This window comes from Erythrolamprus reginae, chromosome 1 (genome assembly GCF_031021105.1).
Source record: "Erythrolamprus reginae isolate rEryReg1 chromosome 1, rEryReg1.hap1, whole genome shotgun sequence".
Classification (NCBI taxonomy): Eukaryota; Metazoa; Chordata; class Lepidosauria; order Squamata; family Dipsadidae; genus Erythrolamprus; species Erythrolamprus reginae.
In genome coordinates, this window is record NC_091950.1 from 94,017,351 (window position 1) to 94,082,986 (window position 65,636).

The 65,636-nt window shown below is 39.0% G+C and overlaps 1 protein-coding gene across 2 annotated transcripts; it reads left to right on the forward strand.

Moving 5' to 3' along the window:
- The first annotated feature begins 14,509 nt into the window (after positions 1-14,509).
- SPI1 (Spi-1 proto-oncogene) lies at positions 14,510-54,085 on the forward strand. Of its 2 annotated transcripts, none has more exons than XM_070734743.1 (5): positions 14,510-14,851; positions 39,840-39,933; positions 46,557-46,774; positions 50,003-50,153; positions 53,279-54,085. In XM_070734743.1, exons 1-5 carry the CDS (start codon positions 14,807-14,809, stop codon positions 53,593-53,595), a joined length of 825 nt encoding a protein of 274 aa, XP_070590844.1. In that variant the 5' UTR covers positions 14,510-14,806; the 3' UTR covers positions 53,596-54,085. The 2 variants fall into 2 exon arrangements, with proteins under 2 accessions (XP_070590844.1, XP_070590853.1); XM_070734752.1 differs by having other exon boundaries at positions 14,564-14,851; positions 46,581-46,774.
- The last annotated feature ends 11,551 nt before the right edge of the window (positions 54,086-65,636 follow it).

Sequence of the window (65,636 nt, forward strand, 5' to 3'; positions counted from 1 at the left end):
AATTCTATTCTATTCTATTCTATTCTACTTTCAAAGTAATTGTCCCCTGTATTCATTTTAATCTTTATTTTAGCTCCTTTTAAGTTTTTTGCCAGAAGTTCTTAAGTCTTAGAAGCTTTTTTTAAAAATTGCTTTGTAACACACACACACACACACACACATCCCAAAAAAGATGATTCACCAAAGGGAATCTTTTCCTGCCATTTAGAGAATCCGTCTTTAGTTATAAATTAATTAAATCCATAGTGATTAAGAAATGAGGAAGCTAAACTTTATGTCTGTATAGGCTATATACCATGGGTGATCTAACAATCTCCCCTTCATCCATAAAGAGTCTGCTGGTAGGCATTCACCCCTGGCTGCTGTTCTTAACCACAGTGTTGTGCCCACTCCTTCAGAGATACCAATTCACCATAATCCTTACTGGATAATCAATGCTAACAATTACTTTCAAGTCTTTTGTTAATTGTTTGGATAATTCTGTCTTTAATCTAGGGTTGAATACAATAGCCCTTTAAAGAGAACCCAGTGTGGATAGTCAAGAACACACACAAATGGATCATTAAACTAATCAACCTCACTCAAGACAAAAAATAATTATAATTGCACATAATTACACATAGTTCAATGACCTAGCTCTCTGGAAAAGGATCTAACACTGGAGAGGTAAACTAAGAGTAAGAAGAGAATGACCAGCAGTACAGTGGAGTGGTTCAATTATAGTGGTGATGGATACTGGGTAGAAGACCCAAAGCACCAATTTAGGAATAGATCATAATGGAAATTTGCAGCATGTATCCATGTGGCAGTTAAGGGCTGACATGGCTTGATGGCACAAAATCAAAGAGAAAACTTTTCTAACATATCGAAGACCCTTATTGCAGCATATAACAAATTGCTTTTTATTTTCTTCCGCTTTGTTTTTTAAATGTTTTCCATAACATTTGGTCAATTAAAAAATGCCAATCCCAAGCCCCTTGGATTCTTTGGGTGATATGCCTGAGGACAGAGTTTCTGCATGGTTATGATAAAATAAATATGTTGTACTTATTAATCATTGAATATTCAACCAAACAATAAAAACTTTGTCAGCTACTCAATTAACAGGAATCCCACTCTTATAAAAGAGAAGCCATAAGAATTATAAATACTGTCTTGGTTTTCTTTTTTGTGCTTGGTCCTCCTAGTTTCTTACCACCTCTTACAATGAAACAAACTATTTCCCTTTTTTCACTGACCACATACATTATTTAGGGAAATTCCTGTGTATAATCGCAAATTCTGATTCAGTTTTACCCTACAAGGATTTAACTCATTCTGGGAATTGCTACAAACTAGTTCAGTCCAACACGCAAAGTGTATTGCAACTTCCTTGTTTTATTGTTAGTTTATTTGAAACAAAAACACACTCTGTAATTCACTCTCCTTTCACAAAATTGACTATCCACATTCAGCAGTGGGGTCACTTATTTATCTAAGCTAGTTTGGTGATCATTACAATTTACAAGCAGTAGAATATTTTATTTATTTTTTATTTATTTATTTTATTTGTCATACAAATATACTATTGTATTGTAGTATGTTTAACATAATTTTTTTTTTATTTTGTCCAATACACAATGAGGGTTTTAGTGGGTATATATCTATATACAAATAATAAAATACATGATGAAGGTTATAGAGGAGATACTCATAGTAAAATATATCTAAGAAATAATAGAAAAGAAGATAAAGTAATAGAACATATAAATGAAAGAATAGAAGAAGAGATATAGCAATAGAAGAAAGGTATAGGAGATATAGGAGAGCAATAGGACAGGGGACGGAAGGCACTCTCGTGCACTTGTACTCGCCCCTTACTGACCTCTTAGGAATCTGGATAGATCAACCGTAGATAATCTAAGGGTAAAGTGTTGGGGGTTTGGGGATGACACTATGGAGTCCGGTAATGAGTTTCACACTTCGACAACTCGGTTACTGAAGTCATATTTTTTACAGTCAAGTTTGGAGCGGTTAATATTAAGTTTAAATCTGTTGTGCGCTCTTGTGTTGTTGTGGTTGAAGCAGAAATAGTTGCCGACAGGCAGGACGTTGCAGCATATGATCTTGTGGGCAATACTTAGATCTTGTTTAAGGCGTCTTAGTTCTAAACTTTCTAGGCCCAGGATTGAAAGTCTAGTCTCATAGGGTATTCTATTTCGAGTGGAGGAGTGAAGGGCTCTTCTGGTGAAGTATCTTTGGACATTTTCAAGGGTGTTAATGTCTGAGATGCGATATGGGTTCCAAACAGATGAGCTGTATTCGAGGATGGGTCTTGCAAATGTTTTGTAAGCTCTGGTAAGTAGTGTGAGATTGCCAGAGCAGAAGCTACGTAGGATTAGGTTTACAACTCTTGAAGCCTTCTTGGCTATATTGTTGCAGTGGGCTTTGGCACTTAAATCTTTTGTTATTAGTTTACCAAGGTCTTTAACCGAGTGGGGATTATCTGTGATAATCTAAGAATAAAGTATAAAGTATAAAGTAGAGATAGGAAAGATAAAAAGACCTTAGGACAGGAACGGTAGGCACAAAGGTGCACTTATGCATGCCCCTTAAAGACTTCTTAGAAAAGGGGTGTGGTCTATTGTACATAGTGTAAGGTTGAAGATTTTGGGATTGGGGGAAGAAACAACAGAGTCCGGTAGTGAATTCCAGGCATTGACCACTCTATTGCTGGAATTGTATTTTCTGCAGTCTAGTTTGGAGTGATTTACATTTAGTTTGTATCTATTGCGTGCTCTTGTGTTGTTGTTGTTAAAGGTGAAGTAGTCGCTAACAGGGAGTACATTGTGATGTATGGTTTTATGAACAACAGTTAAATCAGTTCGGAAGTGGTGTAGCTGTAAGGTTTCTAAACATAGTAATTGAAGTCTGGAGGAGTAATAACAACAACAACAACTACTACTACTACTACTACTACTACTATTATTATTATTATTATTATTATTATTATTATTATTATTATTTATTAGATTTGTATGCCGCCCCTTTCCAAGGACTCGGGGCGGCTCACCCAAATTACTAGTAAGGTAATTTGTTGTGTGAGGAGGAGTGGAGGACTCTTCTTGTGAAGTATTTCTGGACTTCTTCAATTGTATTAATGTCTGTTATGCAGTGTAGATTCCATACAGGTGAGCTGTATTCAAGAATTGGTTTGACAAATGTTTTGTATGCTCTGGTTAGTAGATTGGTGTTTCTAGAGAAGAAGCTGCATAGAATTAAGTTTGTGACTCTTAGTGCTTTTTTGGCAATGCTGTTGCAGTGGGCTCTGGCACTTAGGTAATTAGAAATGAGTACTCCAAGGTCTTTGACTGAGTGAGGGTCTTCTGTGAGTTTGTCCAAGTGTGTATTTAATATTCGGATTCTTTTTACCAATGTGTAGGACAGAGCATTTGTTGGATGAAATTTGGAGTTGCCAGTGGTTAGACCATTCAGCTACATGGTCAAGGTCCTTTTGAAAGGCAGAAGTATTATTGAAGGTATTAAATAGCTTAACATCATCAGCAAAGAAAACACAATTGCTTGTAATATCGTCACAGAGATCGTTTATGTAGAGTATAAAGAGAGTAGGTCCTAGGACACTGCCTTGAGGAACTGGAGCAGGATTAGATATGGCATTACCTATTTTGACCACCTGTTGTCTGTTTGACAGGAACACTGATATCCAATTGTGCAGTGGTCCTGAGATGACATAAGATTTTAGTTTCATAAGACGTTTGTCGTGAACTACTGAATCAAAGGCTTTGCAAAAGTCTATGTAGATTGCATCAATTGATTTACCCTGGTCAATTTGGGTAGTCCATATGTTTTTGCAGTGTAAAAGTTGCAGGTTTCAGGATCTTTTTTTCCTGAAATTGAATTGTTTGCTGTAAAGTAGGTTGTTTGTTTCAAGGTGGAGTGTAATGGATTGGTTAATGATGGATTCCATGACTTTGCAAGTGACGCAGGTCAAGGAGATTGGTCTACAATTTTCAATATTGCTAGGATCACCCTTTTTGAAAATAGGAATGACCGTGACTAGAGACCAGAGTTTAGGTAGGGAGCTAGTTGTAGAAGATATTTTGAAAATTATGCTTAGGGGTTCAGCCAGAGTTGAGGAGAGTTTTTTAAAGAAGTATGCACATAGTGTTTGGTTCAAGTTATGTATCCTTTGTCGTACTTTGAAAAATAACCAATATATTAAATATGCCCTAATCACCAGTTGACCTATTTCAAAACAGGTGGTAGGATAATATTCTTTACCACAGTAGTGGGCCATAAACTAACTTAGGAGACTCTGAGCCATAAGCTTGATACAGGAGAAATTACTCATGAATACTATAATTATTGGAGGTCCAATTCTTCCATCTTTCAGCTGCCTGAGACCATTGTTTTCCTTTGCTTAATGGTAAGACTGGCCCTGTTTTCTTTAAACAATTTAACCGTCATCCAGGAAAGTGGAGTAAGGAGTTACCTTGATGATCTGTTCGCATTTACTATATACTTGTACTGTTTCAGGTGTAACAAAATGTTTTTCAAATATGTTCAGTTGTTTTGTGCTTTTCTCTTCTTCATGTCTTGTTTTGTGTTACATGTGGATGTTGGTGTCTTCCTCTGCCATAACTATCTAGCAGTTGCATTCTCAAGTTGTCATACATTTACCTTTCATTCCATACTGATTCTTAGCATATTTAGCATTCTTTGAGCAACTTTCCAAATTTAGAGAGGAGTTCTAGTAATTACATTTATTGAAATATATTTTTAATCCAAGGTAACTTGGTTTTAAATAGCATACAGAAGATGAGTATTTTTTTTATAAAAAGCATGACATTAACTTCTTCTTCCAGCTACATACGGAATATTTTAAAGAAAAAATTACCATAGAAACAATATATACTACAAATGTGTTTATCGCATTATTCACCAATGCAGGAAGATATTAAAATGAATCATCTCACAGAAGCAACAGCCTACATCTCAAAAAAGTCTGCTAAAATTTGTGATCCTTGCATTTCTTCCTGAAAGTAAATTACAACATGGCACTTCTGTAGATCAAGGACTTCAGACCATTAAGTATCAGCAACACACACCCAGCGCTAGCAGCCTAGCAAGCTTCAACCATAAAAATAAAAAAAAATTAGAAGAATGTATATTTCACAGATGTTTCCTGTAGGGTCAGTAAGCCAATGTTGTCTACGTCCAGACACTAGCAAAACAGTCGGTAGAAGCTGAGATGGGGAAATGAGGCATATCTATATTACAGACTTAAGCTGGTTTAACAGTCATTTCCCTGTTCAAAGAGAACCCTGAGAGTGAGCCAATGAAAAAACAAACTCTCCAGATATTCATTAAATAGGGGTTAATAATAATAATAATTTATTAGGCTTGTATGCCTCTCCTCTCTGAAGACTTGGAGCAGCTCACAACAAAATACAAAGCACAAATCTAATATTAAAAACAATTATAAAAACCCATTATAAAAACAGTCATACCATCCAATTAAACCATACGTAAAATGAAACAGCTAAGGGTCAGTTATGTCCCCCAAGCCTGGTGGCAAAGGTGGGTTTTCAATAATTTGCGAAAGGCAAGGAGGGTGGGGGCAGTCCTAATCTCTGGGGGGAGTTGATTCCAGAGGGCCGGGGCCGCTACAGAGAAGGCTCTTCTCCTGGGGCCCGCCAAATGACATTGTTTTGTCAATGGGACCCAGAGAAGGCCAACTCTGTGGGACCTGATTGGGCGCTGGGATTCGTGCAGCAGAAGGCGGTCCCGAAGGTATTCTGGTCCGATGCCATATAAGACTTTATAGGTCATAACCAACACTTTGAATTGTGACCGGAAACTGATTGGCAGCCAGTGCAGGCCGCGGATTGTTGATGAGTCATGGGCATATCTAGGAAAGGCCATGATAGCTCTCGCAGCTCTTGTCATCTTTGGAGTAAGCCCTGAATCACAAAAGCATAGCACTTATTACAAAGCAGTATTTAAGCATCAAAACCAGGTAACAGCTCAGGGCAGAAATCCAGAGTAAAGCATTTCAAACAGATGGGCATGTAGCCTCTGCCTAGCACAGTGATGGTGAGCCTTTTTTCCCTCGCGTGCCGAAAGAGCATGCGCTCATGTTGTCCTGCATGCGCGAGTACCCACACTCATAATTCAATGCCTGGGGAGGGCGAAAAAAGCTTCCCCCAGCCCCCGGAGGCCCTCTGGAGGCTGGAAACAGCCTGTTTCCCAACTTCTGGTGGGGCCAGTAGGCTCGTGTTTCACCCTCTCCACGCTCCAAAGGCTTCCCTGGAGTCAGGGGAGGGTAAAAGACCCCCCCCCCCCCCCGGAGACTCTCTGGAAGCCAAAAATGCCCTCCCAGAGCCTCTGTGTGAGCCAAAAATCATCTGGCTGGCACACACATGCACATTGGAGCTGAGCTAGGGCAACTTGTGAGCTATGGCTGGCTTGTGTGCCAGCAGATATGGCTCCGCGTGCCACCTGTAGCACCCGTGCCATAGGTTCACCATCACTGGCCTAGCATCTCCAATAACTGGGAGTGTAATTGGTTTCAGTGAAAGTGCTTTTACTATTAAGATTCTAACCAAACATTATGAGATCTTTATCCTCCTCCTAACTTAAATCCATCATTCCATTTCAGCAGCAGTGTGGAATAAGAGCGAGTAGCTCTTACACATTTTTTTCTATGACATCCTTTTAGATATTCAAAGAATGCTATCATCACAAAATTTCATGCTATCTGAAAACCACAATGAGGTTTTAATACATTACCAAAGGTTGAATGACAAGGTTCCACTAGTAGTAATCTGCCTTGGATTACTGTAACTCACAAATGGTCCTGCCTTTTTTTTGTAAGTAGTTAAAAAAAAGGTGTTACCAAACTCCTAAATTTTTATAGATTCACCTCCTAAAATGTTTAGAAAGCAACAAACAAAATGCTCCAAATCTTCTTTGATGTTAGGTTTTTAATTACTTCAGAATTTTAGTCTTCAATTATCACCTTGTTATTCCTTTCTCAGGTTCTTCCCTCATGTACTCATTTCATTTCCATTGCTAATAATAAAAGGTTTATAATAGAATACATGCTAGTTGTCAAAAGGCTAAAATAAAATCTGAATTTCTGTTACCTGGGGATAGGTAGCCTGATGCTGAAGAAAGAATGTGTGAATATAATACAGTAGTCCCTCGCTATATCGCGCTTCACCCACCACGGCTTCACTTCATCGCGGGTTTTGAAGTCAGCGTTGGCACAGATACAGGACAAGCCAACCAGCCCGCGGCTGGGCAAATGATGAGCGGGGCGGGGACTGAGCTCCGGCGGAGGCCCGTCCCCTTGTTCAACCCGCCTCGCCAGTGCCGAGAAGGCAGTCTTTGGAGGCATGCTTAGTGGTTGGCGGCAGCGGCGGTGTGCTTGGGGTTGTAGAAAGAGCTGGGAAGGAGGAGAAATTCCCCATCGCGGATTTCACCTATCGTGGCCAGGTCTGGAACGTAACACCAGCGATAGGTGAGGGATTACTGTATTGCTTTTGTAGACCTGCCACTACTTTTTCAATTTGCTGTGTTTCCAAAGTATTGACCTATAACCACCATCATTTCAGCCAGAATGGGCATTGATTGGAATTGTAGTCCAATACAATTTGGAGCTTCAGGTAAGAGAAAGCTATAATCAACAAATGATAGCTACCACATCCTTACAAGGACTTGATTTGGGTGCTTAGATGACCATGGTCTGTTGAATAAATTACAAGGCCTGGGGTTTTTAGATCTCCCCCCCCCCCCGACCAATGAATGTTTTTAGTATGATTGTCGAATGAATGGTATTGATAGTTTTTTAATTAGGATTTTAAAGATTGTTTTAATGTATTATTAATTGGATTGTTACTACTGTTTTCTGTTTTTCTGTGAGCCGCCCCGAGTCCTTGGAGAGGGGTGGCATACAAATCCAATTAAATCTTAAAAATCTTAAAAAGTGATATGATAACCCATAAAGCATGAATCTCCCAATATGTGGTATTTTAGAGGTGACTGTGGGATTTAGGAATCAAAATCTTCAGATGTGCTGGATATGGTGCATTGATCAAAGTCCCGCTTCTTTCTTTCTTTCTTTCTTTCTTTCTTTCTTTCTTTCTTTCTTTCTTTCTTCCTTTCTTATTTATTCATTCATTCATTCATTCATTCATTCATTCATGCTGCCCTTCTCCTTAGACTCAGGGCGGCTTGCAACATGTTAGCAATAGCACTTTTTCTAACAGAGCCAGCATATTGCCCCCACAATCTGGGTCCTCATTTTGCCCACCTTGGGAGGATGGATGGCTGAGTCAACCTTGAGCCGGTGATGAGATTTGAACCGCTGACCTTCAGATCTACAAGTCAGCTTCAGTGGCCTGCAGTACAGCACTCTACCTGCTGCGCCACCCTGGCTCTATGCAAGTGTGATATTTACACATATATTTAAAGGGACAGTCTATGACTTTATACCTAGCACATTTCAGATTTGATAGTTTTACACTCATGGCTGCCACTGTTGCAAATGCATAAATCACAACCTGAATTAGCTTAGTGAAAGAATCCACCAGTTCATAGGGGTTTATTCCTAGGTACTCAAAGAGCAGTCTTGTGTTTTGTTTAATATACAGTACAAGGTTGCCCAGTTCAAGCAAAATGACTCTGGATGGTGTACAACAGGTGTCAAACCTGTGTCACATGATGTGTTGGGACTTTTCCCCTTCACTAAACAGGCATGGGATGTAGCTGTTGCCAGCATGTGACACATCTGGCCCACAGGCCACAAGTTTGACAATCATGGCATATAGCATAACATTTTAGGCTATACCTCTAGGAATTTTTACTAACGATAAATCAATGGAGCTTATTTTGAGTAAACATACATAATTCGTGTTGTGTCCAATTTTGTATACATTCTTCCAGCCTCTGAAAATCAATTTTTCCTGCAATTTGTTAAGTGTTTAAAAATCCTGCATTTGTTATTCCAAGGTAGGATTTCCATTAGCAGAAGATAACAAATGTTTGTTATCTTTGAAACCAGAACTTTTCTTACAGGAAATAATATACAGACACTTAGAAAAGAGTTGTGGAGATAATTTGTATGTACAGTGGTACCTCGTCTTACGAACGCCTCTTCTAACGAACTTTTCGAGATACGAACCCGGTGTTTAAGATTTTTTTGCCTCTTCTTCCAAACTATTTTCACCTTACAAACACAACCCGTCGCTGCTGGGATGAAGGGGTTTCTTTTTTTTTTCTTTTTTGAAGAAAGAAAAGGGAGGGGCGGCTTGGAGAGAGCGAAAGAGTTTGCATTAAGAAAGCAAGGAGAACTGGAGTGCTTGCAGAGGCACTGAAAGAGTGTGTTTTGAAGAAAGAAAAGGGAGGGGCATCCTGGAGAGAAAAGTTTGGGATATGAACTTTTCACCTTACGAACCTCCTCCTGGAACCAATTAAGTTCGTAAGACAAGGTATCACTCTATTACTATATGTGCAAATATTGAAGCACTGAGATACACACAACAGAGGAATGGATGGTGAAGATGGTAGAACTAGCAAAGGTGGAAAGGTTGATGCCCCTTTCTTATAATCACTTCCTTTTTTTCTATTTTTCTATTTCTTTTTTTTCCTTTCCACCTTTTCTTGCTATGTACTATCTTGCTTAAATTGTTAAAATTAGGTGTAATCTTAATTCTAAATAGGCGTGACAAAAAGCTTCACTAGGGTAAAGAATGTAAATATAAATCTTTGAAATAATGTTTGTGCAAATAGTTTCAGATAAAAAAGCCTAGAAGAGGGCTTGCATCTCATTGTATTGTACATGTGATTTTTCAGTTGTTAGAACTGTGGACCATCTACATCAGTGGTTTTCAACCTGGGGGTCGGGACCCCTTTGGGTGGTCGAATGACTATTTCATAGGGGTTGCCTAAGACCCTGGGAAAAGACAAATTTCCCATGGTTTTAGGAACTAAAGCTTCTATTCTGGCGCCTTGGAACATATTTTTACAATCCGGCCAATCAGGCATTTACAGTGGGAGTGTCCCTCTGATTTTCCTGCCAATCAGCTTAAAGCTCTGTTGGGAGAATTGGCACTAGACTTATGACTGGGGGTCACCACAACATGAGGAACTATATTAAGGGATCGGGGCATTAGAAAGGTTGAGAACCACTGATCTACATGAATGGAAATCTCAAAAACATCTTTGCAAGAACTTGGAAGATTACTGCTATTGTTTTTATCACTATATCGTCATTATATTTCTTTACCCAAAATGAACTTAATATTTCAGATTACAAGATCGATGTGTAAGGCAAAGTGTTGTGTTGTACAGGAATATTTCTACTGAATTACATGCAAGACACAAAAGAATAGTTAAAGGAGTGATGTTGCATGTGGTTTGCTTGGGAAGAAAAAGAAGACACCTGAAATAGGGTTTGAGGGGAAACAACCTCAGTTTGATGTGGCTGGAATGCAAGAGAAGAAAGCAAAATCTGTTACCTTCTGAAGTGGGGTTTCTTTCTGATTAATTCTTTCCCTTGAAGCAAAGGTAATGTTGCAACCTTTCTCTGGTCGCTGGTAGGGAATTCTGGGAGTTATATTTCAACTCATATAGAAAATACCATATATGCAGTACAGAAAAACAAAGCTGGAAGGGATAATTGAGGTCTTCAAAACTATTCCTTATACCCATGATAGCTAAGGTGACCAGATTGTAACATTGCTAAAGAGGGACACCATTAATGGGGGGGGGAGGCATCTTGATTAAAAATTTGGTGTATATGGAGCAATTTTTTTAAATTTTATTTTCTCTCTCTCTTCCTCAATCCCTCTCTCTCTCTTTCTCTCTCTCTCCCTGCCTCTTTCTTCCTCTCTTTTCCTTCTTTCCTCTCTCTTTTCTCTCTCTCTATTTCTCTCTCTTCCTTCCTCCCTTTATCTTTATTTCTCTGTCCTTCCCTCTCCCCCCTCACTCTCTTTCTGTCTCTTCCTCCCTTTCTCTCTCTCCCTCTCTCTTTCTCTCTCTTCCTTTCTTTCTATCCTTTCTCTCTCTCTCTTCCTTCCTTCCTTTCTATTTCTCTTTCTTTCTCTCCCTTCCTTCCTCTCTTTTCTCTCTCTCATTCTCTCTCCCTATTTCTCTCTCTCTCTCTCTCATTCTCTCTCTCTCTTTCATGACGCTCAGACCTGGTAAGCGCACTCCTCTATGCAGCCGCTGGACAGGAACATTAACAGAGTGCCTGGTGTGCCGCCAATCAACCCCTGAGCAGCAGGAGCACCAGATGAAGAAGAGGGCCAGGTCAGCGAATCCATTGCTTCGGCTTCTATGGGAAGCAGCCCTGGACTCGCCAGCCACCCTGCCCATCCTCTCTCTCTCTCTCTCTCTCTCCCTGCGAGGGAGCGCAGCATCGTCTACTCCGGCAGGCTGAGGAGCAGTGGCATCAGTGCCTCTTTAGCAGCGTCAACGTCCCCCACGCCCATCCCAGTCCCCCAGGGTGGAAGCTGAGCTGCTTGCTGGCTGATCCCTTCAAGCCACCCGATCACACAGCAAGCAGCTCCAACACAATCTCCAGCCGGCGTTCAAGCTACTGGCTGGTATGTCAAAAAAGCAGGACTTTTTAAAAACCCAGCAGGATGCGGGACAAACTGGCAAAAAACGTGACTGTCCTGTGGAAATCAGGACATCTGGTCATCTTAGTGATGGTGAACCTATGGCACGCCATATCTGCTGGCACGTGAACCATTGCTCTAGCTCAGCTCCAGTGTGGCCAGCTGATTTTCAGCCTCTGGGAGGGCATTTTTGGCCTCCAGAGGGCCTCCTGGGGTGGCAGGTGGGTGCTTCCGCCCTCTCCTGACTCCAAGAAAGCCTCTGGAGCCTAGGAAGGGTGGAAAACGGGCCTACCAGGCCCACTGGAAGTTGGGAAATGGGGAGCAGGCAGTTTGTGTGTGCATGCATGAGGGGTGGGGAAGTGCAGGGAGGTTATGTGTGCATGCACAGGGAGGTGGGTGCATTGAATTATGGATAAGGGCACGCGATAGTCTGTGTGTGCACATTTTCAGCACCCAAGGGGGAAAAGGTTCAACATCACTGCCCTATACCATTCTGGCCCAATGGCTATCCAATCTCTTGCAGATAACAACATAACTGAGGAAGAAAAATCTAAATTATTTTGCAAACATATGTTTGACCGCAGCAGTTAACAAATATATAAAAAAGCAATATGATTAAAATCCCCCCATGAATTGCCACAGGGTTCGTTTCAAATAGAAAGGTGGGTACAAGTGAACTTCAATGACTTTAATAAATAAAATACTGTTTAATTATGTTACTAAAATTACATTTTAATAATGTTAATTAACATTAACTTTACACTGAATAGAACCAGATAATTGAATATTTAAAGGCCCTACCTCCCTATAGATTTAAATTGTATTTTAACAATATCAACTATCAAAGAAGTTTAGAGTTGACATTCTGTAATGAGGAGTCATCATGTCTCATTGAAAGTTCTCTCCATCAAGCTATCTATCCCATTACTTTGGAGTCATGTCGGTCAAAATGCTATAATCCAAGCTATGCTGTTATGTTAACAAGGTCTGATACCTCTGAGTTCTCCAACTATAGGCTCTCTATAGTTTTCCTCCACAAGTCTTTCACATCCCAAAGCTGATAATGTCAAAGTGCTTCATGTTGCCTCACAATCTCAATTACACATGCAATCATGGAAAAAGACTTTGTCCATGCAGAGGGCATGCACCAGAAACCTCTTCCAGCTAATTCAAATTTAGACCAAGGCTGCATAGACTGGGATAAAGTGAAGAGGTGTGTCCATGAAGATAAAAGTCCTCTTTGAAGAGCTACATGGAAACTCCCCCAGAATCATTGCATTCCAGGGTGTTCTGAATTCCAGTGTTGGTTCTTCCCAAGCTTAGAAACATAGAAACATAGAAGACTGACGGCAGAAAAAGACCTCATGGTCCATCTAATCTGCCCCTATACTATTTCCTGTATTCTATCTTACAATGGATATATGTTTATCCCAGGCATGTTTAAATTCAGTTACTGTGGATTTACCAACCACGTCTTCTGGAAGTTTGTTCCAAGGATCTACTACTCTTTCAGTGAAATAATATTTTCTCACGTTGCTTTTGATCTTTCCCCCAACTAACTTCAGATTGTGTCCCCTTGTTCTTGTGTTCACTTTCCTATTAAAAACACTTCCCTCCTGAACCTTATTTAACCCTTTAACATATTTAAATGTTTCAATCATGTCCCCCCTTTTCCTTCTGTCCTCCAGACTATACAGATTGAGTTCATTAAGTCTTTCCTGATACGTTTTATGCTTAAGACCTTCCACCATTCTTGTAGCCCATCTTTGGACCCATTCAATTTTGTCAATATCTTTTTGTAGGTGAGGCCTCCAGAACTGAACACAGTATTCCAAATGTGGTCTCAGCTTGACAATGATTTTGATGGAGGCATAAGATGAAACATATTTTTTAAAAGATTACCCATCTGTTAAAATTATTTCTCATTTCTCACATCCTGGACACAAATTGTTTCAACTTCTACCCTCAAAATGTCACTACAGAGCACTGCACACCAAGACAACTAAACACAAGAACAGTTTTTTCCCGAATGCCATCACTCAACACTGTCAAACCTTTTACTAAGTCTGCACTTCTATTTCTACTACCATAGTTTTTTCTCATCATTCCTATCACCCTTTCCCTCCCACTTAGGACTGTATGACTGTAACTTGTTGCTTGTATCCTAAGATTTTTATTAATATTGATTGTTTCCCGATTGCTTATTTGACTTCTATGACAATCATTAAGTGTTGTACCACATGATCCTTGACAAATATATATTTTCTTTTATGTACACTGAGAGCATATTCACCAAAGACAAATTCCTTGTCTGTCCAATCACACTTGGCCAATAAAGAATTGAATTCTATTTTATTTCTTCTGAGGTGGGTAAAATGAGGACCCGGATTGTGGGGGCAATAATGCTGGCTCTGTTAAAAAAAGTGCTATTGCTAACATGTTGTAAGCCGCCCTGAGTCTAAGGAGAAGGGCGGCATAAAAATCAAATAAATAAATAAATAAATAAATGAATGAATGAATGAATGAATGAATGAATGAATGAATAAATAAATAAATAAGTAAATAAATTAGACTGCATGTTGGCTAAATGAAATAGCTAAGATGGAGCTAACCTTCATTAATGTTTCCTTGATAAATTGTTATTGATGTAATTGGGCATATTTTAGAATAGAAAAGGAATTAAATTTTAAAGATCCCAGTTCCTTTAGACCTTGGAATTTTATATATTGGTTTTATTCCTGCCATATTCGAAGTTACAAAATCTGCTGCTCATTTTGTAGCAGGCACCTGCCAATGGTTGATCAGCTTGGCGACACACTTCCTGTTATAAGGCCACAGCTCCTTCAAATGAGATTTATGCAAACTTGGCCCGTTCTGATGTCACACTGGGCTGCAACAGTTTGAAGACTATCTACGCTCTACAGAAGCTTGGGGAAATCAGGAACTTAACCATACATCTAAAGAAAGACATCACCTTAGAATTCTTGAGAGAAAGTATAAAAAGTGATTAAGCCCAGAATATTAATAATAATAATAAAACCTTAATCACTGCAAAAAGGTCTACAAGGAATCCCAGGAATTTTGCTTCTCATTTTATTTTAGTTTTCTTTTTGTTTGATGTCTTTTCAAAAAGCTGGATAACTCAGATTAGAACATTAGTTCACAAAGAAGTTGGCTGAATGTTACAGGCTTGCAAAATGGAAGGCTTTCCCCTCATTTCCCCTGTGAGTATGTGAATTAATTATGGTTTTGCCTTTGCCAACGGGATTGATTTGCTGTTGAAGATTGCTGAATTTCTGGTACTCATAATTCTTAAAGGCTTTGTGGTGATGGCTATTGAATGGGAAGTTAGTGTTTCCTCTCTCATACTCTTTATCTCTGTCTGTTTTCACTGATAAGGCACTATTATTATTTTAAGACTTGAGTAAGTTGGTTGAGTTTATTAGGAAATCTGGCTTTGTGGTTGATAGGCACATTTATGGGTTTATAATACCTGGCTGCAACATGAAGGGTAGGATATACATATGGCCAGTCTATCTTCCAATTCATTAGTCTCACTTATCTTCCAACTCAGTTGTCTCAGCAACTGTGGATAAAAAAGAAATAATTTCCCTGCTCTGGTTAACTGATTGGAATATTCAGGATAATTTGGGAAGGTGTGGGGAATTGTTAAATAAATGAAATGCTAGAATACTGTATGAATAAGGTCTTCCTTTTCTGAAGATATCCCATCCCATTTAATAAATCAATTAATACAACTTTATAGTTTTCAAAGACAGTTCTACATATAAATTTAGTTGAGAAACATGTATATTTGGTCAAAAGCAAGAGGTAGATTCCACAAATGCTTGATATAGCCAAGAAACAATCAGACCGAATTATGTCTGATTGTAATCTATTTGTCCTATTTTTAAAGACAATTTCTTAAGAGCTAGTTCAATCATGGATCATCTTTCCTTGTAAGTAATGGTGTATCTTTTTTCAGATTATTCTATGAACTTTTATTTATAGTTTGATATATAATAGAATGGTTGACCAAGAGCAGCAGAGTGAATGAGCATACACTATGCATTCAATTTGCATTTTAGTTATAATTGGAAGTGATATTACTTAGAATGTGAGTAAAACAATAGAAGCTATTGTTCTAAAAAGTCAGTGTAAATTATCTTTTCCTGTGTTTAAAGTCTTAAGACATTTACTTCAGAGTAAGTCCCCTTACTTGGGACTTATTTTTAGTAAGTTGGCAAGTTTACATGGTAACTGATTTTGCTATGCAAATTCATCCTGGCTATACCTAATATATAATTATCACATGTTGAGCTATGAGTATATTGCATGGATATTAAGACCCCAGAAAACATTGTGCATGATTCTTCCTGTTGTCTATATTTTTGTCTGAATGGTTTTGTCTTTTTGAACATTTTTTTATGTAATTATAGTACTGAAACTATATATACTGTATGTACGTTCGTGAGGCTTTTCTTTCAACTTAAGTAGTGTATGTGTGTGGGTATTGTAAATATGGCATGGTAACATGAAATTTAACAAAAAAAATCATTATCTATACAAATATGAAATATTTAAGGGCTTTTTAAATATCACCTTTCAAAGCAGATGACAGCACAAATCTTTGACACATTCTCTGATGTTTTAGCAAACAGGAAGATTATACACTAAACCAATTAGTCCAATATTGTAATTTATTTCTATCCAAACCCCTCATATTAAATTTAAGTCCTTCTTGTACCAAAATGTGTAATGATGTTACCATGCTCACATTTACCACCATTCCAATATATAAGGTTGTTGCATATACTGAGAGGGTAGCCCAAAAGAATAAAATGGCAATATGGGAATTTACCTGCCTGAAGAATTTGTCTAATGAACAATCTTATTTCATTCCCAATCTCTATCTACTTGCAGTTTAATACATGTTTACATAGCACTGGGATTGCATTCATTTCTATGTCTTTAGGTTTATGCAATTCAGATCTAATCCAATTTTGATCTAATCCAAATTTTTATTTTTATTTGGAAAATTGATCTGTTCAAATCAAATCAAATCCAAATGGAACAATGTGTATTAGATTTGCATGATTTAAACAATACATGCAGTCAATAAACGATATCTGGTCTAGTCAGATCTCTAAACCTATGGCATCTGGAGTTAAATGATTAATTCCAGATTTGGAGAGAAATGATTATTTCACAATTTTGAAGAAATGTAAACTTTTTAAATTAAATATTATGACTCGATAAATATTAATTGGAAGATAAATTGCATTGAATTAATTGCGACTTACTTTCTGGTTAATATGCTTAGCTTGGGCTTTGAAGAAGAAGCAGTGGCCAAGATGGAATTTAAGTACAAAATTATCTTTTAAAATGTATATATTTTTTAAAACTTTTAACTGGAAATCTTCAGATTTCTTATAATGTTTACAAGATCCTCATTACTTCATCTCCCATTATAGAAATGTAGCCAGGAAAGGTTTTTAAAAAACAGAAATTATATTATTATTAATATAATCAATCAAATATTTAGACTGGATTTGGCATTCTATCCACCTACTAAGCTTTTCCTAAGGATCTGGGATAATAACTATTATTTAATTATTTTAAAGGCAATACTTACAGAATGTAAGCTGTTCCAAATAAGACTGCCTTTTGCAATTGACGATTATTACTATTTCTCAGAAAAAGCACAACAAAAGAAACAGATATATTTACAGTATTCTGGTTGATTGCATAGTCAGCCAGATGTTTAGCTGGATTGAGTATTTTTATGCACCTATTGTTTGATTATGACCTGTGACAGGCATATTATTATTATCTGTCCACAACAATATGAAGTCACATTGCCAGTTCTTTAGTTGGTGTTGGCCTTCATACAAATTGAGTTCTTCCCAGTAGCCTCGGGTGTATTGGTATAGTATATGTGCACATCCAAGCAGTGTGGTCTTTTGCAATTGTCAGATGGAAATTTTGTCAAAGCACAGATTTTCTAAGTGTTTTTCAAGGTTTTTTTAGTATTGCACCTACCACGCTGATAGCCACTGGGACCACCATGCCATAATCTTTCAATTTTTATTTTCAGATCTTGATATCCTATGTTCTTCTGTACTTTATTTTCTGTTCTGCTAGACTGGCATGGCCACCTCATTTATCCCTACTTTCTTCTTTTCAACCACAGTTATTGAGCGGCGTGTATTAAGCCAAGGCTTCATCAGTCTGCATTCAGAAATTTCACATTATTTTAAAATGCTCATTGTTGTTTTTTTTTTACTATTTTTCAACTATACATTCCCAGCAATTTCTGCTCCTTTGTACAATCTGCACTTTTGTTGATTATTTTTCCAATTCTGGCCTTGGTTGCACTAATTTGAATAGCTTGTTCTTGCTTAGCCTTACACCTTCAGTTTCTTTTCATAATGTTCCAGTTGTAAGCTATTGCCAGGTTTTATTTTTATTCACTTTCCACTCAACCTGTTGTAGAAGTTGACCATGTAATGTTTTCCCTTGCATTCTGTTTGTGTTTTTATTATGTTATTTCAATATTCTCTTTTTGTTTCCTGTACATTTAGTAAGTTTCAGTGTTTAACTTTCAACAATGTTTGTTCCTGGATGCCTTTTACATAATCAGCCAATGCATGGTTTTCTTCTTCTACAAGTTTGTTTGTTTGTTTGTTTGTTTACTTGCTTGTTTACTTGCTTACTTGCTTACTTAATAATAATAATAATAATAATAATAATAATAGGTTAGAACTTTATATTTATGGGCTATTCTTTGTCAAGTGGATCAGGTAACATTGAAGCCTTATTTGAAAAGAAACCATTAGAAAAACAACATATATGATAGAAAAAAATGTGCTCTTTCAAATGAACTAGAAATGAAGATGATTGAAGGTGAGAAAACAGAGCAATAGAAAAAAACTTGCTCTTTCTAATGAAGATGATCGAAGGTGATGAAACAGAGATCTATGTTTTTTCACCTTTGATCATCTTCTTTTTTCTTTCATTAGAAGGAGCACATTTTTCCTTTTATATATATTGTCTTCTTGTGATGGTTTCTTTTCAAATAAGGCTGCAAAAACCAGTGAAGTGAACACCTGGTCCACTTGACAAAGAATGACCCTTGTATGACAATCTGGTACACAAGTAGAAATGACAATCCATGTAATTCTAACATGTAATGCTAAAAATTGTTCATAGCTTGATGCTGGAAATGTAATATTCTATGGATAACAAGTCTTTACTGCAATGAAAACTTAGAACATCGTTACTGAGAAGACGTACACTTATTACAAATATGCAAATATAATAGCGTTCAGGGATGGCTGCTTCTTACTAAGTAAGTTGACCAGAAAATCATGTTTCCATCCTTTACATTTTAAAAAAAGCATAAAGAAGAAAGGGAGGAAGCCCCTCTGTTTTGGCATATTCTTTCTGAAGTAGAAAGTTATTACTGAAAGGGAAGAATTGTGGCTTCTCAGTTTACCAAAAAAAATATATCCTTAAACTACTCTAGGGATTATAGAATTACGAATGGTGCAATGCTAATAGACAGCTGTATTTCACTCTCATAACACCACATCTTAGGTTGCCCATTGCATCTGAATAGCAATAACATGTTCTTATTGTTTTATTGACATTTGCGACCCAATTAGTTTTAAAATCAAGAGTTTGAAAGTTAGTTGCTTTGAAATATTATGAGACATATAACTCTGCTGGACTTTTAGTTTTAGAATCATGTTAAACAGACATGCCTGTTTAAGATTAATTGGAATGAGTTTACTAATTTTGCAAATTGAATATAAATGTATTTAGCCTAGGTTAGGAGATTCACATAGGCTAATTTTATCAGATTTCATTATTTTATGAAATATCCCAACTGTCTAAACTAAGGTACATTGAAAAATTGCTGTATCATACATTGTGTGATATTTTTGATAGATTATATGGCCTTCTTTATAAAAACAAGTTCTTCCTCACACCAATGTATGTATGTATGTATGTATGTATGTATGTATGCAGTTATTTATTTATAGAACACATGGTACCTATATGGTACCCGAGTCTGCGGAGAGGGGCGGCATACAAATCTAATAAATAATAATAATAATATAATAATACACCATATTCCTGAGCAGCTCATAGCAACTGATAAAAACAACACAAAAATACATTGTATCCTTCCCATCAAGATGCCAAAACTACCCATTCTGTTGACTCAACCCTTTCCTAGCCTTAATAGTTCAAGAAAGAACTAGATGTTCATAGTCTTCTGGAAGATTAAAAGCCAAAATCTTAGGTATGAAGCTATTTCAAAGGGCTTTGGTGGCTGTAGACAAGCCATGCCTCCAAGTTCCCATTAGATCCTGCTTATTGTCACTTTGAAAAATAGTCATGATTGAGATATATTAGGATAAAGAACAATGCCCTGTGATCATAGACCCTGTGCTACATTAGTGTTGCCATGTTTCATAATCTGGTATTTCATAACAGAAATTGTGTCTAATGATAAGCATAATTTTAAGAGCACAGCTTGATTATATGAAATAACCGATGCCGGTTACCTTTATATAGGTACCAAAAAAAAGTAGGTTTGTCAAATTATCATCATCATCATCATCATTTTCACAGACAACTTTATTATCCTAATACTTTATATAGAATGGCTGCCCTGAAGCCCTAAGACAACTTTTTGTCCTCAAGATCTTTCACCTGCGAATTCTGATCATAATTACCCAAAATTAGAACCATGTTTCATGTGACTTTAAGGTGGGAAATACTTGGGTGATCCCTAAAGCAGACTTAACATAAGTTTTTTTTTAAGCTATAAAAAACAGAATCCAAAATCTGAGAGAGGGGACCAGAAAATTGCTCATCCTATTAGAGCATTTCCTTAAAACATTAAGGGAGTAATTTCTACCCACTAAAGCATTATCTTCTCTTTAATAACTGTAAAACACAAAGAAATTTAACCAGTATAATTCCTCCTGAAATTGGGATACAGGAACAGGCTGTGGTTTGCTTACCCAGCTGTATTTAATAAGCCACAAATGGTTGGGTTTGCGCAATTACACCAAAGCCATTTTTATGCAACATAGAAGTAGGGAACGTTTGGTGAACCAGACAACGGTCTCCTGGAAGTAGCATGAGATCTAACATGTTCAGGCATATTTTACACATATATCTCTGACCACCTATGTCTTCATAAATCTCTTCATTCCTTCAGGCTATCTCTGGACTCACCATATCAAAGCTCAATTATTTAGCACAATATTTGGGTGTGATATTTAATATAAGTTATATTTTAACATATTTGGGTGTGATATTTAGGGCTTTATTTTTTTTTTCTTCAGTCATAAAAATATTTTAATATTGCTCTGGCTAAAACAGTCTACACATTAATAAATTGAATCTCTGGTGAAGTTTTCTAGATTTTACTCCTGCTGCCTTATTATCTTTAATTGAAACTATTTTTAATTAAGTACAGTTGATTTTCCCATAGATATGCTAATAGTCACATGAAATCTATATGATTTTCATCTTTTTCATGAGTGCCATGATTTTAACTTGATTGATTGAATGATGGTGGTTTTGGACAACTTCTATGATGTGTCTATAAAAGGAAATGAAATGTTTTTGGTGTGTCAGTGCTAAATCAGAAGGTTGGAAATCTGTCTTGTAAATGTGAACTGAATAAAAAAACACAAAACCTTTTTGATACGCTGATAAAATTAAAAGCACAGTGATATAAACTGAAAAAAAATATTTAAAATTAATGGTAGACTACAAATAATATAAACGAACCTCGTCACTTCAGAATTTGGTGAGATAGAGTCTGTAAGCTTATGAAAGGACATTTAACATGATCTTCCAACCCTTTCTTGAAATCATACAGTTATTTTGTAATTCTTTCCAAGGAAATGAGGTTAGGCCTGTCCGTTAAACCAGCCTCAGCTGCACATCACGGGAGCCTGGTTGGTATTTCTGAATCATCTACCAGAGAACATTTATATTATAATAAAAATGGGACTTATTTCTGAAATAATGTGAACTACATTTTATATATCTATATATACAGGTATGTACTGTATGTACTGTGTTTCCCTGAATATAAGACCCTATCGTATTTTTTTTTTGAACCCTGAAATAAGCACGGCCTTCTTGCCATGCACTCAAAATCCTGATTGGGCTTATTATCAGGGAATGTCTTATTTTGAGGGAAACATGGTATACGTATGTACATGCATACACACATACATACATACGAAGAAATGACAGACATCTCTGGAACTTTAAAAATTTTATTTTCTAAGCTTTCATTAGCCCCTGATAACATCGTCAGAGTGTAAAATCACCATTGAAGAAATGCTTGCTTTTGTGGGTATAGCATTCTAAATTGGAACTGATGAACAGCTGCATGTCATGGGCCTCTTCAACAGCGATTTCATTGGTAAGCCATTCCAAATGCAGCTATGAAGGAAGGCCAGATTTTCGTGGTTAGCTGCCGTCCATTTGGCATGCATCTCCCAATGACGTGCATGTTGTAGCAGATATTGTGATGTCTGTCATTACTTCTTCCATAACTATACCTAGAATTCACATTTTAGGACTGTATGTATGTGTTCTGCCGGCGTGTCCCAACTGCCTGTAATTACAGGGTAATTAGTCCAGAAAGACACACATCACACGATAGAAGGAAAACCAAAAGTCTTTATCATCAGAAAAACAGAAAAAGCTCCCTTTTTAAATGTCAAAGGGATATTCTGGTACACACAAGGCACAGGTTAAATGCAATCCAATTTCTCACCCAGTAACTGGGAAATTGAGCGCAAATTCCAAAATCCAGAAAGTCCACACACAATCTTGAACAGGGAAACAGCAAAACCACGATCTTGATGAAACTATGAATCAGATAAACTTTCACAAAGCTAAATCAGCATGCTGCTCTTTTTATCTGTAGCACTAATTACAGCAGCCTCACCCAAGCACAGGTGGCCTCACTTATCTCCTGTAATAATCCTTCAGTTGTTTTCTTCTATGCATCACTCTCTGCATGCGTGGGTCTGTCATAAGTTCTTGTTCAGAATCTAGGGATGATAAGGAATATTGATCTCCTCCTGGGCTGTCTGCCAAACTCCCCTCTTCCCTGTCACTCATGCTTTCTTGGTCAGAGGAGACTTCGTCAGCAGATTCTATCGGGAGCAAAACAGACCTGTGAATGTGGATGTTTCCCCCACCTCCACCTCCACATTCCTTGGGGCAGGAGCTAGGCCAGAGCTAACCACAACAGTATGTATGTATGTACGTACATACATATGTACGTACGTACGTACTTACGTATGTATGTATGTATGTATGTATGTATGTATGTATGTATCATCTCTTGGGGTTAATTTTCTTGACATCTTAGCAGTCACTTTGAAAATTGGTTGATCAGCATCTTATAATAAACTCTTCGACATACAAAGCGTGAAACTCATTAGCGGACTCCATAGTGTCATCCCCCAACCCCCAACACTTTACCCTTAGATTATCTACGGTTGACCTATCCTGATTCCTAAGAGGTCAGTAAGGGGCGAGTACAACTGCACTAGAGTTTCTTCCGTCCCCTGTCCTATTGCTCTCCTATATCTCCTATACCTTTTTTCTATTCCTATATCTCTTCTTCTATTCTTTCATTGATATGTTTTATTCCTATATCTTCTATTCTTTCTTAGATGTATTTTACTATGAGTATATCCTCTATAACCTTCATTATGTATTTTACTATGTGTATACCCACTAAAACCCTCATTGTGTATTGGACAAAATCAATCAATCAATAAATAAATGAGAATTTTCTACATATAAATCAACATTTAAATATATTTATGATGCCAATTTTCATCTATTAAGTAATTCTTGAACATTGGTTTAAAGATGGCAATTTTTTATCACCAGTGTTTGTAGCTTTTCACCAGGTACATGATTAAAAAGGTTTAATTCAATTTAATCCACATAAAGAATTAAACAGATATCATAATCATAGGAACAATCTGAAGTAATGATGTAGTTTCTGGGTTTTACAATCTCCTATGGCTTGAAATGGACACCTAACTTTAGAACCCGCATTAAAAAGGCACAATAAAGAATGTTCTTTCGGCATCAATTTAGAAAGTTCGGACTGCCCAGGAGCTGTTGATACAGTTCCGCAGATGAATTATTGAGTCTGTCCTTTGTTCTTCTTTTATGTACACTGAGAGCATATGAACCAAAGACAAATTCCTTATGTGTGCAATCACACTTGGCCAATAAAGAATTCTATAAAGAATTCTATTCTATAACTGTCAGGTTTGGTACAGCAATCAAAAAAGACAGGTAAGACTTTAAAGGATAGTTAAGACTGTAGAAAAAAAACAACTGCAATCAGTTTACCTTTCATTAAGGACCTATATACTTCACAGGTCAGAAAGTGGGCTGAGAAAATATCTACAGATCACTCACATCCTGGACATAACCTGCTTCAACTCCTCCCCTCAGGATGTTGCTGTAGGATATTTCATGACAAAGTAACTAGACACAAAGACAGTTTTTCTCTCGTGCCATCACTCTGCTGAACACCTAATTCTCACAGAACTGTCTTATGTCTAAGGATATTTACCCCTTTAGTATGGCTATTTACTATCATCCTTCTCATCTTTCTACTATTACCCCTCTTGGTAACTTATGATTATATTATTTTGTTGCTTGTATGTACACTAAAAGTTTGTGCCACGGAGACAAATTCCTTGTGTGTCCAGTCACATTTGGCCAATAAAGTATGAAGTATTCTATTCTAATAATTTTTCCAGAGCAGCCTTTCCTAACTTAGTCTCATGTAGATATGCTGTAGTTTACTGACTTTTTTATTTGGCTAGGAATTTTGAAAATTCTTAATTCCAATTTATCTAGGGGCACCAAGCAAGAGAAGTAGGATTTAATGGATCCAAGCTATAGGTACTAGAACAAATTATTTAGGGACAGGGTTTAATAAAAGATTGATACAAGACTGAGTTTTGCCTCATAGTCCAGAGATAGGTAGAGTGATACCCCAAAACATTTCTTACGACTCTCAGGATCTCTGTTCATGGGATTTTAATTTTTTGATTTTTTTAAAAAAATTGGCAAATAGTCATGGCAAAACAAAACATCTGTTTTTACCATCACTGTGTTTCCAGGCTCTACGTGACTCTCTTTAAAACAGGATTTTTCAGCCTTGGCAACTTCCAAATATGCAGACTAACTAAAAGTGACAGGGATCTGCCACTGATTATTTTGTTTGAAATAATGCTCACTTCTCTGAATAAAAGAAAGGTAACTTGGAAGGTGAAAAATAACTTCAGGAGGTAGAAGACATTGTGAGGAGAAGCCTAACCAGTTTGCTAGTGATTAAATGGGTGTGTTGTGAATACACAGTTTCTCCATTGCAACAGTTTTGTGAAAGTGCTGCAACAGTTTTGTGAAAGTGCCCAGGGCCACCGATAGGCCAGTATTACTGCTACTGGCATCAGGGGCCCGGCCAAATTGAAAAATGGGGGGGGGGGGGTTGGTTAATACATAATTGGTATGTCTCAAAATAAAGTAGTTTTAAAATGGCGGTGGGGCAGACACTTAGTTTAGTTTAGTTTATTTAGATTTGTATGCCGCCCCTCTCCGAAGACTCAGTAGGCTGTATAGGGCCCCAAAATTTCTGATGGCGGCCCTGAAAGTGTCTATAATATATTTTCAGATGTGCCCAGAAACCAAAATGTAGATCTACTTTCCTTGCTTCATCCATTTAAGAGAAACCATCATCAATACTGCCATGTTCTAGCACAGAGATATTATCATTCCAACACATATATCCTATTAAAGATTGGAATCATAATCTAGTACAGTGATGGTGAACCTCTTTTTCCTCGGGTGCTGAAAGTGCTCACCCATGCACTATTGCACACGTGTGTGTGCCCACACCCATAAGTCAATGCCCATGCTCCCTATCCTCATGCATGCACCCATGATCCCCCCCAACTGTCCCGCCCCCACATATAATGCCTCCCACTCCCGTTTCCAAGCTTCCAGTGGCCCAGAAGGCTTGTTTTTCACTCTGTGCAGGTGCCAGAGGCTTTCTTATAGCCTGGGGAGGGTGAAAACGGCTTCTCCTGTCCCTCTGGAAGACCTCTGGAGGCCAAAAACACCCTCCCAGAGCCTCAGCATAAGCCAAAAATCAGCTGGAGCTGAACTCCAGGGCAACAGCTCACGTGCCAGCATATATGGCTCTGCGTGCTACCTGTGGCACACATCCCATAGGGTCGCCATCACTAATCTAGGACCTTTCTCAAGAAAAAAATATCTCACAAGTCCAAGATGTTTCTACTGTCAGCAAGAGGAACAATAAGAAATCCTTTTTAAAAAAACCGAAAGGTTGAAAATGTTAAACTTTAAAACAACATACGAACAGCAATGCCTGTCATAGATAATAACTATTATCTCATTTATGCGAGAAAGGTACACGGACCCCTCACATCAGAATTGCAGGAGCATTAGAACTGAGCAGAATCTAGGGAACAGTTCAGGAAGTTGGTGCAACAATTTGAGGCCATAACCACACTGACAAACATTTGTTTTGTAATAGAGGGGGGGGGGAGTAAAATCACAAAGATAACAAGGGAGACCCAAAACGAGGAGAAACAAAATTGTTATTACAACAGGAGATGGAAGATGGCACTTTATGAAGAAATATGGGTCAAGCTAAGATTTCCAATTCAGTTGAATTATTCTTTAAATGCTAACAGAAGTGGTTAAATAGGTCAGATAGTTACTGGACAGGAAAGGAGAATGCAAGCCTTTTCTTCCTTACAACTGCCTAATGAAAATCATTGTTCCCAGAAGAAAGCTGCTACATAGAAGAGGCAGTCAACCTATTCTTGAAAGCACCTGCAGGCAGGACAAGAAGCAATGGATGGAAACTGATCAAGGGGAGAACTAACTCAGAACAAAGGAGAAATTTTCTGATAGTTGGAACAATTATTCACTTGAATAATTGAACAATCATTTGTCTGAAATGGTATAGAGCAGGGTGAAAACTTTTGTCATTGAACTTTTTTTGTTTGCATGCCAAAAAAGGGGGGCATGGGGGGCATGCATGCCCTCACCCATAATTCCATGGAACCCCCACATGCAGTCCCCCCATTGTGCGCTGGGAGCGGCAGTGGGGGGACTGCTGCTCCCAGCGCACAATGGCATGCCCATTTTTTACTCTCCCTAGACTTCAGAACCTTTTTAGGAGCCTGGGGGGGGGGAATAGCTTTCCCCATCCTCTCCGCTGAAAATAGACTGTTTCCTGATTTCCAGTGGGCCCAAAAGCTTGCATGCCCACCGATATGGGTCCACCTGCCATTTGTGGCACATGTCCCATAGGTTAGTCATAATGGGTATAGGGTTTCCTACTTGAACTGGGGGTTGGACTAGAAAACCTTCAAGCCACCAACCTTCCAATGCTGTTATTCTGCTGTTTTGTTCAAGATCTTATTATATTTGTTACAGAAGGAAAATTCCAGCTATTTTAAGTATGTAAGAAAACCTCTGTTGGATCAGACCAATATCCATATGAACTCTTCTCCAACAGTAGTCAACTAGGTCTCTGGGAATGGCAGATGCGTTGGTTGGTTGGTTGGTTGGTTGGTTGGTTGGTTGGTTGGTTGGTTGGTTGGTTGGTTGGTTGGTTGGCTGGCTGGCTGGCTGGCTGGCTGGCTGGTTGGCTTCCTGGGAATTATGTCACTTCTTGCCTATCAGAGTATGTATTGGAAATATTCATGAATATTAAAATTGTCTATAGGCAATTATCCTTCAAGAAATCCACTGAAGAGTTTAGTTTGTTAGATTAATTTCCAGGATCTTTGCCTCCTATTCAGTACTTAGAACACAGCATATGAAACACAATGTACTTATGTTAGGCCCCATGCCATATTTTCAAACAAGTACAATATGCTTACAATTACAAATATTTGAAGGTCCTATGAAAATGTTTTGTTATAAAAATATAAAAAATAACAGTAAAATGAAAAAAGTACCTCCTAAAATTAAATACATTTAAGATATTATTAATGTTTATTGTGTATAAATGTGTTGGGACTCAGTGAAGAATATGGGGAATACCTTTATAAACCAAACTGTTTGCTTTATTACTACTAGTGCCTACAAAGGTCTTAATGCAGCCTCTTATTTACTACATTTTGTAAAGAATGAATTTTTGCCTATCTGGCAAAAAAAAACAACAACCCACCCATGAGTGAGTAGGGCCTTTACTGTTGTGGCCTGCATTTTGTGGATCGCTTTATACCCAGAAGTTGCCCTTTGCTTTCTAGTATTTTGTAAAACAGTAAGTCCTGATCTTTCAATAGAAATTAAATAATTTGTGACATGCATCTTAGAAGGTTCCTTTTTTATCCTAATGGTGCTATTTTTCTGTATTGTATTATTATTATTGCCCTATTTTAAACCAGAATTTACCAATTGGGAACAACTACAAAATTTCCAAAGAAAGAAACAAATATTTTGATTCTTGTAGTCATTTAATAAATTACAATATTTTTAACAAGGCAAAGAATAGTATTATTTTGCACAAGATACTTTCAAACTACCGTATTTTGCCCCCTTTTTTCAAATGATATCTCCATATGAGCCATTCTTGAAAGCAAGGGATTTGCTGAATGTGCTAGACAGGCTGAATTGAGACACACTTGATCTTTGAATTAGCTACTACTAATTTCAGAAACATTATTTCCCATGAATCCAAAAATTTAGAATAAGCAACTTCACATTTTCTGCCAATCCAACAGCAAATGGAACTTCAATACCATTAGCTTCAGCTATTGCTCTGTTTGTTTTGGTTACATGATGCTGTTCAAAAAGAAAACAACTTTCCTCCAAAAGTTATGCATTATAAGAAGTTTTTAAGAAGAGATTGCGCAACCATTTATCTGAAACAGTATAGGGTTTCCTGCAGTAGTGGGTTTCACTTACCTTTGCCACCAGTTTGGGAATGAGAGTTGGTGGGCACATGTGGTTGCTTTGTGTGTATGTGTAGAACCTTCTGCACATGCACAGAGAATTTTTGATGATGTCCAAGTGGGTGGGCGGGGCCTACCACTGCCTCCACCACTACTGGTTCGCCCAATCCAAGGCGAACCAGTAGCAAACCATCCTCTTACCACTGCCTGAACAGTGGGTTGGACTTGAAGACCTCCAAGACCAATTCTGTTATTCTAGTCTAAAATACACTGCTCAAAAAATAAAAGGAACACTTAAAAAACATAATATAACTCCAAGTAAATCAAACATCTGTGAAATCAAATTGTCCACTTAGGAAGCAACACTGATTGACAATCAATTTCACATGCTGTTGTGCACATTCAACTTTGTACAGAACAAACTATTCAATGAGAATATTTCATTCATTCAGATCTAGGATGCTATTTGACTGTTCCCTTTATTTTTTTGAGCAGTATATATGTCTTTCTCCAGTATAGTTCATGACAGTACACTTCTAGTCTTGACACTAAAACAGCATTATTTCTATCTGGATGAGCCCATATAATCTATAACATCTGATCAGAAAACCATTAAAAGGAAACAGCAAGTAACTTAAAGACCTCTTTCCAATTTCCATTTCTTTGATTCTTTCAGAAGCAAATGTATTTTTCCTCCAACATAAAATAAACTTCAATAGCGGAAAAAACCTAGGCAACACCTTGAAGAAAAATAAATTGCAATATGTAATATATATGATGAAACAGTCGGGTCCTGAAATGCAATCTTCTGGAGAACTCTATTTTTATTCTGAGGCCATACTGATTTCCGGGCTATTTTTTAAGCGATCCAAAAGCTTTCAATAAATAAATCTTTCAGAATAGGAAGGGGATCCCAGTTCCATCTCCAGAATGGAAGTTACCTCTTCTAGATACCTCTTCTATATATTTAGACTGCAATCTATACTGTTTAATTTGACTGGAACCGATTATTTTCACAGTAAATCCCTATCAACAGTCTATGATGGTTTTCCCTATGTGGAGTATTCATATTGTGTAGAACTCTTTCATCTGTTAGCCTAATAGTAAGAAGGTTGGAATGGGCTGTTTTGGAATTTGGTCCATATGATCAGTAAAAATCAGCACATCATAGCATCATGGAAGAACTGAAAGATATCTTGGAAACCATCTACGGTAATCCATCCCTATGAGTAGTCAAATCTTTCTTAACAGATGGCAATCAACTTCTGATTATTTTGTGTCCTGCCTTTTGAAACAACCTTGAAGAATTCTGCCCCATTTTCTTACACTAAAAGTCTTCAGATACTTGGAAGAAATCTATTGTGTTCTTTCAACTCTCTCTCCTTCTTCATGCTAAGCATATTTGATGCCTTCATCTGTTCCTCAGAGGAATTTCCTTTCTGATCACTTATCAGTTTAGTTAATTAATTTAATTTATTAGATTTGTATGCCGCCCCTCTCCGGAGACTCGGAGCGGCTCACATTTTGTTAGTTGCTCTACAAAATGATAAGGGAACCAAAAACTTATTAGAAATAGTTTCAGTTTCTATGGCTTCTACTGATTTAAAAAATGCCTAAATGTTTTCAGATTAAGGGCATTGTCTGGAAGTCAGGTTTTCTATCTTCCGTTCCTTTTGATCCCGGTATAAAATAACCTGAAATCAATGAGGTTGTTTTGACTCTAGATTTGTTCTCCAACTTTCATTTTCAATTCTTCCCATTTCTATGGTAGCTTAGTAAATGGTTTAGGGAGAAGATGGATATAAAATAATTAGCAATAAACCAGTTGGAACTAGAGAAGTCACTGGAGAAGAGCCTAATGCTGGGAAAGATTGAGGGTAAGAGAAGAGAAGAAGGAAGACGACAGAGAATGAAGTGGCTGGATGGAGTCACTGAAGCAGTCAGTGTGAGCTTAAATGGACTCCAGAGGATGGTAGAAGACAGGAAGACCTGAAGGAACCTTGACCATGGGGTTGTGATGGGTCAAACACAACTTCGCAACTAACAACAACAAAGTTGGGACTATCTGATCTGGTCTGCATGTTTATTTGTTCATGGCCTATCAATTTCAAAGAAATACTGCCTTAAAACGAAAGCTTCCTGACCAAAATATTGAACTTAATGCAAGTCCTGCTTCCAATATTGTTTAATCAACAAGGGGCTCGTCTCCGTCAAAGCACCAACTCAGACTCTTTAGGATTTATTTTTACTCATTAGTAAACTTTGGTACATAATTAGGATAATCATCTAAGCAATGTATTTGACAGCAAGTCTACAAAAACATCTGAACTACCAAAAGAGATGCCATTACCTAACACATTATAGTCTCTCCAGTGCTTCATAATGTCTCTTCTTTATCTATTTAGGCACAAAAGAAAGATAATACATGAGTTGTAATGGAGCCCACTTCTGTTTCCAAATTAAACACACTGATTCATATGTGAAAGTGATCTCAGATAAGATCTTTTGATTTCAATGAGGATATCTTAAGTTGTCTTCATAGGATTGTAATGATTTGAATAACAAAAAAATGACATATTATGAGATGGGTGACATATTAGATACGTTTCCTCCTCTCTCTATATATTCAATTTGATCTTTTCAATTTAGAGTGGATTTTTTTTTGTTTATATATTTTAAAATGTGACATTAAGAAAACCATACTTGGAGCAATAGAAGGGGGTTGTTCTACAATATTTCTTTGGCATATTATTTCTAAGGATCTGGGAGAAACATAATCAAAAGATCAGAAGATTCTAGTGATTGTTGTTGACCACATACAGAGGAAAGTCTCCCTTTTTGCTTGTTTATTTCTACCTGCCTTTCCCACAAATATATTAATATCTATTTAGAACTGTGGGACAGGGACGGTCTCTTCCCAACACGCTATCCTTATATGTCCGTTTAGCAAAGGCAAAATTGACTGATTGATTGATATGTCACCCATCTCATTATTCAAAGTGACTCTGAAATACAAAAGCTTTCTCTTCGGTTGTAAACTGTCCAAATGTCTGACAAAATCTTCTGTAGAGTGGTGGAAAGTCTTTTAAATGCAAGGAAAGGATTTTGCATCTGCAGAATCACATATTTAGTCTGATTCTGGAAGCATCGGGCTTCCAATGACAGGTAAATAGCTGCTAACATAATTATTTATAGAGCCTCCACTACTGTTCTTGCTGAGTTTATGTTCCATGTTAATATAGTTAATAACTATCTGCAAGGTCTTTATAAAGATTGCCAGGGTCAATGGAAGTAGTAGAAGTAGAGTGTAGACCATGATTCAAGGCAGAATCTGATACCTACAGATTTTCCAGAGATGGATATATCTGAATCATTTAATCCATTGGGTGAATTGTTTTTCCTCCACAGTGCTATTTGCTTTCAGACAGCTGTGCATGATAAAAACACAAAGATATTTAAGCTTCATAGCAGTAAATAAGTCACAGAAAGTCCTGGCTAAAGCCACAGCAAGCAACATCCCATTCAGAGCTCACGCAAGGAAAGGTTTTCCTGGATCATATTTCTGGATGCATTACGGTGCTATCATCCAGCAACAAGTGGATACTGCTTTGTAATGCATCTGTTGCTGCCCTTGTTTAAATAGAACTTCTTCAGACTGTTGAGAATTAGTCTATCTCAGAGGAGATGTTACCAACATACCTGGATTTCTCTTTCTAAAACGTGAGACGCTGTTCTGTCGAGCTCTCTGGTAGACTCCTCCCGAAAATGCACAGATACAATTTCAGACACACACACGTTTGAAAATTCAAAACAATGTTCTTTATATCGAAAATGCAAATAAATGAAGTACTCTTTTTGTAAAGCAAAGAGCACTCGTCTCCAAACAAACTGGTAATTTGTACAAGTCCCTTATCAGTTCTGTGATACTTAGCTTGCAGCTGTGAGGCAATTCATAGTCCTTCTTTCACAAAGTGAAACACACTTTGCTCTGGTTTAGTTTCAAAGCGGGGGAAAATCAGCACACAAAGGTCAAAGGCAGCAAAGCAGGCACGAAACACAACGATCAGATAATCCTCCACAATGGCCAAACCCACAGGCTGCTATTTATAGCAGCCTCACTAATTACCACAGCCCCACCCAACCACAGGTGGCCTCATTTTCTTTGATAATAATCTCTCAGTTGTTGCTGCCTATGCACCGCTCTCCGCATGCGTGGCTGTATCATTAACTCTTGTTCCGAATCCAAGGAGGAGCTAGATAATTGATCTCCTTCTGAGCTGTCTGCCACACTCTCTTCCTCCCTGTCACTCATGTCTTCTTGGTCAGAGGAGCCTTCATCAGCAGATTCCACCGGGGGAGAAAAACAGGCCTGCAGCATGTGGATGTCTCCCCCACATCCACAGTCCTTGGGGCAGGAGCTGGGCCAGAGCTAACCACAACAGACGCAATGTGGAGTATCTATTGAGTTTATCCAGGCATTTCCCATCCTCTTAACCGAGTACATGGCAGTGGGGAACACAGCCACTTCTGTCATCTTTCAAAGGACTTTTCCTAAATGACCTTATCCAAATGAATTCATCTCCTTTCCAGATGGAAAGCTGCCCACTTGTACTGCAAACAGTATTTGCTTATTTGTGACTTTTTCACAGCTGCTGTCTGCTTGTAGCACCCAGCTTCTCCTTTCTATCCTGAAAGGAGGCATTTGAAGTGGCTTATGTAAGCCATGATCAACGCTTCAGGCTACTGCTTTGACGTGTTAAATACAATGGAAGTGATTGCAGTCCAATAAACTTTATTACCTTTCTTTGTGCATTTCTGCAACAATTGGTCTACTGGCATTATTCTTACTAATTAGAATTTAGAGATGAACAATTCAGAGGCTTGAAAGCTCCAAAGGAAGAAGTGAACAAATTGCATGGGATAGACTGGAAATAAGCCAGTGGATTTATCCCAAAGTTAAGGAATAAGTCTGCATATCTGAGCCAATTGGCATTTGATCTGTTCCAGTTACAAGGGCTACCGCCTTTGGTAGAGGGAATTTTCCACTGGCTTGATGTCAAGTTAGAGGAGCTCTCTGGGAAATGTTGTTTTCTCAAGAATCATCATTGTGCATTTGAAGTGGACATTATGAGCCATTAGAAGTCACTCTCCAAATAAAGGACTATAGATTTCAAAGGCATTTCTAGCCAGGACTGAATAAATGCTATACCAGTGATGACGAACTTATGGCATGGGTGCCACAGGTGGTCTGTGGAGCCATATCTGCTGACACATGAGCTTTGCCCTAGGTCAGCTCCCATATGCATATGTGTGCTGCCCAGCTGATTTTTGGCTCACACAGAGGCTCTGGGAGGATGTTTCTGGCTTCCAGAGAGCCTATAGGGGGATGGAGGAGAGTGTTTTTGGAGCCTGGGGAGGGTGAAACACAAGCCTACTGGGCCTGCCAGAAGTTGGGAAACAGGCTATTTCCTGCCTCCAAAGGGCCTCCAGAAGGCGAGGGAAGCTGCTTTCGCCCTCCCCAGGCATGGAATCATGGGTATGGGCACTGGCACATATGTGATAGCACACACCCGAGCTCTTTTGGCACCCGAGGAAAAAAAGATTTTCCATCATTATGCTATTATGTCCGAGCTGGGAGTTGTAAGGAATTAATGCCAAGGTGAACAGTTGTTGTCCAGCTACTGGTTTCTCAAAGAAGACAATCCATTTATTTAGGCAGGGAGACATAAAAGTAGGGTACCATATTTAAGTTTTAAAAAGAAGGCATTCCAGACAAAGGGTTTTTTAAAAAGTAATGTACCATTCGTAGTTGCCACACAAACATACTTTATGTATTTTTGCTCCTCTCGCACCCTCCCCTGCACATATTATTAGGTCTGAAAAGACTGATCCAATAAAGCAGGACATTAGTAACCTGTGTACCAGCATAACGTTTGTCTCAAGAATTAATCCATACATTTCTAAGGACATGCAGTATTCGGTTCATTGAATCAGTTACGGTTTCTCCGGTTGTTTCCACCACAAGAGATAAGTGAGCCTGAAGCAATTGGGAGCACTTTGGGAGCGGTCATCCTTTAAGCCCAAACCAGACAATACATTCCAATAATAAGTGAAAATTACCCAGGCTGAAATAGTGTTTCAACATGAAATCATTCTTTTATACATACAGTATATATAAGATTTCTCTTTTTTAAAAAAAACTCCAATATTTTGCAAAGCACTGTTTATGAAAACAAATCCCTCTGGCTAGAGAGACAAAGATTTTTTTTAAAAAAAATGCATTTATGTGTTCTGTCTGGGTCACTCCAGAAGGCAATACCAACCCAAAAAGAGAATCCAGACACACTGGTAAAAGGCAAAGGCAGTTTTATAAAATTCAAGAAAAACACAGGTAACAGAAAATGTCCTTACAAACAGGAAAATGCTGTATCTTCAGATATATCCACGAAGGCAAAAGTCCATGCAGCAATACAGAATTCTTGCTGCCAAGCCGAGGCTGTAGATAGCAGACCTACACCTCCCACGGGTCTTCCAAAGCTGCTGGGCCACAAGCCAGGAACATAGACGCCGAGAAACAAGACAGGATAACGCAACTCCAAACTGATAACACTCCACATGGCTTCAAGGGCTTGCCTGCCTTTTAAACCCTGCTAAGGAGGACCACACCCAAACCCAGCTGTTCCTAATTCAGTGCTGATAATACTTCTTTAATTGCTCCTTTCTTTGATCTGACCGTCTCTGTCGCATGTCAATGACGGCTTGAGCTTCATCACCTAATGACTCCAAACTACTGGCTGGGGAGAGCCCCCCCCCCCCGGGGCTCTCATGCTGTTTTCCTTCATCCCATTCCTGATTTTCCTCTCCCTCGTCCGACTGTTCAGCCCCCTCCTCTTCGCTGTTATTCTCCTCCGGGCATGGAGCCAGCAGAGGCACAGCCAGTCCCTGAGCAGCCTCAAGCTGAACCACAACATTTATGAGAGCAAAAAAGCAATTGAAGTAAGAGGCCTTTGAGGAGAAAGTTTGGATGAGGAGGTCAGGAATCCATTAGCCAAAAGGTTTTTTCCCCCTACCTTGCAACCTTTTCTCAGGTAGATCAGCAGCTGCCACCATCCTCTGCTTTCCATTAAACTTTCCTTTGTCCTTTTTATGTTGTAGCTCATGAGATTCACATTCACACTCCCTTGAACCATTCCATGCAGGCAGATAAGATGTACGACATGGCCCCTGTTATCTTGTCAGCATTCTTTGTTGAGACATGCAAGAAGAAACTGAATACTGTATTAGAAAGTATGGGACAAGGTTTACAATTGATTAGAACAAAAGATTAAGGGAAACTAATTAATGGTTAATTAATAGATAATTACAGAGAATATTCAAATAAATTGAACATTTGTAAATGAAGTAATAGGCAAATAAGAGTATATATTATTTCTAGAACTTTAATGTATGATAAAAGTTTACTCTGAACAACTTCTAAAAAGAGCGGGGCAGATATGTATATGTTTTATGTTTGTTTTGTTTTGTGTATGTTAATTCAAAAAAACCTACAAAGAGACATGCAGAGTGTCAGATGTTCCTCCACTCAAAACCCAGAAAAGAAAAAACCCAACTCCATGATTGTAGAGAAAGGTACTTTTACTGGATAAGAACTGATAGCAACAAGTTGAAAGCAAGATCTGAGGCGAAAGGCACAAAAATTACATATAGAAAGTAATCCCAAATCCCTCCCCTCAAAGACCCGAGCTGGCCATCTAGTGCCAATGCCCCCCAAATGTCATGTGGGCCACATCTTCAGGTGGAGCCTTCGCCCCGAGTCTTCGGAGAGGGGCGGCATACAAGTCCAACTAATAAATAAATAAATAAATCTGGTCTGTAGAAACCATTGACCTTGAGCCGGCTATAAACAAGTCCATTCAGCTATGCAGTATATGATGAGAACTTTCCTCCCTGACTCCCTCATCAGGCCCATATGGAGACATCTCCAGCACTCCTTTCTGCACTCCACCCAAATGCCTAGACCAGTGATGGCCAACCTATGGCACAGGTGCCACAGGTGGCTCACAGCACCATATCTGATGGCACACGAGCCGTTGCCCTAGCTCAACTCCAACATACATGTGTGTGCCAGTCAGCTGATTTTTTGCTTGCGCAGAGGCTCTGGGAGTGTGTTTTTAGCTTCCAGAGAGTCTTGGGGGTGGGGGATGGGAGAGGGAGTGGAACTTGGGAGTGCAAAACATGAGCCTACTGGGCCCACCAGAAGTTGGGAAACAGGCCTCCAGAAGGCCTCCGGGGGGCGGGAAGCTATTTTTGCCCTCCCCAAGCATTGAATTATGGGTGTGGGCACTCATACATGTGCGATAGCGCACACACACGCTCTTTTGGCACCTGAGGAAAAAAAGGTTCGCCATCACTGACCTAGACCTCTCCCCCCCCCCCCATTTCATGGCAGTTCAAGCAAGCAAGCAAGCAGCATGTAGGCTGAGTTTCATTTGCCATTGGATGGCTGCCCATCTTACCTCAAAGTAACTCAGTTACTTCAACTATGCTTGATATAACTAGGTCCAACTAGACTGCAAATTAGAAGGCAAGACATGGCGGGATGAAGAAAGTATTAAGTTGTCGTGTTGTTGTCCCCCTCATTGCCTTTCCTTAACTAGTATTGCTTATTTCTTATCACTAAATTATCTTATAAGCCACTTGCTTACACAATTGGCTTATAAGATAAAGGAGGGGGGAGGGAGGGAGGGAGGGAGGAAAAGACCTGCATTGGCTCCACTAGCAAGGTCCAGGTAACAAGAGAAAGTGGGAAAGGTAGCCTGAGAGACCGTGAAGAAGTGGTTATGTCTGCATGCTGCAGCAGACATTGTTAGAAATATAAAAATCCTGTCCATTCGAAACTTTTAAGACTCAGCAAAGAAAGAACAAATACATAACCTTAGGGAAAGGACATTGTTCAGATTACACATGAGCATATTAAGAATCAGTTGCATGGTGCTATTTTACTAGGTGAGTTGCCTGTTCATGTTAGACAAGTAATTGCAAGCACAGGTCACTTACATCCACACAGAGATAGCACCATCATGGGCCAAAAACAGAATATAGCTGGATTACTTTATATGACTGAATCCTAGATAATAATAATAATAATAATAATAATTATTATTATTATTATTATTATTATTATTATTATTATTATTAATTAAATTTGTATGCTGCCCCTCTCCGGAGACTCGGAGCGGCTCACAACAATTACAGCAATATAACAAATCCAATAGTGAAAAGACATCTAAAAACCCTTCATTAAAACTATACAACACAATCATGCCATACATAAACTATGTGGGCCCAGGGGTGTCTCAGTTACCCCATGCCTGGCGACATAGGTGGATCTTCAGTAACTTACAAAAGGCAAGGAGGGTGGGGCGGTTCTAATCTCCAGGGGGAGTTGAATACAGAGGGCCGAGGCCGCCACAGAGGAGGCTCTTTCCCTGGGGTCTGCCAGATGACATTGTTTAGTCGATGGGACCCAGAGAAGATCAACTCTGTGGGACCTTATCGATCACTGGGATTCGTGTGGCAAAAGACGGTTCCGAAGGTATTCTGGTCCGATGCCATGTAGGTCATTATAGGTCATTACCAACACTTTGAATTGTAACCGGAAACTAATAGGCAGCCAGTGCAAGCCGCAGATTGTTGAGGAGACGTGGGCAAATCTAGGAAGCCCCACTATATGGTGTAACATGGGCATACCATGATTGCTTTCGCAGCTGCATTCTGCACAATCTGAAGTTTCCGAACACTCTTCAAAGGTAGCCCCATGTAGATCAACTTTCCTGCTTCATGAGTAGGAATAAAACAAACAGGTGGACTTCTTTGCAGCAAAAGAAAACCTGTTGCTGAACTGATAACCAAATTTCCACCATGGAAAATATGAAAAATATGAAAATAAATATGGAATAACCTTTGCCTATAGCTAATCAAGTTACCATTCAAGTTACATCCTCCCAGTGTGTGCTAGCTTTTTAATTATTAAGCTATTTTAAAATTTTATTTTCAAAATCTCTCTGCTGAATTTCAGGGCTAAAAATGATCCCCTAAAACAATCTGCAGCTCTTCTCCATACATACTGTAGCTAATACAAAACCCTATATTAAAATTTTAAACAGTAGAAGCACATCTAGTCCATGCGTTTGGAATGGCCATGTGTTATTCATCTACTTTGTATACAGAATGCAAGTATCAGTAACAGATATTTCAGGCTTGATCCATAATTTTGTATGCATTTTCCTCTGTATTTCTTGAGACCTGAGATGTGGCTATCATTTTTACAATCAAAACAACTTCAGCCACAGACTATCCAATAGGCCATGTAAGATTAATAGAATCTTGGCAACATTTCGATGAGGTCCCACTCATCATCTTCAGGCTCTTTCGGCTTCGTGCTAGGGTGAACAAAGTGTGGTCTAAGCTGCCATCCCTCTCTAAATACTGGTGGTGTGTCTGTGTAGTGCTGGCTCAACAACCAACCCAGTTGCAGCAGCTGAACCAGCACTCCACACACACACACACCAATATTTATAGAGGGGTGGCAGCTCAGACCATGCTTTTTTTGCCCTAACACAAAGCCAAAAGCCTGAAGATGACAAGTGGGACTTTGTCGGAACGTCACCAAGATTCTATCAATTTTACATGGGAAAAGAGCTGAATACACCAAGACCTACATATACATACGTACGTACGTACATGCTTGGATGCGTACGGGCATGCATGCATGCGTACGGACATGCGTGTGTGCATTTTAACAGAATTATAAATCTTGAAGGGGCGGTGTTGATATCGGAGGAGAATGAACATTTATTAAATTTTGAAGAATTCTTTAAAATATTCGATGACTGATAATTAATTTTGGAATGTCATGTCTAATTGAAATGAAGAGCCCATAACAAATACTTGAGGATCAATTTTGAAATGGGGGAGAAAAGAATTCCTGTCTACTTTATGATTACAGGAAAGGACTACTGTATGTTTTTTTTTAATCCATCTTTGCTAATTTTCAAAAAGACTTTCTTGTGATTTTAAGTATAGTTTCTGGAGGCCCATATCAACCTCATGTCATATTTGTTTTTGGGGGGATAAAGGGGAATGTTGGTCTTTGTTTTTCATTTGGGACAATAATCTCTTCTCTACACAGCCCCATGAAGACCTGGTACCTTATGAATCAGACATCTACAGACAATCCCATGATAGTTACCAGTATCTCAACAACGAAGCAGACAGTCATGGTGGTAAGTACGGTAAATTGCCCAAATCTGGGAATGCCAGAGGAATAGATTTATGATCATTCAAGAAGGATGATGAATCAGTATAGTGTTTTAACTACCTTGTTTCAACATTAGTTTTAACACACTTTGGCCTAGCTTGATATAAACATATAAAATGTTGAAATACTTTATAGAACCTTCTGAAGAATAATATTGAATTTATCTGCAAACAAGAAACAATAATTATAAGGCAACAGTTAACTAATGCTTAAATGTTTATAGTCCCAGTTGTGTTGAAAATTAGATTAGTGATGGCCCTATTTAACAGAAAAGAATTGGATTGGAAATCATGGGCTGTTTTTTCATTCCAGCTGATTAAGAAATAACTGCTCCATGTGTAAGGAAATTACAGTTTTTTTGACTTGGTTATTTACTGAGTAAACCATAATTGAGTGGATTCAGTTGCTAAGTTGTAAGCTACAATTTATAAAAGATAGTGACTGAACTTGCAAAACGTTAAACTGAAGTCAAAGAAAACCATGTTGTACTTAACACAACCTATGACTTCAAGTAACATCTTCCTTGTTTTGTTCTTATGTATCTGACATTAAATACATTCTGCTTTAAATCATCACCCTGGACTGTTCTGGATATATGTTCATTCACTTTTATAAAGAAAGTGAAAGTATTTATTTACATAAGAAACCTTTCCTAACCACAGTCACAAAAAATGACAAAATGTGTGTCATAATGAAAAAAGGCAAGTTTGGCTTTGTCCAAATTATGTCACACTGTCACATGTAAGTTTATAAAGGGGGTTTGTTATCATATGATCATGTTTTGTCACTTCCCCCTCTTATCTCCCATGGCAGGCACTTATATTTATTTAAAATATTTATACTTTATCATAATGCATAACTTTTAGAAATTCTTCCTCTAATTGGTCCTATCCAAAATCTCACAATATATGTAATAATCTCATGTGTAAACGAGATACCTGAATTAGTCCAAAAAAGATAATTTAAATTTTCTAGTCAAAACCGAAGAACTCGATATCTCTATCATAAAAAGATGAGAGGAGTGACACTTCTCTCATTTATATTTACTCCATTTCCTTTATTCTTCAACCTTTCCTTACAAATGAATCTCTTCTCTTTTCTATTGTCAGTATGAAATGTTATAGAGATAAAAATGAGGATTCCAAGGGCTATCCAATACAAGTCAGACACACAGGGGGAGGGGAAGTGGTCGAAAAAAATATATGTATCAGTAATCATTCCTTTATTAATATGGTTCAACTTAGAATAAATATAAGAAGGATAGATAAACTATGTTCACAGCCTAGCAGTAATATTGTCAGTCAAAGGTTACTATTATTATCTAATAGTAACACATCAGGGGAAAAATAAAACTGTTTATGGCAGGAACAACTGTATAACAATGGTAAAAAATTTAAAAAAGTGGGACTACTGAACCATTTTCAGTCTAGCAGTGAATTTTAACAAATGAAGTCTTGTTTCTTTTCTTTAACATTTTTATGCCATTAAAGCAAGCATTCTCCTTGTCTCCATACCAAACAATTCTCTCACATCCTCTTTCATTTCACATGACAGTTTCAAAATGACTCCCACATGAAAAATTCACATACCTCCTAGTGATTTTTTTTAAAAAAAATCCTTTCCAGAAGTCTAATAGATTATACACCAAAGACTACCTTGTTCAATTTCCTGTCCCTCATAGAGGCCATCAGATGCCTTCTGAAGCTCACATGTAGTGACAAAAGAACACACTTCCACTCATGTCCCCAACAGCGGAAACAAGAATCAGGCTACCTTGTAGGCCAGACATACATTCATTTAATTTAATGTATTGCCTCCAGACTTTCAAATTAGATAGATAGATAGATAGATAGATAGATAGATAGATAGATAGATAGATAGATAGATAGATAGATAGATAGATAGACAGAGAGAGAGACAGACAGACAGACAGAGAAAGACAGACAGATTTGGCCAGGAAGTCTCTAAGAATCAATCAGATATGATTGAAAGGAAAAAAATATAATTTGTATATCTATAATTACATACATGCATATAATACATAGACAGTGGTACCTCTACCTACAAACGCCTCTACTTACAAACTTTTCTCGATAAGAAACGGGTGTTCAAGATTTTCTTTTGCTTCTTCTCAAGAACCACTTTCCACTTACAAACCCGAGCCTCTGAAACTGTAACCAGAAAAGGGCCTCTCTAGGAATCTCCTGGGAGGAAACAGGCTGGAAAAGGCAGGGAAAAGCCTCTGTGGGGCCTCTCTAGGGAATCTCCTAGGAGGAAATAGAGCCAGAAAAGGCTGGGAGAAGCCTCCATGGGGCTTCTCTAGGAATCTCCTGGGAGGAAACAGGGCCTCCACCCTCCCTGTGGTTTCCCCAATCGTACACATTATTTGCTTTTACATTGATTCCTATGGGAAGAATTGCTTCTTCTTACAAACCTTTCTACTTAAGAACCTGGTGACGGAACAAATTAAGTTCGTAAGTAGAGGTACCACTGTATAAATATACTGTATATATAATTTTTTAATAAAAACATAGAAAAGATATAACTGACCAAAGCATTCAAAATAAGACCAAAACAAAACTAGCAAAGGGCCTCCAAAACAAGCAAGGAGGTCCCAAGTGGGTTCCATTTTGGACCAGTTTTTTAGAACCAGTAGCAGGAATTCACACACACCCCTTTGCCTAACCGCGAGCCATGGTCAGCTGGCCATGCCCACGAACTGGCTCTCACAGCGGCAGCATAGGCATCTTGTTTTTCACTCCCGGGCATGTACCTAAGCTGTTTTTTGCTTCTGCACATGAGGAGAATCTGAGTTTTCAGCACTGTGCATGGTGCGGGAGGGAGGGAGAGAACTGAAGTAAGTTAGAGTTCAAGGTGTAAGGTGACCAGACATCCTGCTTTTGGTGGGACAGTCCCGATTTTTAACAATCTGCCCCGTTTTTAAAAAGTCCCAATTTTTTGAAAGAATGAACGACAGGCTAGGGAACTTCTCCCACCACTGAGAGAAAGAAAGCGTTTTATTCGCTCTGGGCAGTCCAGAGCAAATCAAGCGCTTCCTTTCTCTGGATGATGGAAGAGGGCATAAACTTATGCCACTGCTGAAAGAAAGGAAAAACTTTATTTCCCCCGGGTGGCTCAGAGCGAATAAGGCGCTTCCTTTCTCTGGGCGCTGGGAGGAGGAAGCTTCTCCCACCGCCGAGAGAAAGGAAGCGCTTTATTTGCTCTGGGCAGCCCACTTTAGCAATGTTAAAATCTGGTCACCTTATCAATATGCAGCCATCCAAACTACCTATTATGAGGGGTAGAAGAAAGGCATGAAAGAAATCTAAATCTCATTTCCTCCACTAGAAAAGAGGACTGGAACAGACAATATGTGAACCTTGGTAAAGCTGCTGCCTAAAAGGATATTGAGCTACGTGAATCTAAGTCTGAATGAAGCATTGTCAATCATAACAACGCATATCATTCTACGAATAACCACAGGATTACACTGCTTTTACGTGTAAAACTGTGCCATGAAGCCATATTAAAATTCATATTAAAAGGTTGAGCTAGAGACTGAACTGAAAGGAAAGTATAAAGAGGCCCAGCTTTATATTACTGCAGCATTACAGCAGCTTTAACAGATAGAAAAAAATATATATTTGGCAACCAACTATTCCCAGCTTGTCTTAATCATCAGCCTTTCTTTGTTAATGATTTACCCTTTGGCTGACAACCCCAGTTTTACTTCATTCTCGTGACATTAGCCATTTCTCATCCCCTGACTGTGATGAGACAGTTTTATCTCGCTTTTTTTTAGTACCATAGAGCACCAAATGGCCACCATACACATAACAAAAGGAGAGTGAAGAGTGATATGATCACAATGCTAGCAGTTGTTTGTGTCAGTACAGGATTTACAATAATAAAAGAAGAGAGAGATAGAGAGATAGAGCAGTTTTCTGGGAGATTTTTCAATATAAAATATTTACAACTACAAAAAAATGCATTAGAGTAAACTCAATAAAATATCCCTCGGCTTTAGATTTTATAATGAGAGAGAGGAACTTTACTCCACAGCATAATTTTTTTTTCAAACTACAAAGAAGAAAAATAAAATATTAAAACACAAAGCTGGAGAAAATTTAAACATTTGTCTTGTACTGAAAAGACATTGTGTAAGGCCCCAGACTTTTTGAGGGCAAATATTCAATATTTTGAGAAGGGCATTTGTGTAGAAATGTCCACAGTCATTTCAAGACATCACTTATCAGGGACACTGGGAGAAGGACCTTGGATGACTATTTCAAATCATCTGGGAACAGGTGATTCACCAAATGAAAAACATCAAGTACCAAGTTCTCAAGTTGTTAGGAATACTTTTAAAGGTTGAAAGGCAGCACTTTAAAATGAATTCAGAAAAAGGTCAGGTGACAGAGTTTGACCTGATCTTCCTTCTAAATAAAATTCTATGCTGAAGTTTTTGCTTAATTTTCAAATTGCCATCATCCAAAGAGACAGTTGATAGGGAATTAAAATCGGAAGCTGAGAAGTAGCACAACTAGGTTACAAATCTAATATTGTAAAGGCCACCTTACTCTTCAATGACAAAGTGACAAAGATGGAGCAAAGTCTACTTTTTTAGAAAGAATGCAGCTGCAGCAGAATAGAGGAAGAGAGATAAATTATCAGTTAACAGTATTCTTGTGTGAACAATTGTACTTTTGCTATATTGATTCAGACACTTCCATTTCTCAAAGGTTTCAAATTTTGCAAGTTTACCACATTTCATCCGGTTTTAGATTTGGATCATCAGAATGGCATACAAGTTGACAATTTTCCCAAATTTGAGGCAATTTTTGTTTGCATTTTGTTTGTAAATTCTTTTTGGGAGGGTTCCTAGAGGACATTTTCCATTTTTGATAACAAATGTTATCATTTTATTAGGAGTAGGACTATAGCTTGTAGGATTCTAATACATATGGGTCAGAAATGTAAGCAACTGTCTGGATGTAATTGCGATAACCACACAGCTGTGTTGCCTCATTCCATGTTGGAAAATCAAGTCCAAATTTAGAACAGGCTATTAAATTTCTTGGCACAGAGAATACCATTGTTGGTTTGATTATCTGCTTTTGTTTCTCAACATACTGAAACTTAATTCATTCAGAGACAATGATCAATTATTGTGTATCATAAAGAACTGGGATGTGTTTTAATTTTCATATAGCTCCTGCAACCATAAGTAGCTTATCAACAGAACCAGCCAAATTATGGAAAGCGGCTTCTGAATTTGTTCTAATTATATTTTTGCATGGCATCCATTTCCCATGGAGCTGTTAGAGAAAAATGCTATACCAATGAGCCAGATGTCGATGTATACAGATAGCCAGTGTGTGTAGATTGTTTAAAATGTTGTGTGGCGATAGCTATTCTAGTTTGTTTCAGAATTATAGGCCACTCACACACCAAATTGGCACCTTCACAGAAGTAATTCTAAATAGTGCACATAGCTGCCATGTGGCGTTATTACTGCAAATGCTATGCTTATCATTCACCATCAGGCTCAGCCATTCTTTTCTCCTCATTCCCAAAATTGTTCTTTCTTTCTCTGGATCAAGGCTGTTTCACCATCCATTTCCTTCAGCTTTTTTGATTAGGCAAAGTGTAGCAATGGTTCCCCAGGCATCAGGGATAGGCTACTGCCCGGATGGGGGGGAATGCAATGGGGTAGCGAAAATGAAGCTCCACCCCAGAGCCCCCAATTTGCACTGAAAGATGTTGAAAGAAAATGCATAAGCCCTCACTTCCAGGCATGTACCGTAATTCTCACCCCAATGCTTTCAACCAAGGATGATGATGATGATGATGATGATGATAATAATAATAATTATTATTATAATTATTATTATTATTAATTAGATTTGTATGCCGCCCCTCTCCGAAGACTTGGGGTGGCTCACAGTAATAATAAAAACAATGTACAACAAATCTAATATTTAAAATATCTAAAAACACCTTATTTAAAAAGCAAGACATACACACAAACATACCATGCATAAACCATATAGGCCTGGGGGAGATGTCTCAATTCCCCCATGCCTGGCGATATAGGTGGGTCTTGAGTAATTTACGAAAGACAAGTGGGGCGGGGGCAGTTCTAATCTCCGGGGGGAGTTGATTCTAGAGGGCCGGGGCCGCCACAGAGAAGGCTCTTCCCCTGGGGCCCACCAAACGACATTGTTTAGTCGACGGAACCTGGAGAAGGCCAACTCTATGGGACCTTATTGGTCACTGGGATTCGTGCGGTAGCAGGTGGTTCCGGAGATACTCTGGTCCAATGATGCTATTAAAGACATCATAATGAGTAACAAACAATGAACTATCCAAGTGGAATTTGTTGAATGTCCAGTTGAATTCTGCCAAAGAAAACCCAAACAAACCCTCCTGCCCTAGATATTAGAACATCATTCAAATTCCATATATTCCACATGGGATCTAATCTTCATATGGTGTGAATATGAACTTGGTAGATTTAGCCATCCTCTTTCTGTTGTGCAGAGATGAACACTGTGTGTGTGTATGTTTTAAATTCTGTGTTACCAGGTGAACTGCTTTTAACTCCATCAGACCACTACTGGGAATATCATCCCCATCATCTGCACACTGAATTTGAGAGCTTTGGAGACAATCATTTTGCAGAGCTCCAAAGTGTACAGCCGCCACAACTCCAGCAGCTCTACCGGCACATGGAAATAGAACAGATGCACGTTCTCGACCCTGGGATCCCCATCACACATCTTGGACTCAACCACAACCATCAGGTACAAATCCAAACCCAGATAATCCAAATATAGATATTTTTCTAGGCCAGTGATGGCGAACCTATGGCACGGATGCCCCAGGTGGCACGTGGAGCCATATCTGCTGACACGCGAGCCGTTGCCCTAGCTTAGCTCCAATGTGCATAAGTTTCCTGGCTAGCTGATTTTTGGCTTGCACAGAGCCTCCCTGGCTCCAAGGAAGCTTTTGGAGCCTGGGGAGGGCGAAACACGAGCCTACTTGGCCCACCAGAAGTTGGGAAATAGGCTGTTTCCGGCCACCATAGGGCCTCCGGGGAACGAGGAAACCTGTTTTCACCCTCCCCAGGCATTGAACTAGGTGTCTGGGCACTCGCGCATACGTGATAATGCATGCCCATGCTCTTTCAGCACCCAAAGAAAATAAGGTTCGCCATCATTGTTCCAGGCAGATAACTGGATATGCAAGGATTATTCCTATTTTATAACATTTAGTTTAATACAACTAGGACAAATTAATTCCACCACAAAGACCAATTTAAGAGAAAAAGAGACTAGTAAAAATATATCATTTTTGTTTATTATTTCAAAAAGCAGATACACCTTTTCCAGGCTGTTAACAGAAGGGCTAAATTATCCATGCAATTAAACGCATCGTTTGAAGTTATATTATTATCAATTTTGATGGGGGAGGGGGGTTGTGTGTTTCTTTTAATCCAGAAATAGCAGGTGGAATCAACAGAGTGAGACCCAGGGAACAGTTTATTTTTAATGTGCTATTCCTTACCAGGGTTGCAATAAAAATACTCTCCTGAGCAGCTACCAGCCCAAGGAGAGACATTCTTAGTAACCATGAATGAAAGAGAGGAATAGAGTTGCTTATTCTTTGTCTTCTCTTCTTTGTAACGTAAAGGAGTTGGAATTGGGCAGCCAATACATTTAAAATGTTATCCATCCCCATAATCGTGTAGGAGGAAACAGAAAGCACCCTTATTTTTTCTTCATTCTTGTTTTGTGTCACCTGTATAGGGAACACCACTGTTGGTCTAGATGTTGACTCTTAATGGTCAGTGTTGGGTGTAACCAGGGGTGGGCTACTGCCCAGATGGGGGGAAGGCAGTGAGGTAGCGAAAATGGAGCTCCACCCCAGAGAAACCAGTTTGCACTGAAAGATGTTGAAAGAAAATGTAGGGCGTCCTACATAAGCCACGCCCACAGTGTGGAAGTAAAAATTTTGGTAGCTCTTCACTGGACATAACCAAGCAGCTATAGCCACTCACTATAGCTAATATATTTCTTGTTCTCTTTCAAAAATGCTCACTCTGTGTCAAATAGCATTAATATCGCACATTCAACACTTGGAATAGTAGAATAGAGGCAATACATTAATTCCTAGACAATCCGAATAGCAAGGTTTGTTCAAATATGCAGAGAATAGGCAGAAGCATTTTTTCTGGTTTAACATTAGGAAAAATATCCTGCCATTAAAGGTGGTTTATTAGCAGAATCCCAAACTAGGCATACCATATCTGGGCTACCAACTTCTGGATGATCTCTATATGGGACCAAAAAGCCATAGAATGTTTTAAACTGGATTTCCCCTGGAGGTGAATTGCCGCCCCAAAGTACCTTTTATCTACCCAAAGTAGACTGGGGACTTGGTGTTCCACACTTAAAACCACACTTAAAAAAAAATTAATTAAGATCTGAATAGAGATTCCATCGTCCTAAATTGAGGATCACCATGTCTGCTCTTTCCTTCTCATTCTCCCCCAACAGTTTAATACTAGGGGCAGTTAATTCTCCATGCAAAACTCACGGAGACAACTCACTAGCATAAATGAAAATGTTTCACTTCTTCCCAAATTTTTCCAGAATGTCACCACTGGAAGAGTTTCCAAACCGTCACTGAATTTCCACCAGTGTGTGTGGGGGGGGGGTTGTCGATCATTTTGCTGCCGATTCGCTTAGGATTGTGCTGGGGGCATGCGCATACGCACTCCTGCAGCAATTAAAAAACAGCTTCTTCACATGTACAGAAGCAAAATCCAAGATGGCGGCACCCACGAACCACAACCAGCTCCATGACATCATTACCGTTTTACTAACGGTTCTAAAGAACTGGTTAGAACCAGTAGGAAACAACTCTGATTTCCACTGTAGTAAAAATGTGCCTCAGTCACTCCTCTCTGGATATTTTATAGATCTTAAACCTTGCTTTCCATAGGTCTTCTTTAGCTGTTTCATATGATTTATTTATTTTGTCAAGTAATATTATTTTGTCAAATAATATTACCAATTAATGTATTGGTAATATACATAGATACAACGATGTATATATACATGAGATGGGTACTGATAGAAGGGAACATTAGAATAGGAACATAAGCCAGCTTTTATGCACTCCTCTTACTGACCTCTTAGGAATCGGGTGAGGTCAACAGTGGACAGTTTAAGGGTAAAGTTTGGGGGCTTTGGACATTTGGGTTTGATGGATCTTTGTTCTGAATTTAATTTAAGTGGAGGCAATCTAATGCCTCCATTTAAGCTGCAGTTTAACTATAAAGAGCTCAAGGTGACTCTGTGGTTAAGGTCAGTAGTTTTACCCCTGAAGAGCTGTCAGGAAATGTACACACAATATTACTCAATCCCAGCTCCGTTCCACTGTAGTCATCTCCAGTTAATCTGCCAAGTCATTAACCACCCGTCACTGTACCCCTGAAGCAACTTAATTGCACATTCTTTACTGATATATTTTGGAACAACTTCTACATCAACAGAAAAACCCCAGAAGTCCGTAAATCTGACTGCTAGAATAAGTTACAAACCAAGAGCCTTTTTGTACCTTCTCAACGTGCCCCTTCTTACCTCTTTTGCTTCAGATTTGATAAGTTTTGATGCGTATTTCCTGTACCTGGGAGGAAGCAGAGAGGTTTGATTCTGTAACCTAATGACAAACAAAACCAGTATATTTGGATTTTTCCTCCAATGGTAGCCTGTCCTTTTCCATCTTCCTATGAAATGGCCTGATAAGGCAGACACAAATGTGCAACTACTTAGGGCAGTGTTTCCCAACCTTGACATTCGCTGGCTGGGGAATTCTGGGAGTTGAAGTCCAGATATCTTCAAGTTGCCAAGGTTGGGAAACACTGACTTAGGGGATGTTTGAAAGCAAAGCTACTTTATCCATCTTCACTCTTGGCACACCTTCCCCTTATATGACTTATCTAACAAACTCATATCTCTGAACAGGTTACCTTTGTGCCTCGCATGTGTGTGTATCCCTCTCATCAGCGCAGTTCTGATGAAGAAGATCTAGAGAGGCAGAGTCCACCCTTGGAAGTATCAGATGGAGAGACTGAGGTTGGGGAACCCACTCCTGGGATTATGAATGGAGAATCAGGTTAGCAACAGAAGCTGGATTCTATATTTTACCCTAACTTTTTCTTCTTATTTCCTGTTATATCATTGCTTCTCTGACATCACTTGCTTTAACTCTTCCCTGTCTTTATTAAGTTTTCTCTCATGGCTATCTTGTTGTTTTTTGACATCCTGTGCTAAGCAAAAGTAAGGGAAAATTTTCAAGAAAACTTTGACCTGTGAGGCCCCAAGAGTGCAGGCCTGCCTAAGGCCTAGCAGGCCGCACAGCGAATTGGGGCCTAAAGGATCAAGACTACCGGGCCTGTAAGGCCACCCACCTCTCCCAAAACCCCGGCCTAAGAAGGCCGAATGGGGAAATAACCCCAAGGGGAAGGCTGTAGCCCAGCCAAGTCCCCTCCTCCGATCCCAGAGGGAACCAGTATCTCCTCACCCCTGATTCCCGACTCCAAATCTGACTTCAGGATGGTCTGAGCTGCAGGCCTAAAATGGCCGATGCCATGAGGCCAACAAAATGGCCGAAGCTGGAAGTGAACCCCATACAAACTAAGCATACAAACATATTCCACAGTTCTTGATCCGCAACTACAGTCTCCACATCCTTCCATGTAAGAATGATCCCTTTCAGGTCTTTCTGAAAAATTTGGTGCCAGGTTTTCTTTGGCCTTTCTTTTTTTCTCCAACCAACTGGTGGAATCCAGCTAGTTGTGGTCTTTGATCACCTCTGATTGTTTTTCCATCAAGCTACTTTTCAAATATTTCTAAAAGAAAATACTTCTTTCATGGGACGGGAAATGAACATTCCGACACCAAGCTGGGTAAAATGGTTCACTTTATTAAATATTAACAGAAAGACCTGCAGGAGTCGTTAAATGGGGCAGAGTTTCCTGAACACAAACATGCTTGGGCAATTAAATGGGCATAACTCCATGCCTGGTCAGGGTGAGGCATACCCCGCCTACACCCAGCCCGTAAAGCCACACCCAGCATGTGGGAGGGCTCACCCTGCATGACCCGAAACCAGAAATGACGTAGGTGAGCCCCAAGGGCACCCCCTTCACACCGCTCCATCCGGTGAGGAAACATGAGCTGTGCAACAAGGGTGTCAATCATCTTACAAAAGATGCCCAAAGGGGATCACACAGTTGCTACTGATACGCTTTCCGCCCCGTTTCTGCCATATAGTGACCAAGTATATATACATCCAATTGTTTAATCAAAACCTTTTTACCTACAGATGCATCCCGTAACCACAAATCCATTTCACTCATCCAGGATGGAGTAGGCGAAAAAACAATCCATAGCAAATGCTATAAGATGGCAAAAAATTCCTACTCGGCCCCAAACCAGGCAATCTTTTAAAAAAACACCCTGGATTGAGCGGAGGGTGGGTGGGTGTCTGCCATGCATAGAGCTGGGAGGGCAAGGGAAGCCAGGGTGGTGAGCAGGCCCTGATAAAGGGCGCTCACTCTGCCCCCGGCTTCCCAGAATGGGGTACTCCCACGCTAACGCGCAGGATCACCCCAGCTGATAGGTGGTGCCGAGTTGGTTCCCGCCTTCAGCAAATGTTGGCTGGGCGTTAATTCACCCGGCCTCTCAAATTTAATTCCTTAATCTAGGTTTCAAGTGAAAACTACAGATTTATCCTCACATTTTGCTTACCAGAAGTTTGAAGACACCTTGATAACCATTTTTAAGGGGCATGTCCTGATGGTATTTCTTTCAACTCATCTCCCAGCTTACTATGAACGCATTCTCAAACTCAACCCAGACAAGACTGTGGGTCTTGCCTCCCAAGGACAATTCCATCTGTCCGTCCATTACCCTGGGGGGAGAATCATTGACCCCCTCAAAGAGGGTCTGCAACTTGGGCGTCCTCCTCGATCCACAGCTCACATTACAGAAACATCTTTCAGCTGTGGCGAGGGGGGCGTTCGCCCAGGTTCGCCTGGTGCACCAGTTGCGACCCAAACACCTTATCCTGCCATTTCTGTGGACATCATTGCATTGTTACCATATGTGTGATGGGCCTTAAAAGATGAAAAGATGGGAATGATGCCATCTCAGCCAGAAAAGGGTTGTCCATATGCCGTAAACTGTAGTTTTTAAAATATAACTATATGTACATATAATGCTATGATAATACCAAACTTCATTATGATTATGTACAAGGATTTTAAATCCAGGCATTTATATATTGGTTAGTGTGGTTGTTTTCATGCAGATGTTTTGAAAGCTAGAAAACATCATCAGTACTAGTAGGGAGTGATGTTTGCTGTCATTTATATACTAGTGGCTCGCCCTGTAAGTGTTGGAGGGAGTAGCCTTGATGGTTCTTTGATTGACTATTGTTTACTATTAGCTTGTCTGGAAGTTCCTTGAATTAGGTTTGGTTTGCTTCTTGATTGTTGGTCTACTATTAATCTAATATTAATCCTGATGTTAATCCCTGCTCATCTGGATGTTGATTGTTGGGAGGAATTGTTTTGGTCTAAAAGTCTTTTGACTTTTTGAATGCCTCTTTTGAATGATATATAGAGGTTGTTTATGTCTCTATGCCTGTTAATGGCCGATTTGCCCAAGTGCGAGGCTTCCAGGAATTAGAAACATAGAAACATAGAAGACTGACGGCAGAAAAAGACCTCATGGTCCATCTAGTCTGCTCTTATACTATTTCCTGTGTTTTATCTTAGGATGGATATATGTTTATCCCAGGCATGTTTAAATTCAGTTACTGTGGATTTACCAACCACGTCTGCTGGAAGTTTGTTCCAAGGATCTACTACTCTTTCAGTGAAATAATATTTTCTCACTTTGCTTTTGATCTTTCACCCAACTAACTTCAGATTGTGTCGCCTTGTTCTTGTATTCAAGACCCCTCCAGGAATATCAACCCTATTGCACACTTTAGAGTCATCGGCAAATAGGCAAACCTTCCCTACCAAACCTTCCCCTATGTCACTCACAAACATATTACAAATTCTCTAGCATTTTGAAATGGCTTGAATTCCTACATTAATTTGGAAGCGTATGGCAAGAATAGTGCTTGGTTACAATGCAATCATTACAAACCACTGTCAGTTGTGTATAAAGAGGCTTCTGATATTCCTATCGCCCCTCACGCATTGCTTTTTCTATTTCTTCATACAGGTAGTAAGAAGAAGATCCGATTGTACCAATTTCTTCTCGATCTGCTTCGGAGCGGAGATATGAAGGATAGCATCTGGTGGGTGGATAAGGAAAAAGGCACATTCCAGTTCTCCTCTAAGCACAAAGAAGCACTGGCTCATCGCTGGGGCATTCAGAAAGGCAACCGCAAGAAAATGACCTATCAGAAAATGGCCCGGGCATTACGAAATTACGGGAAGACTGGAGAGGTCAAGAAAGTGAAGAAGAAGCTGACGTATCAGTTTAGTGATGAAGTGATGGGAAAGAGCATCGGTGATAGAAAAAGCTTTCCTCTCTGAATGAGAGTCCAGGATTTCTCAAAAGCCAAATTGTAGAGACAAATATGGGTTGGACTTAACAACAGAATTGCTGTAACATCTCTGGGCCCTCATTCTTACCTTATTGAGGTTTTCATCAACCATCTTCTCTGGTACGAATTCTCTTTTCAGCTTTGACATTCCTACAAGTTATTTTTGCATCCATACAACAAGCTGGACACAGTAGGGACTATTTTTAAAGAGAAAGAAATGTATAGGTATGTTCTTTTCAGTAAATATTTGATTGTGCTGTAATTAAAATACATAGCCAATGAAGTGTTTTTATTCCTCAGGCGGTATTAGTTGATCTTCAAAGACTGCCTTAGCCTACAGCTTTTAAATTAGCATTAATGAAGACTCTGCTATATTTCTCCACGGCTAGAGGGAAATCAGCAGATCTTGGAAACATATCTTATTGTGCAAGTATTAATAACATTAAGTATTTAATAAAATCAGATATAATGAAATCAAATCTTCTGCATTAATCCAGATAAGCTTATCTGTTTTTGAGTCATATTATAAATTTATTTATTTTATTTATTGTTAGAGTTGGAAGGGAACTTGTAGGTCATCTAGTGCAACCCCCTGTTGGTGCAGGAACCCAATGCCACTCCAGACAAATGGCAGTCCAATCTCTTTTTGAATGTCTATAGCATTGGAGCATTCACTACCCTCGCAGGCAAGCCGTTCCACTGGTTGACCGCTCTCACAGTCAAAATGTTCTTGCTTATTTCCAGGTTGAATCTCTCCTTGGTCAGCTTCCAACCATATATTCAAAATAGATCTCTCCAAACCATAACAGAGATGTTGGAGAATGAACCCAGGGTGGGTTTTTTCCATCTATCAAACATTGGGTTGTTTTTGTTTTTTCTTTGAAACTTGGCAAGCACTCTAACATCTGTTCTTGTGGAAACATCGCAAGGAAACAAACAAGAATTCTAGCCTTTTTTTCCTTTTAAACCTTATTAAAAATGAGGTTGGTTCTAAAAATGTAGAAAGAAATCAATTTAAATTCACAAAAAAACTGTACATTATCAAAAATTTACTAAAACAAACACATTTGGTTATTTCATATATAAAGACTTCTTGATCCAAATCATGTGATTAATATTGAGATATGTGCCTTGGTGGTGTACATATTTCACAGTTTCCTAGAGCACAGAAGCAATAAGAGGCACAACAGCATAAACCAGTGGGGTGGGGGTCAAACAACCTTTTAACAGGGGTCATCTAAGACCATGGGAAGACATGTTTCCCATGGTGTTAAGGAACTAAAGCTTCTATTCTGGTGCCTTGGAACATATTTTTACAATCCAACCAACCAGGCATTTACGGTGGAGGTGTCTTCTGACCTTCCTGCCAATCAGCTTAAAACTATGGTGAGAGAATTGGCACTAGACTTATGGTTGGGAGTCACCACAACATGAGGACCTGTATTAAGGAGTCACGGCTTTAGAAAGGTGGAAAACCGCTAGGTCATAGACTGTTACTGCTTCCCCAACAGTGACATTGAAATAGTTCTTCCTTCTGATCTTCTAAGCTGCTGCTTCATACTGATGTAAAGATTGCACACCATTCTGTAAAACAAAGTTAGAGACATCTTTGCAGTTAGGAGAACCATATAGGAATTACAGAAATATACTGATGGTAACGAATGTAAACCCTTGCAGATAAAAGATCTTGCTCATGGGTCTCCATTGCAAACCTCAATGATATCATGAGGTTGTGATGCAAATAATATGAATTATGCATTTATACTATCGCATGCAATGTCACAAGCACACAATGTACTACACCCTGTGGTCTCAGTACAACTTTTCTCAAGTCAGAGGATTGCATATACAGTATGTCTGTCCTGCCTTGAAATTATTGATCTTGGTTGTATTAATCTTAGTGAGTCACAGTTATAAGCGTGGTTTTCCTCAGCCAACATCATGTTCTTGCAGGTAAGAAATTGCTATGGAAGCTGTAATCCTGTTTCCCAAAGCATGGAGGTCATGGCATTAACCCATCCCACGATATGGAAGGTCTTAAGCATAAAACGTATCAGGAAATACTTAATGAACTCAATCTGTATAGTCTGGAGGACAGAAGGAAAAGGGGGGACATGATCGAAACATTTAAATATGTTAAAGGGTTAAATAAGGTCCAGGAGGGAAGTGTTTTTAATAGGAAATTGAACACAAGAACAAGGGGACACAATCTGAAGTTAGTTGGGGGAAAGATCAAAAGCAACATGAGAAAATATTATTTTACTGAAAGAGTAGTAGATCCTTGGAATAAACTTCTAGCAGACATGGTAAATCCACAGTAACTGAATTTAAATATGCCTGGGATAAACAAATATCCATTGTAAAGATAAAATACAGGAAATAGTATAAGGGCAGACTAGATGGACCATGAGGTCTTTTTCTGCTGTCAGTCTTCTATGTTTCTATCTTGTCTTCTCTCTTTCATATTTGGTGGGTTTAAGGTGGAGAAAACAGATCTCCTCGTATCACAAAACTGCAGAGGTGGAATTTCACGTTCATTTCAAGAAGTAAGAGAAGTAGTTTCTCTCTATTTTTAAAGTGATTATGAGGAGAGGATTTGCTTTGAGAAATCTTTTTTTTTTAAATCTTCCTTGGCAGTTATTGATTCTTTATGAAGAAACAGAAGGCTCTCCCATTTTTCTATAGTAAATAATTAAGAGTCCCTGTTTTCTGAGATATTCATTAGCATTTAATTTCATTGTATAACTACAGTGAAATTTTGGAACAAGTCTTCTATTATATGTGATGCTAAATATTACTAAATATGCTATAATTTAGATCGTATTACATTATTTCGTGATAAGCATGAAAAACAAGCTACTAATGGCATAATAGAATAGAATAGAATAGAATAGAATAGAATTTTATTGGCCAAGTGTGATTGGACACACAAGGAATTTGTCTTGGTGCATATGCTCTCAACGTACATAACATAAAATATACATTTGTCAAGAATCATGTGGTACAACACTTAATGATTGTCATAGGGGTCAAATAAGCAATGAAGAAGCAATATTAATAAAAATCTTAGGATATACGCAACAAGTTATAGTCATACAGTCAACATGGGAGGAAATGGGTGATAGGAATGATGAGAAAAACTAGTAGAATAGAAGTGCAGATTTAGTAGAAAGTCTGACAGTGTTGAGGGAATTATTTGTTTAGTAGAGTAATGGCGTTCGGGGAAAAACTGTTCTTGTGTCTACTGCAATTTGGAAACGAACTTGAAGCAAAATTAGGATTTTTTTTGCTCACACACGTTTTCAAATGTGTAATTTAATTCTCATTTCAATTCCGAAGTGGTTTTCACTTTGGTGTTTTCCAAAATATTTGTTTCCAAAAAACATTGAACTGTGACTGGTTGAGAATTCCCACCTGTTTGATTACTTTCAGCCATCAGCTGTGAAGAGAATTTCATGGTTTATTCAGCTGCACTTTTCAATCATTCCATTTAAACTCTGTAATTCTGACCCACCCATTCTTTATGGTTGCAAACACATTCCATTCTGGCTATCATCAAAAACTCTCCATTTTAACTTAAAGGAAGCAGCAGAAAATTAATATTGTACAAAAAAAATCTCATTTAGAGCTAGGTCCTTTCCTCATGTGAAAGCTGTGCCAATTTAAGATTGGCCCTTCCCTACTGTGTCCCCACAACATTGGAGGCTTACGAAGTTTTAGCTTTTTGGTTTGTTTTGTATGTCGTGAAAAATGTTTCAAAGAGAATTTTAGCTAAAAAAGGCAAGGTCACTTGCTGAGTCCCAACCACCAATAAATAAATGGTGGACATTTATTATTATTATTATTGTTGTTGTTGTTGTTGTTGTTATTATTTATTTATTAATTAAATTTGTATGCCGCCCCTCTCCGTAGACTCGGGGCGGCTAACAACAATAGTGGCAAAACAATGTAATACAAATCTAATAATTTAAACTAAAAACCCATAATTTAAAAACATGCACACAACACACCATACCTAAACAATATAGGCCTGGGGAAGTTATTTCAGTTCCCCCATGCCTGATGGCAGAGGTGGGTTTTAAGGAGTTTATGAAAGGCAAGGAGGGTGGGGGCAATTCTAATCTCCCGGGGGAGCTGGTTCCAGAGGGTCGGGGCCGCCACAGAGAAGGCTCTTCCCCTGGGACCCGCCAGACGACATTGTTTAGTCAACGGGACCCAGAGAAGGCCAACTCTGTGGGACCTAACCGGTCACTGGGATTTGTGTGGCAGAAGGCAGTCACGGAGATATTCTGGTCCGATGCCATGAAGGGCTTTATAGATCAAAACAAAACACTTTGAATTGTGACTGGAAATTGATTGGCAACCAGTGCAGGGGTTGTATGAAGCCAGCACCAAGCAGATGATGTATTGCCTTTCTTTGTATCATGCTAGCTTAAACATTTCATCAAAAGAACAGGAAATGACCATTTTTCAGCCTTTCCGAAAAACAGGCCTACATACGATCATGGATTACTTGTTGAATGTGAGTCAACAATTTGAGACATTTCCAAAAAAGGCAGGATTGCAAGGACAAGGCACCGAGGCTATAGAAATTATGATAATTTTGTGACAGACTAGATTGAATCTTGAGTCTCCTGGTTGGTCCTTTTGCATTTTTTTTTTCACCAAATGAACAAAAACAAAATACAAACTGGAGCTATTGGTCAGTACTGTTAAACAAACCATTTCAATTACTAAGGGACTGGTCCTTCCTTCCCAACTGATGGCTTAGTTATAGGGAGTTGGAAAATCTTGTGCTCCAAAAGGAGTAAAGGAGGCTTAGATAGCATCCAGTTTTAACTAACTTTGTTGAGGAACGTGCTCAGGGCAAATCTGATGACATTTTTCTAAAGAAAGCAAGGTCAAAAAAAGGCCCCAGAAAATTATTGCTTCACTTCATCAGAGGAGGATTCTCTCCCCCCCCTTCTCTCTCTCACACACACACACAGCAAGAGGAACAGACAGACAATGACAAAAGTTACACTGTATGGTACTCCCCATAACCTCAAAGATAGTTTCCAATGGAAAGGGGGAGTAGAAATTTTACAACTAAATAGTAATAATACACTGCCTGGTGTCTATGGATACCAGTTAGTTGCCAGGACTTAATACCAGAGCCACCATAAACATATACTCAAGGTTACCCTCTTGATTAGTTTGACTCCTGCTTAATGGTACCAGCTTCCCTATTATCTAATACCACTTTATAAGGCCTTGGTCAGGGCACACTTGGAATACTGCATTCAGTTTTGGTCGCCACGATGCAAAAAGGATATTGAGACTCTAGAAAAAGTGCAGAGAAGAGCGACAAAGATGATTAGGGGATTGGAGGCTAACACATATGAAGAATGGTTGCAGGAACTGGGCATGGCTAGTTTAATGAAAAGAAAGAGCAGGGGAGGCATGATAGCAGTGTTCCAATGTCTCAAGGGTTGCCACAAAGAAGAAGGTGTCAACAACCTATTCTCCAAAGAACCTGAGGGTAAAACATGAAGCAATGGGTGGAAACAAAAGAAGGAGAGAAGTAACTTAGAACTAAAGAAAAATTTCCTGACAGTTAGAACAATTAACCAGTGGAACAGCTTGCCTCCAGAAGTTGTGAATGCTCCAACACTGGAAGTTATTAAGAAGAAGAAGAAGAAGAAGAAGAAGAAGAAGAAGAAGAAGAAGAAGAAGAAGAAGAAGAAGAAGAAGAAGAAGAAGAAGAGGGAGAAGAGGGAGAAGAGGGAGAAGAAGAGGGAGAAGAAGAAGAGGGAGAAGGAGGAGGAGGAGGAGGAGAAGAAGAAGAAGAAGAAGAAGAAGAAGAAGAAGAAGAAGAAGAAGAAGAAGAAGAAGAAGAAGAAGAAGAAAGAAGAAGATATTAGATTTGTATGCCGCCCTTCTCGTAAGACTCGGAGCGGCTCACAACAGTTTAAGATGTTGGATAACCATCTGTCTGAAGTAGTGTAGGTTTTCCTGCCTAAGCAGGGGGTTGGACTAGAAGACCTCCAAGGTACCTTCCAACTCTGCTCTGTTTGTTTGTTTGTTTGTTTGTTAAACAAATTAATTAATTAAGTAGGTACATACATACATACATACATAAAGACAGACAGACTGACTGTAAAGCCAAATGCCAATCTCTAGCCTTATTTTTATTTCCAAGAATGCCTCTTAGTCACATAGCTATTCTGAAAACTGGGCAGCTGTAGTCTAGTGCTTTCTTTAGAAGTATGCTTAGCAGTAAAAAGAACGAAGATGGGCTGAAGGGCTATCAATCATCCTGGAGGACAGAAGATGGTTAGGAGCAACCTTACGTAACAGACATGACATAAACGGATGATTCACTTTGCCCTGTGCTCACTATAGCAGTTATGGTTTGAATAGGGGAGTCTCCTGCGGCAGACATTTTGTGACAGTGGCCAAGCTATGTTCTGTAATTTTCCATTTTTCCTTGACCAAAAAAAGATTGCTTACTGTGGCAGCTAATCCTGGTAATCACAGAACCCTGGATTTGTGAATTAGATTGTGACCATCATTTTCAGAGCTATTTTTGCTCCGTTTCCTAAATTCTCAGCTGTCCTTAAAAATATGGACAAGCGTGCTTACTACCTAATAAGTAAATCTGCTACTAGTCCTCAAAATGAGCACCAAGAACAGATTAAATTGCTACAAAAACACAAGACTAAGTATGGTCAGCTGCTATAAAACCAAGTAGCTATCAAATGGAGGAAAAGATTGTAATTAAAAAAAGAGAAATTAGTCCCCTTGACATTTCTGCATAGGACTTACTGTACATCATGGAGATATGTATAGAATAGTGTTGACTTCAGAAATTTGATTTCCTAAGATACAACTGGGATAAATAACACACAAAACTGTTTTGGAAATTTCTGTTCTTAAAGAAATACATTCAAAAAGTGACTTAATCATTGAAGGAAGTTGTGGCATTCAAGTTGTTTCCAGTTTAGTTTTGCCAATTATTCAATCATAATAGCAATTCATACAACCACAAGTTAATCTCCAAGTAACAACTGGGTTGTATAATTTCCTAAATCCAAATTGAGTATTAAGGAAAACACTGTATTCTTAGATCAAATGGCTGAGGATGAGGATTTCAGAATAATTTCATGTGAGCTTCAAGACTTCACCCAGGACTTTGGTGCTGCATTGACTCTACATCCTTGGGATCATATGCCATTGTCCTCCTTGGGCTATCAAGTCAATTTCCTTTTATATTAACTTGCAATATAGCCAAAAGTTTTATAACACTTCAGAGTAGTCCATTTTCTCCTTCCCAAGAGCTCTTACTTAGCCTGCCTCTCACCTGAACTTTAGAGCTCTGTAATAGATTTTACAGGCAATCTGATTCCAAATCTTGATCCTGTTTATTTACAGTCCCTGTTTTAAAAAATTGGTTGGGTCTGTAGGTGCTGTTTCCGAAAGGTCGATGGTTTCTGGGTTGCGGTGTGAAGTCATCTTGTAGAACAGCTCGGCAAGCAATCGCGATGCGACCTTGTTTGTTGCAGCGGTGGCAGATCATATATCTGAAGAGGTACATTGCTCTTGGATGGGGACCTCTGCAGCCTTGGTACTGGGTTGAGCTTCCCGGGTCTCTGTTGTCCGTGGACACTATTTATTTATTCATTTTATATATTTATTTTATTCCATCTGATCAGCGAATCCTTCTTCGGGATCGGCTGGCTCCGATGCTACTTTAATTTTGCTTTTTAGGTGGTTTACGGTGTTGGCGCTTCTCCGTAGATCTTTGGTGGCTTGTTGAGAGACCTCTACCACTTGGGCTTGTTTGAGGACGTCCTGTAGCATGGTGTCCTATTCGGTGATTTTGGAGGGCTTCGTTCCGCATCCCAATGATCAGTGTGTCTAGCAGCCTAGATTCTGGACTCTCGTATTTGCACTTGGCGAGAAGCGCTCTGAGCCGGGTTGTGAACTGGCTTATTGTTTCTCCCTCCACTTGCTTGGAACACTCAAATTTGTGTCTGTATGCCCAAGATGGCTTGGTCAGTTTGAAGTGGGTCTTCAGCTTGGCTGTTAAGGTGGCCCATGGTACCGATCTTACTGGATCTGGATTTGTGAGCGTTTTATTTATTTATTTATTGGATTTGTATGCTGCCCCTCTTTGGAGACTCGGGGCAGCTAACAGCAATAATAAAACAGCATACAATAATAATCCAATACTAAAAATGATTAAAAACCCATTAATATAAAAACCAAACATACATACAGACATACCATGCATAAAATTGTAAAGGCCTAGGAGGAAAGAGTATCTCAATTCCCCCATGCCTGGCGGCAGAGGTGGGTTTTAAGTAGCTTACGAAAGGCAAGGAGGATGGGGGCAATTCTAATTTCTGGGGGGAGTTGGTTCCAGAGGGTCGGGGCCGCCACAGAGACGGCTCTTCCCCAGGGTCCCGCCAAGCAGAATTGTTTAGTTGATGGGACCCGGAGAAGACCCACTCTGTGGGACCTAACTGGTCGCTGGGATTCGTGCAGCAGAAGGCGGTCCCTGAGATAATCTGGTCTGGTGCCATGAAGGGCTTTATAGGTCATAACCAACACTTTGAATTGTGACCGGAAACTGATCGGCAACCACTGCAGACTGCGGAGAGTAGATGAATGGGCTGCAATGATTGAGGAATATCACCCACTTCATGTTGTCACTGGCATCCTCATGGCCGGACACTTCCAGGAAGTGTTCAAACTGAGGATGCTTCCATGACTTCGTTGAGCGTTGGTTCGAGTTTCCTTCGTCGCCAATGTTAAGTCTGGAAAAACTTACAAGACGTCTGGTTGCCTGATTCTTCTTTATTAAGAATCAGCTCGTGTGTAACAAAACAAACAACAAGTATACGGTTGAAGTTCGCAGCAAAAGACAAAGTGCACAGCTTGGGTTGCCTTTTTAAAAGTATCTTTCCCTGTAGGTGCAGCTTCGACAGCCGCTCAAATTTCCTGCCCGCAGTTTAACCAATCCGCTGCAGGTATGTAAACAAGGTAGATTTGCATACAATACTAACATAACCTATTTACATACTGAACATTTACATAGGAACACAACAAAAATATCTTTGTATCCCGATTTTCCCTGCTTATATAAGCAGCATCTCTCTCTGTCTCTGCCTCTGTCTGTCTCTGTCTCTGTGTCTATCTCTGTCTGTCTGCCTGTCTGTCTGCCTGTCTGTCTCTCTCTCTCTCTCTCTCTCTCTGAGTAAAGCAGAAGTAAATAGGATTTTGTTATACCCGGAACTATGAAAGCTCAAAAATTGGGATACTAACTGGTCAGCTGAAAGGAGCACTAGTTGACTCATGGTGTTCCTTGGCTGTTTTCTGCATTCTTATAATACCAGAGATGAAGGCACTTGAAGCTGATAGCTTGAAGTTGATACCTCTTTCAGAACATGAAGTGAAAGTGAAAAAATATTCATGAACTCACATTGGGATGAACTGTGAAGAGTTTTTCCATGCTATGAAAAAGGTGGTGCAGAAACTCTTCAAACTGATGCTAAATTCTTGCCAAGGTGAAGCAGTTTATTTTCTTTTACTTATTTCTTCCCATCCTCTGACATTAGGAGGAAGTACTACCAGCTGATCATTATACAAGCTTTCCTCCAGAAATGATCAAATATCCTACATCATCATCTCACTTTGATAGTTATAAAAAAACCATATCTTGAAACTCACTGTTTAACTGGTAAGCCCAACATTTCTTTTACTGGTCGGACTGAATGAATTCTGAGGTTCAAGATATCTCTGAAAGTTCATAAATGGTAGTTCAGATTGGATAAAATTGATTATAACTGCAATGCTGCCACCTGGTAGTCAACAGCACAGTAGCATTAGAAAAAGACTCTTCAGTTCACATGCCTTCTGAATGTAAGATCAGACCTAATATTTACTAATACAACTGTGCATTAAAAATGGCCAGTTCATTCATTCTACTCTGGTTTTCAAACTTATTATTTACCCCTGCTGAGTTTTGGTTTGAGATTTGTGGAGATGAGCGCTAGAACATTACTTCCCTATATTGATCAAAGTTGAAGGTAGTTCTGTTGTGTGACTGAGTAGCTCATCAAGGAATAACTTTTGCAGAATCGATTTGGTACACTGACACTGTTCCAAAAGTAACACAATTCAACACAATTCAATTCAACACAATTCAAATTAAGCAACTTCCACTCCATTTCAATGAACGGGACCTACCAATGCATAACTTCAGCTTCATCTGTTCATAGCGTTGGAATTTACATTGTTATGTTGAGTTTTTCTATACATCATTAAAGACGCAAATGATACTCTATGGAGAGGAGTACACAAGGACATCATTTTGGGCACTGGGGTGTATGTAAGTCCTACATTGGATGAACAGTGGGGCTTATCTTGGATGGTTCACACTCTCTGACACATGGAACTCAGCTATATTTAAACTGGCAGAGGAATTTTGTCAAGTGCCTCTGTACTGTTGATAAGGTGGTGGTGCTGACAACAGAAGGGGAACAAGAGGGAGGAGTAGGAGGGGGGCTTCTGAGTAGTATTTCTTGGAGGGGGGTCTTGGAAGTCCTTCAGTCTCCTTGCAGTGCCACTCAGTGAAAGGGTCCTTTCAATTCACAAGCCAACAAGAAGATGCCAGAACCTACAAGGAAACCAGGTAAGGATAACTGGAGATAGAACAAAAGAGTATTGCTTGAGTAAACATAGAGATGGAGCAGGTCTCTCCATTATCTAGTGAAACAAGATGCCTTAACAATAAGGTTACATGAGAGAAAAATTAACCAGTATTTCCTTTTGAAGTAGGCGAACAGAAATATAATTATAGGATAATTAAAATAAAGTGGATCTGTTAATTTAAAATAGAGGGAGGCTATACATTCTTTATTTCTTTGTCCCTTTCAAATTGCAGCTTGTGATTTTCCTCTGAATTTTTCCTGGGAGATGTGACTCCCATTGTTATTTATTTTTATTCTAGTCTTCCATGCAAATATAAGTTTATAGGGAGTTGAGAAAATTAGGTACTTTATTTAAGATGTAGTGTTTGCTCAGTAAGATTAATCCTTGTATTGACAGAAATCCATAAATACTGCTTTCCTTTCTCCTTTTGAAATATGAGATAGGGGAGCTATTTTGATACCTTTTCTGAAAGACTATTTAAATTCAAATGAAAAAAGCCAAGCCACATTATTCCCCTGTTAAATTTTAAAGCTCCCTGCACCTTCAAAAACCTACATGCTTCATTCCTGAAATTAAAATCTTCTTTAATGGTCGGTCTTCAGATCATATAATATTGAATGCTACATTCTGAGACAAGCTACTGGGGAATGGATCCATTGTTGTGACTTGAACGTTAGATGCCATTAACTCATTGCAGTGTATTTGCAAGGATATAAGAGACCTTTTTGTCTTTTACAAGCTCCTATTATATTGAGGACTGGCAATCAGGTACCTGCTAGCTGCCTGGTTTTAAAAGGTAGTTTTTACACATGTTGCGATATGTATTTTTGCCCAATTCAGATATCTCTTCTAACACACAGCATTCATACCTTCGAGACCGCCTTCTGCCACACGAATCCCAGCAACCGATTAGGTCCCACAGAGTTGGACTTCTCCGGGTCCTGTCGACAAAACAATGTCGTTTGGCAGGACCCAGGGGAAGAGCCTTCCCTGTGGCAGCCCCAGACCTCTGGAATCAGCTCCCCCCAGAAATTAGGACTGCCCCCACCTTCCTTTCCTTCCACAAAAGCTTAAAAACCCACATAGGTCACCAGGCATGGGGAAATAGATTCCCATGGCTGTCCCGTTTTATGCATGGTTTGCTGAATTATGTGATTGTTTTTAATAAGGGTTTCTTAATGTGTTCTGTTTTAACATTGGATTTGTAAACTGTATTGTTTGTTGGAAGTCACTCCAAGTCCTCAGAGAGGGGTGGCATACAAATCTAATAAATAAACAAATAAATAAATTTGTTACTGCATATATACAATTTCTGTATGCCAGGTCACTTGA

Bases quoted from the DNA above. Each gene is read 5' to 3' on its own strand.
- SPI1 (XM_070734743.1), top strand. From the start codon at position 14,807: ATGTTACAGGCTTGCAAAATGGAAGGCTTTCCCCTCATTTCCCCT. The intron at 14,852-39,839 runs GTGAGTATGTGA...TTCTCTACACAG, and splicing joins GCTTTCCCCTCATTTCCCCT to CCCCATGAAGACCTGGTACC. The intron at 50,154-53,278 runs GTTAGCAACAGA...TTCTTCATACAG, and splicing joins GATTATGAATGGAGAATCAG to GTAGTAAGAAGAAGATCCGA.